At 42.6% G+C, this 72,089-nt stretch overlaps 2 protein-coding genes across 4 annotated transcripts; both read left to right on the top strand.

Annotated features, from left to right (window-relative positions):
* The first annotated feature begins 16,644 nt into the window (after positions 1-16,644).
* On the top strand, positions 16,645-39,888 carry LOC125308903 (short transient receptor potential channel 4-like). 3 transcript variants are annotated; one of them, XM_048265547.1, is made up of 12 exons: positions 16,645-17,187; positions 19,278-19,678; positions 23,384-23,902; positions 32,389-32,728; positions 33,491-33,630; positions 33,993-34,091; positions 34,979-35,295; positions 35,850-36,045; positions 36,351-36,542; positions 36,857-36,898; positions 37,010-37,099; positions 38,109-39,888. In XM_048265547.1, exons 2-12 carry the CDS (start codon positions 19,301-19,303, stop codon positions 38,820-38,822), a joined length of 3,027 nt encoding a protein of 1,008 aa, XP_048121504.1. In that variant the 5' UTR covers positions 16,645-17,187; positions 19,278-19,300; the 3' UTR covers positions 38,823-39,888. The 3 variants fall into 3 exon arrangements, with proteins under 3 accessions (XP_048121504.1, XP_048121506.1, XP_048121505.1); XM_048265548.1 differs by lacking the exon at positions 16,645-17,187 and adding an exon at positions 18,154-18,205; XM_048265549.1 differs by lacking the exon at positions 33,993-34,091.
* Positions 39,889-43,900: 4,012 nt separating this feature from the next.
* On the top strand, positions 43,901-58,421 carry postnb (periostin, osteoblast specific factor b). The gene is made up of 22 exons (XM_048265522.1): positions 43,901-44,105; positions 44,662-44,760; positions 48,298-48,362; positions 48,743-48,900; positions 48,998-49,162; positions 49,273-49,419; positions 49,756-49,897; positions 51,142-51,354; positions 51,710-51,844; positions 52,339-52,487; positions 52,679-52,815; positions 53,412-53,542; positions 53,694-53,824; positions 55,434-55,536; positions 56,062-56,129; positions 56,324-56,369; positions 56,463-56,492; positions 56,659-56,844; positions 57,028-57,048; positions 57,249-57,335; positions 57,437-57,478; positions 57,714-58,421. The coding sequence occupies exons 1-22, from the start codon at positions 43,987-43,989 to the stop codon at positions 57,761-57,763; spliced, it is 2,424 nt and encodes an 807-aa protein (XP_048121479.1). The 5' UTR covers positions 43,901-43,986; the 3' UTR covers positions 57,764-58,421.
* The last annotated feature ends 13,668 nt before the right edge of the window (positions 58,422-72,089 follow it).

Raw genomic sequence — 72,089 nt, 5'->3', positions numbered from 1 at the left:
GCGCGGACAGCTTCACGATTTCCTTCGACCACTCCCAGTTCCCTCATTGGTCTTGACGAGTGACGTCTTACACCATACCAAATCGCGCTTCGTGGTTTTTTTTTTATACCATAAACGTCGCGCACATAACGTCGCGGTGACCATTACAGGACGTCCTCTCAAAGTCTCATGGACGTCTTTTAGACCTCCCGAACAGAGGTCCGTGGGACGTAAAGGGAACCCTACACAATGTCGAGGAGGTGACGTTCGCCAGGGGACCTTTAGGGGACGTCGCCAGGACTTTATTTTGTTTACTGGGAGGCTACAACCCATGCAGAGGCAACGGTGCCGTGCACAGAATGCGGAACGTGTAGGCTTCTTTAAGAGAAGTTAGACTAAAGTGGCAAATGTCAATATTTTTTTCCTCGACCGGCCCAAAAGTGAAGCGGCTCACCGGGAATTCTCCCGACTCTCTCGATTACCCACCCCGGGCCTGGATGCTTGTAATCCGGCAGAAATAAAAAACTATATTCTAGCCTCTGTAACTCTGTGTGAGTACATCACACAGTTATTTTGACTGTTTCCTACAAAAACTACAGGTTCTCTCAGCTTTCTATAGAGGTCCAACATTTGATGGTAGGCCCCAAAAGAGGTGGGAACAATGCCCTTGTAAAATAGGCACAGAGCAATTTCAAAATTTTATTGAGATCAATGTGGTTAAACATGCAGCAAAAGCACAATTTGCCTTCAAACACATCGTATAGTCAAATCACTGTGTGATTTCAATCAATAATCACACACTGGTCATTTCTTTCTCATTTTTCTGGTATCAAAAAAACTGAAAAGACAAAATGTATTGAATAAAAATGAATTATATTTATTCCTCCCAATATGTTAGTGGCCCAATCCCAAAGTGAGCCCTGAGGACTAAAGACTCACAGATCTCAGGTGCTAAGTGAGTGAGTGTGTGAGGCCACATGGGTTGGGTATTACAAGGGATCACATTGTTCCCAGAGCAACTTGGGGTTAAGTGCCTTGCTCAAGGGCACAGCGGTGGAAGCCGGGAATTGAACCGACAACTTTCAGGCTACTGCACGCTAGCCCAGCTCCTTAACCACTACACTACCACCGCCCACAACAACTTTTCTACAACTTGTCATGTTTCATTGAAATGGACCTACAGTAAACACCTGGACTTGTCAGCTTTTTTACTGTTTTCTTCCAAATAGTTAATACAGCACTTTCTCTAAATGTCATGTTTTTCATACTTGCAAATAGCAACACAAAACAGAGGTTGTATCTCTTATGGATAATGAATGATTGAATATCAGATATTCAGACTTATGCAAGAAATCTCACCTGTGAATAGATGTTTTATTTTTGTTTAGCACTGGGAAAGCAATAGAGCTTGGGGTCTTTGAATGACATCTGTGTTAACTGTTTTGCAAAAGGGTGTGAGAAATGTGTGAACCCAATGAAAAAGTGTGAGCACATTTGCAAGACATGACTTCTGCTGTGCAAGAAGGTGTTAATGAAGACCGAGTGGATTTCTTTAAGCAGGTCAAAGCAATCCAGAAAAACTGTAAATACCATGCAATGTTATATCGGCAATATTGTCAGCTACCTTGTATCACACTATACGATTATCTGAAGACAAATACTCCTATTCGTTAAAAAGCCCTCATGATTTAAGACAGTCACTGCTCCCTTTTCATCTGACATGTAGTGGAAAGATGAACCTGTCCTTTTCACCAGTATAACCTGAGGTTGGAGACGTATTAGACTCCCACACATCCTGAAGCTTGAAGACAGCCTGAGAGTCCTGTGGTGTGCTGTTCAGAGGTAGTAAACATTCTGCTCTTGTCTTTTCAGTGGAGTCACTATACATATCTGTAAATTGTACATGTTGCTTGTGCTGTTGAGGGCAAATGGCAAAAGATGTGTGTGTGTGTGTGTGTGAAAGAGAGAGTGTATGTGTGATAGTATATAAGTATATATACTCTTTTGATCCCGTGAGGGAAATTTGGTCTCTGCATTTATCCCAATCCGTGAATTAGTGAAACACACTCAGCACATAGTGAACACAGTGAGGTGAAGCACACACTAATCCCGGCGCAGTGAGCTGCCTGCTACAACCTCGCTGCCTGCTACAACAGTTATTCAGATGTTTTTCTTTGGATTCTTAAATAAAGTGCAATAGAAGTGTAAGAGGCAGAGTGCTGACAGAAAAGAAAAATACATTATTTAAATAATTACTGTACTGATATTTATCTTTTGAGAAAACCCAAATAACAACTCTGCCAGGACAGTTTCCTGAAACCATTATTGTGCAATGAAAAGGCCATCAAAGAGAGACTGCTCGGGGAGCAGTGAGGGGTTAGGTGCCTTGCTCAAGGGCACTTTAGCCATGCCTACTGGTCGGGGCTCAAACCGGCAACCCTCCGTTTACAGGTCCGGAGTGTTAACCAGTGGGCCACGGCTGCCCCCAAGAGAGTAGATAGAATAAAGTAATAGTAATAGTAGTAATAGAGTGAGAGAGAGAGAGAGAGAGAGAGAGAGAGAGAGAGAGAGAGAGAGAGAGTGTGTGTGTGTGTGTGAAAAGTTGGATGACTGGTTAACTCTGGCATCTTTTGATTGCAATGGCTGAATACTATTGCTCCCTTTTGCAGAACCTCCCTGCATTATGATGCAATGGTGGGACAGAAACTTGAATCCCACTGCTTGTAAGACTGAGTGATCAAAATCAACAGGGAATGTCTTGTAACTTTTATTGGAAAGCAATGCCCACAACAATAGACAGACCCAAACAAAATGTACTGTTATGAGTAGGAAAACACTGATCACACCCAAACTCTAATCTATAACTCCAACCCTAGTTCAATCCTTCAATCACCAATTCTCAAATCTGTTGACAAAGGCACGCCAAAGACACAATTTCTACTGCTTCATAATAATAATAATACATTACATTTTTATAGCGCTTTTCAAGACACTCAAAGAAGCTTCCGGGTGGATCCCTTACTACCAAATGATAATTTTCAGCCAATCGTCATTTCACGCTAGGTCAGTGACATTCCCTGCGGGTGAGACCTTTTTCCCCACTGTTGGGCTAAGATGTTCCCTCCACTCTGGAAATGACTAACCCAGAGGGCATGTGGAGACGTTTCTTTATTTTTAGCAAATATCCAGACCATTACTGCATATCTGCAAACACTGCTGGACTGTTGGGGCTGGAGTAGGTCCAGTCATTTTGGCCTGGGCTGCTTCAACATGACGTTGTGAAGCACTTTGGGTCAACTCTCTTGTTTTTAAATGTGCCATACAAAATAAAACGACTTGACAAAATGTCTTCATCTGCTTTTTCACAGGAAAAGCAGTGCTTACGGCATGCTGGCAGCGGGAAATGCTGTTATGTTATCCATGCATGAGAGAGCTATTCCAGGGAAAGAGGGCCATGCTGACTTGATTGTGTGCTTCTGAAGAAAAGACTTGTAGATGACTTACAGTTAGTCCCTTTTATGCTGACTCTCTCTTTGATAGCCTTTTCATTGCACAATAATGGTTTCAGGAAACTGTCCTGGCAGAGTTGTTATTTGGGTTTTCTCAAAAGATAAATATCAGTACAGTAATTATTTAAATAATTTATTTTTCTTTTCTGTCAGCACTCTGCCTCTTACACTTCTGTTGCACTCTATTCCAAACAGAATCCAATGAAAAATATCTGAATAACAGTCTTTGTGTTTTAAACATTTTCATAATCTCTCAAGCTTGTGTAAAACTAGTGAACTAGAGATTTTGATTGTGATTTGGTTTTAATTCATGGATAACTTAAGCCGAAATAGGAGGCAGTGCTCCCACAGGAAAATCCCTGTGTCAAAAATAGAAAAAGAGTTTTCCCCTGCAATTAATGATCAAACACAAAGCTTTCATAAAAACATTACCCACTGTCACAAGGCTTTAAGTCAGCTACTAGTTGAACCACTAATTCAGCGTGATTTCTTTTTGTGGAAAAAATGTGCTGGACTGGGCGGCGGTCATATTTTGTACCGCTCTGCAGTACATCTAGTTAAAATGGTCACAGTGGCAACTAACCTGGCAATAGCCAGATGAATTTCGCTCCGCCTAGCTCCACTCATCCATCTGGAACCGATCCATTGAAGTGTTGCTTCAGAAGGCTGGGCCTAATCAAAAAATGCTTGCATATGATTGAATAAGCCACTTGTCTGTCATCTATTGACGTGCTACTTCAACCACTCACATCGAAGCCAACCCGTGACGCTAATAACAGACTCACAGTCGCTTCTACACTATGTCACATCTATGAAACCCTGATTGGCTAAACCATAAAGTTGGTTGGAGAAATCACTCTCAATGGAAGAGGTCCCAGATGGATGTGAGTGAAGCTAGGCGGATCTAAGCGGAACGACATTCGTCTGGCTAGGGTCAGGTTAAGTGGCAACTGTGCCAGATAAAGAAATCAGGCCAGTGGCGGAACAAGTCAGAGCCGGGCCGGGGGCGGGGCACATGACCAGGCCCTTTATTAAACTCATAACATAATTTTACAACATAGGCTACACATGCCCGCAACAGCGGGTCTTACAAGCGTCAGCGCCATGGAGAGCAACTATGTAATTTTGAAGTCCATCGAACGTACATGAAGTGTAACCAAGAGAATACCAAAAACATTAGGCTACATGACGCCTAATAATAAAACAACAATAATACGCAGCACTATTTGAAGGGCATACGACGAGCCTTGCGCTCCGCGAACTCGTCCACGATGCTCTGTGTAGGCCTATGTCCATTTTCTTTGCTCTCTCATTCTCTATGGACAACATGTCCACTCAGTCTCTCCTGTCCCACTGTGACACCTCCTCAAGTGGTTTTTAATGGTCTTTAACTTGGAGAATGAGCGCTCAGAGGTTGCAACGGTGACGGGAAGAGTCAAAAATAAAATTAGGGCGGTGCAAATCTCACGGAATGCAGAAGTTACTGCTGGGTGGTTGCATTGGCGGAGCGAGGGGGTGGCTTCGGGGGCCCCGAATCTCTTTTTAAAAGCCCCGAATCTTTTTTTGTATGTGTTTTCAATTTCCAACGATTTCTAATTTAACTTCCCCTCGGTTTCTCTAAATGTTACAAAATGTAGCCTAGGCCTACTATTACTGAGCAAATATCCCTTACTTTCAAAGCCCAATATTGACAGATAATCTGATTTCCCACACGGTGAGTTTAGGCAATGCCAGAGCCGAGATGTAGCGGTTTACGTCATAAACCTGGCAGGAAAGTTCAGAGCGGCGCAGTCAGTTTAAACAGCAAGCCGGTAAGAAAAACTATTGTCAAGACATTAGGCAATTAGGCTACTGTACCCCGGAATACAAAAATAAACTTCAGAAAGACAGAAAGTTTGTTGTACTGTATTCTGTAGTCTGTATTCTGTAGTCTCAATGACCGAATCAGTATGCCTGTTGTCGAGTTTGTTCAATTCATTTATTGTAGGCTATAGCCTGGGCAAATATGAAACGGAGATGTAATGTACCGGCGGGATTTTGAACTTGCATGTTTCATGCATTTTAGGGCAAAAAATACCAATCAATTGCGTAATCAATTGCGGACGTGCACAGACTTAGACACAGAGCGCATAGGCCTAGGTTAGCCTACTTTCACTTTCTAGAGCGCATTCATTAGGTTACGTAAAAGGTGCTTCATACCAAAACAACGATCAAACATTATCAAATGTATCATGACGTGTTGTCACAAAGACTTACTCCAATTAGAAAATCGAAGGCCCATTCCCGTGTTTTCTGTGCTGAATAAAATAAGAGAAACACTAAAGCTAAAATTCTACCTCTACATTGGAGTTTGAATTAATAGAATCTAAAAACATTAAATTCTGGAGACATGGCTATATGGTCTATATATGATCCTGATGCACTAGCTGAGTAGTCCAGCACTGGACATTTTCTTCAGCAGCCATTCCAAAGGGCATTAAAGCTACAGGGTAGATGGCATTTGTACTGAAATAGAGCACACAGTGGGAGTTAAGCCATTTACTTGAACCTTCTATTTGTTGAAGGTGTCTTTTTTTTAGAACTGGTATATCAGAATGCTTGCAAGTATCCTGACTAGAGACCTCACTGAATTCCTACCTACGGGGGCAAACATCCCCAGAGATTCTGAGTCATCCTAAGTTGTCTGGATAGTCTCTCTTCTGTCTCATCATAAACATATAACAAACACACAGATATCCATGAGACATATTCATCCTCTCCCTCCACTGACTGGAGTTCTCCATGGACTCTTATTATCTACCAATCTCTGGCATTCAACATGAAAGCGTAGGGCATACAAGCACAGCACAACTGTTTGGTTTGCTGACAGAACTAGTGCCCAGAAGAGCTGAAAATGGAAACTGAAATTTTTTACACAGCGCAACAATTTTTTGTTTTTAATGTGATGAGCTGTTTTTGGTGAGCTGCTTCAACAGCAGCAAAGGAGCAATGCTATTCTGCTGTTTGTTCGGCTGCCGCACATTCTGGACTTGTTCTTTCAATCCTCTGTGTGGACTGACAGAGTTGAGACTCCTAGTGCTAGTCAATAAAGAGTGACTCAGACATTGAACCGCTTTCTGACACTCCCTACCTTTATGTTTTATATATAGGATAAAGGAACAATGGATCCTTTAAGTAAATATATATATAACTGAGCTTAGTTTAACATAAGTTTTACCCAACATGCCATGAAGTTGAATAAAGTTCACAGAAGTCAAAACTCAGGAAACAGCCCTCCCAGAAGTGAAGTGACTGTTGGAACAATAGACTTATCAGCAGATTGTATACAGACATCTGGGGGGAAATCTAAGCCTTAATCTCTGATAAAAAAATCCCTGGTTCCCTTGTATTTATTTTACCTCTTTATCGGTGAAATTAGTCAGAGCCAAAAAGGAGTATTTCATAAATTCTCCTGATGAAGATCAAACTCTGATTTCTCCCCTGCCAACAACCATAACACTCAGGTCATAACATTCCTAAACTTTAAAGTGACAACACAGAAGCCATACATACTGTGCAATTTTTCATATTTGCCACAGCTTGCACCATGTGTACTCATAGAACGCCTCAGACACCGTGTCTCCAGGGCTTTAACCAGCGGAGTGTGACCCGGCCGCCTGTCAGGGCCCCCCCTGTTCAGTGTTCCATCTGTGCTGATGAAGCGGCTAACTCTGTCTATGAATGAATATGCAAATCACACGTGCTGAGCAGCACCAATTAATCCACCTCTTGCACATTGGCATGGCAACAGCTCGCCCTGACTGTCACGCTGGAGCACCCATTTCAGTAGGCCTATAACACCGTTCGCATACAGACGGCAGCCTTAAAAATGCATCATCATCCTTCCAGTGATGTGGTGTTATCAAACGACCCATGTTATTGTAATTGCTAATAATTTATTTAACCATGCACTGAATGCTAAACGATGGGGACAGAAATGCACATTTGCCTATGTGATTTCACATAGGGAAAAGCACTGACTAGGTCCTCAAATAATAACATACACTATCAACAGAGTGATCAGACACTAGCCTACTAGTTGCCTATCGCAGTTCCTACCAAAGACTGATTAGCACATATTGAGAACCTTATGTTAACCATATGCTGTGATAAGACTTTATAAAAGTTCATTATGACCACTGCTGGGACCATTTTTGGTTGCCGATTTCCAGGACATTAGAACACAGGAACACATGAAACGCCAATTAGACCAAAAGCAGTTTTTGTCAAATAACTCAACCAGGGGCGCCTGCAGGAATTAATGCTATGGTACGCACACCCGACCCAAGTATGGTACGCACACCCGACCCAATAGCCCAGGCTACTGGCTCGCATGCCAGCAGCACTCTTGAGGTGTCGGGGAGTGAGGTTTACCAACGTTCCACAAGCACAGCTAAGCTAGCTGGCATCCGTTACACTCACCCCCTAAACCTCACTCCCGATCACGGCACCAATGTAACCTGCGTTGTGTTGAACCTGCGCGATTCAGCCCTGCACACGCCCGGACTCGAACCCGCGAAACAGCAGCACCACCGGATCGGGGAGGCGAAGGCTAACAATTGAGCCAATAGCCCAGGCTACTGGCTCGCATGCCAGCAGCACTCTTGAGGTGTCGGGGAGTGAGGTTTACCAACGTTCCACAAGCACAGCTAAGCTAGCTGGCATCCGTTACACTCACCCCCCCTAAACCTCACTCCCGATCACGGCACCAATGTACTGTAACCTGCGTTGTGTTGAACCTGCGTGATTCAGCCCTGCACACGCCCGGACTCGAACCCGCGAAACAGCAGCACCTCGGATAGGGAGGCGCTAACAATTGAGCCAATAGCCCAGGCTACTGGCTCGCATGCCAGCAGCACTCTTGAGGCGTCGGGGAGTGAGGTTTACCAACGTTCCACAAGCACAACTAAGCTAGCTGGCATCCGTTACATCTACTATTCATTACTATTCATTTGGACAACTTGATACAGCCCTATACAGGCTAAAGTTACCTTGTTTTGTTCTTGACGTCTGGCTTTAAACAGCTGTAATGCAGTCTAACGTTCTGACAAGCACACCAATTGCCTACCTTGTTCTTGCCCATCTGGAATAACTCCTCTACCTTTGCTGCCTCCATACTTTCTGTTGTTTAAACTTGTGATCCATCATTAGTATTGAATTAGTGAATTAGCTCAACATTGTGTGCTGTTAACCATATATAGATAGATAGCCGAGTAAAAGAAAACAAGTAGCCTACGTGCCTGCATGCGTATTGTGTCTCCTGCTCAAACAAAATGTGTTTGCGCGTTAATTTTGATAAGTGTTCACTAAGTTACGTAATAGAAAATTGTAAATAGCCTGATGGCAGCTAATGGGATACTGTGCATAGTTGGGAAGGTATGGTGGGCCAGTTTGGTGTGAACACATTACACACACACAGGGAAATTTTCTATCGTTGTTGAGCCTGATGGTACACACAGTGCGTACGGACGTACACCTGCAGGCGCGCCTGAACTCAACAACTGTTGCACCCAAGTTTACAACATGTTTGTGGTATTTTGGGCTCAAAGAGCTGCATCAACCCAGCCTGTTATGACTCATTTGTGGTGTAGGACCACCTAAGGAAAGATGTAAATGTGAAAATGCTGCACTTCAATCTGCAATATGTTGTGATGAGGTGGTGCAAACGGGACACAATTACATGTAGGAGCACTAGGACAACCTCTGGACACACACTAAGGAACACACATTTTTGGGAAATTAGCTTATTCACTGTCTCCCCCAGAGTTTGGTAAGATGAAACATATCAGGCTTGTGCAAAATTCCAGAATTGAAATGAAACTGGCTCTTGAATTTCACTTTGCATTTCAATTGAGGCAGTAAACAGGAAGCAGAATTGCAATTCAAATTTTGCACAACCCTGATACATACCCTTTTCATCTCTGTGTATGTAGTAACTCAGCCTCAAGCACCCACTGTTAGCATAGCTTAGCATAGTTTATTGAGGTGGGCAGTTCCAAATAGCCTATAGCACCCAAAAGTGACATAAGAACACCAACATTTTCTCATTTACATGTTGTGACTTGTATAGTTACAGCATAGGCTACAAATAGTCAATTTTCTAAGCATATGCAAACTATGTTCTCACTCAGGAAAAGCACTGAACAAAGTTTGAGTTCTTCTGTAACTTTTCGGAGGCTAGTTTGAACTGCCCAATGAGCTATGCTAAGCTATGCTAACAGTGGGTGCTTCAGACTGTTACTGCACGCACAGAGATGAGAAGGGTATGTATCATTTTATCTAACTCTGGGGGATAGTGAATAAGCTATTTTCCCAAAATGTTGGCGTGTTTCTTTAAGTGAAATTCAGTCCATCGGTGGTGCTGCAATTTTCACATTTCTATATCTCAAGAACTGCTATCATTGTGAAATTTTGTGCATACAATTTGACAAGCTGAATAACTGCCAGAGTCTCTGCATGCAACTGATACCACTCAATACCTAATTGGACCCCTGCGATCAACAATTGTGGATGTGTGCATGTGAATCTATGCATTAAATCAGACAAAGTATACTTTAGTAATCCCTTAATATCTGTATCCGCATTGCACAAGCACACTTCTGCTACTTGTGATGGTCATATTGTGCATCGCTGTGCTGTGAATCTAAATTTTTACAATGTATAGTGTGTGAGTGTGTATACTGTATGTGTCCGTGTGTACCTGCATGTACTGTAAGTGTATAAGCATGTGAGTATTTTTGTTTGTGTGCATGTAGTGTCTGCCTGCATGCGTGTGTGTGTGTGTGTGTGTGTGTGTGTGTGTTATACATGTATTATGTATTATGTGGCACATCTTGTTTGATTGAGACTTAATGAAGCCCAATTATCGTGATTATCCTTTGCTCTGTTACCAAAACATCCCAGTGACAGCATAATCTCTCTGAAGTTCCATCTAAATAAAAGTTTTTGCTGTTCGGGTTGGCTGGTTGGTGGACGAGTATGCATGGCGGTTTTGTTTTACAATTTTTGAAAAACATGTAATTAAGCCAAGTGGCAGGTAGATGGGTTCTTGGTGTAGGCAGTGTTAGCCCAAGTAGTAGACTCTCTCAAAATGAATTTCAGAATTCCAACTCTTCAAGATACTGGAGAGTCCCATGCAAGGGCTTTGACATTTAAGATAATGGGCACATAACCTATGCTAATGTGTTTTTGAGATCGTCTCAAGCATTACAAAATAGTACATGGATGACGCAAAACCGGTGCCGCTTAACAAGCAGAAAAACACTGAGAAGGCATCACGAGTAGTTGGTCAGACTCTCACACATTCAGTTTGATTGAGTTTGTTTTGTAACTGTGTAACTGCATCATCCAAGTGATTCATTTAGGGGCAGTTATAGAATTGTTAGGGGAATTTCAGGACATTTAAAGGAACAAATACAATGACCTTAAGGGATGCTACAAAACCTTATTTTCTTGTGCCACATAATGGAACAACTATGACAGTATCCATCAGCATTTGCTCATGGGAATACGTTAGATAAGTTGTGTAAAAATGTACAATGGCAGTTTTGGAATTGGCAACAGGTGGAAAGTATATGTCTTATCTTTATTGTAAAAGAGAACACACTCAAACCAGTAGTCATAGACTAAATTGTATTAGAGTTGATGATGCATATAACAAAGCAAATAAAGGCCAGTACTTAACACAGTAAATTCCAAAGTTGTTGATGTTGACAAATGTCTCTTCAATGCATTGCTTAGAAAATATGAACATCTCATGGCCTTAATGCATGAGTGAATTTTACATTTGCTAATATGACATGACAAGCAAAATAGATGAAAATAGTGCTATGTTGCCTGTGATCATATCAATGTATCAATGTCCCGGGCTTTGTATGTTAGCATGTGCACTACGTGACAGATTTTAACAAGGTAGTCAAGAGGGCGGCCCTCAGTGGAGATCTAATCAGCATGCTGCCTCTTTTGATACCTGTATCAAAGCTATAGAACAACGGTATTGGAAAATGTGGTCACTTTTACAGTAGACCTACATCTGAATTTCCACCCATTCAAATTAACTTATGCTTAGATAGATTTAGTTTACCATCACTTTAAAATGGCTGTTTTGTAGTGGATTAATGCTCAGCAGACCACACACACACATTCTTTCTTTCACATCAATAGCTACTCTAGTTAGCCTACCAGTTTAAAAGTCCTTTTCAGTCCTGTCCGGTTTAGTTGTGTTGATAGAAGCATGACAGGTTTTAGCTTCCACTAATGCCACAGCAAGATCACATGGCTGAAAAAAGACAGTCAAGTTCTCAGTAATAGCCCATAAGTAGTTGGAATATCATAGAGAGAGATTGCAACACTGGTTAAAGCAGTACTGTGTATTGTCATGAGTGTCTAGATTTGACTTGTGGTGTTGTATTCTCAAGTAATGATGGACAGCTACTCTTGTTTCCATTCTTTAATAACTCTCTCAGTCATTCATTTGGAGTAAGTAAATGATGATGCTTGGAATCCATCTAATAGCCTTTTAAATGCAGACAAATTAAGCATCCAGTGGATGCATTAGGCATTATTAACTACTCCATATGACAAACTTTTAAATCCCAAGGGTTCTTTATGTGTTCTTTTGGAAAAATGGATATTTTATTTTCTTTGTGTGACACAGTTGGTGCATAATAGCTTTTAAAGAGGGTGGATGCTGATTCGGGCTAAGTGCTTTCTTTCAATCAAAACTTTGTGCAGAAATAGAAATAATTCTGCAGTGACAGTGCTCAAAAAAGTGTGGCTCATACTGTGAATAAAGACACATAATTTTAAGCTTGGTGAACATGGTGAACTCTACAATCTAATCTTCAATCATTGCCTGTTAGACATGAATTTCTGTGACTAACCATTCATTTGTATGTCCATCTGATTGGTGCTGGCATGAAGCTGCAGCTTTGAGTCCCGATTGAATTATGATCAGTCTGAGCTTTTCTTCAAGGCCAACAGGCTTTCAGGGATAAAACCACAGCTTGAGACATCTCAGGTTATTTCCCTTCCTGTTGAGAGTTCACATCTCCCTGTCTCCGTTTGATCTTGGATGTGGGTGTCCACACCCTGTCAATCCAGTGTTGAGTGGCAGGACAAAGCCACCCCACCCCTGCAAATGAGGAAATGATTCCTGGCGCATTGATTATATGTCACTGAGATTTGTCTGTCTCTGTCTCTGTTAGAGACAAGTGCAGCTCAGCAAGGGGGGAAATGGATGATTATAGAAACTCAAATGAGATGAATATAGGCTGAGAGTAGACTGAGTTCTGAGGACTGAGAATAGACTGTACATAGACAGACATTTCCAATAGGAATGGGTTTTGCATGTATAAATGTATGAAGGGTTCAGATGCAAAAGCCTCTAAATGCCACCTACGTCAAAAATGAGATAAAGATGGTGAGTGAATGCTCTCCTCACATAGTATACGTTAATCAAATAATATTACTTCAAAACACACCAAATAACACTCTCTTCCTGGTCTGAAATATCGATTTCTATGCAAAAACCTATAGGAACCAGATTTTAAATGCTCATTTAAAAGAAATGTGGTCAGACGGATTTAGAGGGTTTTGCATTTGAACTCTTCGTATGTACATGTATAATGTATAAGTGTATATGAATGAATACGAAAAAGCAATACTTTGCTCATGTTAACTAATAAAGACATGAACGACTGAATATGTAGTGACTTGCGTGAGTAAGATATTAAACAACTGTGATGAATCAGTGAGTAAACAAACAAAGTAAGGGGACTCTTCCACAACTGCCTGATGGACCATCATGTCAACATATGCTGCACATAGATGTGGTAATGCATGTTTACTTGCACTGATTCACTAACAAACAGATTCTTGGCCAAATAATGACCAGATGACTCACTGGCACCCACCAGTACACGCTTCCTATAATTACAGGGGGTGGGTGGCTCCGTCTCTCTGAACTAAAACTGCATCTGAAGGACTGAAAAAAGGCTGTGGGTTTATTAAGAAGGCAGCTGCCATCGCCGTTCAGTTATTGCCTCTTGGGATAGAAACTAAGGGCAAACGTAAACACAAGTAGCTTATTCAGTCTTCTGTGTCTTGTATATTAGAGCACAATTTCAACTACCTTTGATTGCTGTGAGAGAACATGAACAACAGCACTGTATGTTTACGAATAAAAAAAAAATACAGCTCGACAAAATGATTTAGTCTGAGGTGTTTGAAAAATATGACATCTTTCCTGGGCTAACTGTGTCATTAGAAGCCATGAGACTGACATGAAGTAACATGCTGAGAAGAACAGATGAGTGTGAACTTTTCATATTTTCCTTACCTTTTGACCCGTATAAGAACATTACATGAACAATAGATAGATTTATCACATTTAATGCCATGAAGTCATTCACACATACACTGTATGTCTGGGAGCACTGTACATTATTATGCTAATTTGGAATTGAAGAGCTACAGAGGTTCGCAATGAGGCTGTGGTAATAGCTTTAGTCACTTTATTATTGTCACCAGCCCAAGTACAGTGCTACGTGCTACGTCTACGTTACAGTGCTACGTCTTCGCTTCCCCTGACATTTACATCTGCTGCTTTCCAAAAGTGCCTGGGTCACTTGACGGAATCGGATTCTCAGGCACTAAGTTAAGCCTTTAGATGTGGGCTCTGCCGTCTCAATTATTCCACTCAGCATCGTGCTTCTGTCACCACAACAGGGGTCTCTTTATGAGACCCCAGGAGGTGGCGGAGCCTGGCACGGCTAAGTCAGGTTTGGGCCGCGTCCACGCCATACCTGCTCAACAGCTTTCTGGGATCCCCGCTGTGCTCATCTATGAAAAGATGTCCTCCTTATCCTGACACACAGTGATTTCTTATATCCACTTCACATTGCCAGTCGGCACTCAAAGTCACACCAGTAGCAACAGGAATGTCTGATGTAAATATGCTAATGAATTAAGGCCCTAGAGTATGTTTAACCATCTCATTTGACTTGCCAAGGAATCTGCTAAATCACTTCACTTCTAAAATCCCTCTGTCATCTCAAGGTAGGCTATACACAAATCCGGCGAAACACGGAAGTAAAGCAGCGCCGCCATTACTGCGTTGCCTTGCTGCTAAGAAAGTAGCCAAGTAACGTGTTGGTCCCGTATAGGCGGCTGTAGCAGACATTAGCTGTAGATGTGAAATCTTCTTCTTTTTCTTAGTTTTTATTTAGTACGTATGCTGTTCAGTGATGCCGGGAAAAGCGTGTTTTGTGGTCGGCTGTTTTAACAACAGTACGAATATACAGACCTAGAATTAAACGGTTTGTGAAATTCACAAACCTTTGTTGCACATTGACTGCCCATGTTTACAGCCTTACGGATAGTTCCTGGTCAAGTGGAGGACCAAGATGTGCGTTAAAAGTGGATGAAATACATACTGTAACGTCCTGGGTGTGTTTTGATGTGCAGTTCGGGTCTATGTTAATGTTTTATGTGCATTGTGTTGTCTCTGTGCCTTGCTGTGTTTTATGTTAACTGCCTGTAGAGGCGCTGCAGGGGGGCGGGCACGCCTGAGCAGCAGAAAAGTTACAGTGTTTTTTATCTGTTGTGTGAAGTTCGCGGGAGTTCGGGAAAAAGAACAAGGACTGATATTGGCAAGTCGCAGCCCGTAATGGCGACCAAGTGCTGTACCTAATAAATTCTGGTTTATGAAAGTGGTTTCCTGTCCGAGTAACTGAGAACGTTACAATACTATTACTAAAATAATCCTGAATACATGTAAGAATATGTATTTTACTGCTACAGTGGTCGTGGCTAATAGTTATTTGCAACTTCTAAAGCTTGTGAACATATTAGCAACAAAGCTAGTAATGACAGCGTTCGGTTTAATTGTTGTCATTAATTAATACACGTCTTAATACATTATGTTGTCAATAAATTACCTTCATCTGTAAGTTTTGCCTCTGCCTGACATCATCTACGCAATGTTCCCTTTCACCTGACATTTTTTTCATGAGCATGATCTCCTATTAGATATTCTCTAACAGGATGTTTTCATTGAAAAGTCATTAGAAGGCACAGGCCACAAGTGTCACACCGTCACACTCCGCAGGCACGCAGTAATGGCGACAGGCAAGATGGCGGCGCCCATAGAGTTTGCGGCGGATTGGTGTATATTCATGGGTTTCATCAGGTCCCTTTTCACAGATGTATTAATCAAGCACCATGCAGTCTGCATTAATTTTGCAGTGCTTGGTGCTTGATTTTATACACCTGTGGAAAGGGACCTGATGAAACCATAAAAAATACCATAAAAATCATGAATAACATACAACAAATAACAGTGCCAGAAGGGTTCTTTGTGCATTAACAACACATTTCAAAGGGCAGGCAGGTTTTTAAGAGACTATTTCCTCAGATGAAAAAAAAATATGGTGTGGAGTTTGGAGAAATACACAGCAATTGAAGGGGGAACCCTGAAAGACTTCTTTTCATAGCCCCTGTGAAGTTGTGTGATTTCGGCCACCTGTGGTCTTGATTGCATGGCACCTGCTCAGACGCAGAGCCCCCAGATATTGTTCATCCAGAGGAGGAGCAGGTTGGTGCATTTCATGTGGGAATGGTCGTCTAGGCAACAAGAAGTAGAGGGATATTTTGTGTGTGCATAATGTGTGTTTGCGATTGTGTGTGTCACAGAGAGTGTAAGAGAGAGAGAGAGAGAGAGAGGACAGAACAGAATGTGTCACAAGGTTTCTCTGACAGCTCTTTGCCTAATGAACAAAGCTTGGCTTAGGGTAAGGCTCAGGAAGAAAGATGCACCATTGTTGCATCCAAGTTGCATGAATGTGTTGCATTTAAAAAAAAAGGCGCAGGGCGCAGAAAAAATCCAGTTTATTACAGCGATTTATGGTGGGAAAGTTGGAGGCACAAAATTGAGGTAAATAAAACACATTGGCCTAACTGTGATTGAACTTGTCAAAAATAACTGTTACGTTACATCCATCTAGGTTCGATGCCGTCCAAACTGAATTAGTTCTCTTAACTTGTTTTCAATCCTCCCCAACCTCCATAATGCGCCTGAGCATGGTTTCGTGACGGGCAGAAGAAATTATATGGTCTGACTGCAACAGGCGCAACTGTCAGCGATGTCGGCGGAGAGGTAGCCTACCTTTTATAGATGCGGAGAAATCGGTCTGCAACTTAGATTTCTTCATTTAAGTGCGTGTTGTTGGTTTCCATGGGAGAGCGATCGTTAGATATGTAGGCTAATCTCCAGAAAGCAAAGGGAGTGTGACGGACAAGCCATAGGCTACATTCTAACCAAGGTTACCAAATTTGGAAATACTAGAAAGGAGAGAACTACTCTTGACCACAGTGGAAGTTATTGAGCAATATAACATAGTCTATGGGAAGAAATGGTTACTTCGTACAACACTTAATGGAAAGAGCGCGAAAACAATTTAATGCCATTGCTCGTGACATGGTGAAATTGTGTTGTGTGAGTGCTGGTAGTGTCTAGAGGAGCGACAATAAGTCTTACCAATTCTGGTTACCTTTTATAGCTGTCCTTCGGTCGCTACCTGTTGTTTTGTCTCATATGGAATGACTGTCGGATTGTAGAATTATTTTATGCTTCGCCAAGAAGACTTGAAGAAACTAACAGGTAAGTTTGATGCATGCGCAGCAGCACGTTGGTGAATATCCGGGACATAAACATGTTCTGTCAAATGTGCCTTGAAACAGACAAATAAAGGCTAACCTAATCTGAAATTAATCTCTATAGTTTAAATGGTAATTTTTCGATATTGCTGTTAAAAGTGGCCAATCCCTGTACGCCTTCTCACCGACTCTACTAATCCAGTTAGTTTGTAGCCTACATTTGTATCTCAGTAGCTCATTAGCCTACATGAATGTGTCATATTTACACTGTTTGTTCTCTCATCCATTTAAAGACCTATTAGCATTGTGAATGGTTTATGCCTCTTATTTATCAGGAATAGCTGCTCTCAGTCAAACATGATAACCATCTATATCCACATTATTGTATGCTTAAATTATATTTTGGTTAAATTTGGTTTAAATTGCATCACTTCAATCCTTTCCAACTTTTCCCTATAGGCACCTCAATGTTTTTTGCTGTGGTTTTAGTGGTGCTGTTTCTCTCACAGGTTGATGTTTTATTCCATTGTAATACCATTAGTGGTGTATTAAAGAGTTGGGGGCTCCACTCTCTACCAGTGATGAGTGTCTTCTTCATGATCTTAAAGCAGTGGTCTCAAACACCCGGCCCGCGGGCCAAATCCGGCCCACGTCCGGCCCAATTCCGGCCCGCGACGTATGTCAAAATAATAATGTAATCCGGCCCTTGAGACTATTTTTTAATTGCGACAAACAACGATACTGATTAAAATAGACGATAGTTCCAAGTACGGTGACAAATCTCATGTGTAGCCTACTCTGCTCCACTATGTGCTAGATATCCAGAGCTTCATTCAAACCCAAAATCGCTGCGCAAAGTTTTCAGGAAATACTTGTAGCCAATTACATGCGAGAAACACAAAGACGTGCATTTGTAATGACGCGGAAGCGATGCAGGCCATAGTGTTGCATAAATTGAAGCAGTAATTAAGCAGACATAGGCCTACACCAAAAACGTTTACATGTGATGAAGTAGGAAGAAGGTAGGCTATGCTATTCACCTATTCTAAATCTGAAGGAGAATATCCTTTTGGAGATTATGATCGATCGTCTATTGAACGGAGGTGCGTCTGCGTGTATACGACGGTGTCCACTAAGCATACCATGCTTATTTCGACCCTCTGCCCAACATAGCTTGGAGGTTGTAGTGGTAATCGTGATGATAGTGTCCATAATGGACGTGGTACAGACAGCAGGGCTAGTAGAAATAGGGCTCTAAACTACAAAGGCACCCACAATATGATGCGAACTTCTGGGTACTCAAATTACCCGCGATGGGAACTGATTTGACCAGAATACTTTATTGTAGGCCTTGTGGTTTAAAACCATATACATCTTAGGTGTTGGTATACATCTTAGGTGTTTTCCTGTTAATTTGTTATGTGGGTAATATGAAAAAAGGAAAGTAAACCTGCTCAAATATGTTCATCCAGTATTTACTGAAAGGTGCATAATTTGAGGGGCTTGCCATCCAGTGGCAAATTAGATGGGTAAATTTACCCCCTTCATAAACTTTTGTTTTACTCAAAGATTTTTACATTTACAGTAGGACTTTATCTCTGACCACTTTCAAGCCATGGCCTTTTGAAATTTTGATATAAAAATCCAATGGTGTTGCTTTCTTAACCCTGACGCCTATAGTTTGCCAGGTTTAAAAAATTTATGAGAAGAAAATATTTTTATTTGGTGTGAAACACACACATACCTGTTTTTATGCTTTTCATTTGTTTTATAATTTGTATTAATATTTATTTTATTTATAAGCTAAGGTTGCTAGCACAGGTGTCTAAAACTAGATAAAAACACTTGCACTTTCTGTTTGCAGTTTTGTGTGGTATTTGAAAAAAAGAACATTGCATTTTCAGAAATAGCCGGCCCTCCAATCAGATGACGTTGGCAGAATTGGCCCCCAGCTCATTTGAGTTTGAGACCCCTGTCTTAAAGCCTGCTCGTTTGTCTCTGTTAGTTAGTACCAATGTACAGATTCTACAGAGTCAGATAGACTCTCTCTCTCTCTCTCTCTCTTTCTCTCTCTCTATCTCTCTGTACCCCCAGTTGTGTGAGATGGCCTAGCAACCATGTCTCAGCTCTACTACCGTCGCACGGACAACTCTTCATACCGGGACCGCATCCCACTGAGGATAGTCCGGGCTGAGTCAGAGCTTTCGACCCAGGAGAAGGCGTACCTGAGCGCGGTGGAGAAGGGCGACTATGCCAGCGTCAAGCTAGCACTTGAGGAGGCTGAGATCTACTTCAAGATCAACATCAACTGCATCGATCCACTGGGACGCACCGCTCTCCTCATAGCCATTGAGAATGAGAACCTCGAGATCATCGAGCTCCTGCTCAGCTACAACGTCTACGTTGGTGATGCCCTGCTTCACGCCATACGCAAGGAGGTGGTGGGGGCTGTGGAGCTGCTGCTTAACCACAAGAAGCCCAGCGGAGAGAAACAGGTATGGTGCTGGATGTTGGCGAACTGGGTATATACCTGGGGGAGCATCTCTGTTTATTTGAAGCTTTTCCTCCATGAGTTTCTTTGGTAGCAGAGTTGATGTTGACAAGAAAGTTACACAGTGTCTCCTTCATTTTTTACACACTCAGAGCAGAGATCAGAGCAAATGGGTGTCTCTGTAGTTACGGGAAAAAGTCAAGAACAGCAAGCATGTGAGATATGTCTGTGTGAAAGAAAGAATTGAGATTGAAGGGCTGTGTGTGTGAAACCAGGAAATTGATGCCTCTCCCCAGTTCAAACCTAGCTCTCCAAAGATATCCTTTCTCCTCAAAAAGTCTATACCTCAAATTAATTTTTATTTATTTCTGTACCTGCTCTAGATTTAGTCTGTGCTCTGTGAACCATACAGGCCACCCTTTTTCAAATGCCACAGGCAATGCTGGGAATTACTCATAAGTCCCCTTGGACAACCACTTCCTCAATTTGAACCCTGTTTATCAGTCTATCGTAAACAGGAACCCTGGCTTGTGGTCATTTCCCGTTACTAAACCACCACAATGTGTCATTGAGAATCTTGGTCTAAACTGTAGGTGGTTTGTGATGGATTCTCTGACACTGCAGGGGTGATTCTGAACAACTAAGACGCACTCTGGATCATTAGTAAATTAGTATTTGCACAAGGGATAGTTTGTGAGGGCTGTTCTCACTCCCTGGGCCTCAAGTGGCCTGTGTATTTACATCCTGTTTATACTGCCTGTTTGAAATGCAAATGATCAGTTGAGCGCACACACCTGTAGATCACAGACAAATCTAACAGAGCATTGAGGCAGGTCACTCACTTTGAAATCCTCTGCAATGCAGCAGCGGAAACATGGGTGAACATGCACAAAAGGTTTTCACAACAGGGGTATTCCTGTGTGTGTGTGTGTGTGTGTGTGTGGAGGGGTGGTGGTGGGGGGGGTCTCTGCCACTTTTCTTCCACCTGCTGTAAATCTGTCGCTGCACAGATTGTCTCTGACACTGAGTCGGTCCACAGGATGTCGCACACATTTTTTTCGCAGGTCATCTGGTCGTGCCACAGTTTGACAGCTAACATGGTATTGGCACTTTCAATCACAGTACAGTAGTCTATTCTGTCAATCAGTCTCATGATAGTGTCTTCTGTGGCTGGTTGCTGAGTTGGTGGAACCTTGTGTTAGAAGAAGTCGGTGAATAATGCCAAGGCCATGTAAAAAGAACTGAAGAAAGTTTAAATATAGTTTAAATATAGTTAGTTCTTTATACAGAAATAAAGAAAAAGGAAAGGACAAAATATCAGAATGGGATGTGAACATACATATCTATATACTTGTGATGTTAGTGTACATATACTTACATCACAAGCTTCTGAATGCATGTATACTTACACTGTACAATGGCTTCTGAATCACCGTTATTGACTGCTGAGTTAAAGGAGAATTCCGGCGATTTTTCACATAGATCTTTGTTTCTCGAGGTCACCGAGTAATGTCGGTACGAGAAAAAAAAATCGGTTCTACCTAGCTCGAGTTGCTTCAGCCAACAGCTAGAGCTGGCTAATGAACATGCCCCCATAGTACCGATAGTGCTCGTTGACCTCGAGAAACAGAGATCTATGTGAGAAATCGCTGGAATTCTCCTTTAAGTTGAGCTGCAGTCTGTGTCTGTGTACTTTGGAATCCTGCCATGTGTAGTTTTGTTTGCCACCTCAGTGCATCGGAGTGAATTATACAATAATGTGTTCTGCCCCGAGACTGCAGAGGTGCTCTGGCTAAGCATGGCAGACCGCCAATAGGGAACTTCAAATAAACAAGTCAGAGAAAACTGCCTATTACGTTGCTCTTCTTTAATTACTTTAATTAATGTTCCGTATAATATGGAAAATGACATATATGAAAAGGAGTTTACAGGGTTTTTGTAATGGAGTATATATAGGGATATTTTCTCTCACTTAAGCCAAAGGAACTGTGCTGGTGTAGATTCAGGATGTAGTTTAAGATAAGGAAAACTATGTGGAAAAGGAAGCAACACAGCTTATCCAACAATCCATAAGAACAGGGTTCCCACGGGTCATGGAATTTCTGGAATATCATGGAATTTTGAAAAGTCTATTCCAGACATGGAAAGTCAGGGAATTTTATAATTTTTTTGTGCAAAGTCATGGAATATCAGGGAATTTTGTTGTAGCAGATTAAAATTTACTGACCAAAATATATTAATACAAATATATTTCCACTCAAAATTGGTGTATATCTGGTTATTAGCTTTACTGCTTTATTTAATGCCCATTTTATTAATCTCCCGCTCTAAAAAAGTAAAAGATTTTTGAACGCTACGTGACTGCTCAAATCATTTGTCAATGGACCGTGTTAATTTCATTTTTTCGGATTTAAACCTGAAGGATGACCGTTGTAGTGTGTGTGTGTGTGTGTGTGTGTGTGTGTGTTTACACTAAATGGTTTTAGTTTTCACCCTGTTATTTTTAAGCTTCAAGCTTTAGGAAGTTTTAAGCTCTCCCAAAAGCATTTGTCTTTGATATCATCTGCACATCATTCAACCTATCTATCCATTGTCATAACAAGCATAGCAGCAGGCAGCAGCTTGTTCTTTTCATTTCACCTTTTTATTGCAAAATGCAGTTAGGAGAACTGAATAGAAAGCTAGTGTTACTCTCTCTGTCTCCTGCTGTCCTCCTCTTCCCCTGTCTCTCTCTCCTCCTTGCATAATCTCATATGCACACAGCTTCCTATACCTGTGCTCTACTGCCTGCCTCTCCTGAATAATGCATTTAATCATAACTTCCTGGCTCATGTAGCAACTGTGTTGCAACACACTGACTGAATGTCTGCTGTGGTGTTCACTGTGTTATCATAAAAGGAAATCCAAGCAGAACTTGGAATTCTCATGTGTCTGTTATCTCCAGTGTTGTATTTTGGACCTCAGTGGTACTTCAATGTCACTTCAATATTGTTGAATATTTACACCACTTTACTCAGTTTTGTCAGTGTTTATACCAATCCAACTTCTTACAGCAAGAGTTCTATATTTGGTTATTCCCAGAACTCAAGAATACACAAGACACACACCTGATAAATGCTTCATCTCCGTGGTCACATACCTACATTTCAAGCATAGAGAACCATTCAAGTATGTTAATTATTCAAATTGAAGACATTATTAGCTACATTATTTGCTCAAAACAGTACACCCATGGCAACAGCAGACATGGCCAAGGTTTGACCAGTTATAGTGTAAATAGCAAACTCTAAAGTGGATCAAGAAATGAAAGGCTGCAGTAAAAAGCATCACAACACTTATTCGGTTGAAAAGCAATCAGTGCTGTTGAAGATCGTTACCATGTGCAGTGTGATAATAACCAAAGCCTTGCCACCATGCTTTGTAATGCACCAGGCACCTGGACTAGATTCAAGGTAAACAGAGTCGATCCCTTTGTTATGGCCAGTGTTTGATCACGCACAAACATCTGAAGGGTCTCAGAACTTTTACAGGCCCCCAGACCTTCACCAGATGGATGAGCTCATGTCAACTTTTGAGAAAGATGGCGATGTTCTTTTTGGGGGGGCTTAGTGTATGTGTTTGAAGTTGACAACCCAGCTACCACTCATATGTATGCCTTTGATGTTTGTGTAAGGAGGCTTACATTCCTCTCTGTTGTGTTAATTCCGAGGTCCCTCCGGTGCTGCTGGACAAGCAGTTCTCCGACTTCACCCCGGACATAACCCCCATCATCCTGGCGGCGCACACCAACAACTACGAGATCATCAAGATGATCGTCCAGAAGGGTGTCTCTGTGCCGCAGCCACACGAGGTGCGCTGCAACTGCGTGGAGTGCGTGTCCAGTTCAGACGTGGACAGCCTGCGGCACTCGCGCTCGCGCCTCAACATCTACAAGGCCCTGGCGTCGCCCTCCCTCGTCGCTCTGTCCAGCGAGGACCCTTTCCTCACCGCCTTCCAGCTCAGCTGGGAGCTGCAGGAGCTCAGCAAGGTGGAGAATGAGTTCAAGGCAGAGTATGAGGAGCTGTCGCGCCAGTGCAAAAATTTCGCCAAGGACCTGCTGGACCAGACACGTAGCTCCCGTGAGTTGGAGCTCATCCTCAACTTCCGCGATGACATCAACATGCTACAGGATGACAACCACAATGAACTGGCGCGTCTCAAGCTGGCCATCAAGTACCGTCAGAAAGAGGTGTGTATAGTGGTATAGTTACACTACCTTACAGTCCTAACAACCCAGTTATAACGTTATAAGGTTACACTTTACTTGACAGTGTCGGCATAAGAGTGACATAACACTGTCATGAACGTGTTATGAACAAGTCATAAATGTTTATGACATAACGCTTCTGTTATTACGTGAGATTCGGTTTTTGTCATAACAAGTTAGGGTTAGGGTTAGGTTTAGAGTTATGGTTAGGGTTAGGGTTAGGGTTGGGATTAGGATTAGGGTTAGAGGTTACAATTAGGGTTAGGGTTAGGTTTCATGTGTCATGGCAGTGTCATGTGTTCATGTCGTCATGTCACTCTTATGTCGATACTGTCAAGTAAAGTGTTACCCGTTACAAAACGGCTACATCTTACTCATCTTGTAGGATAAACTGTCACATTTCACAGAGATTCTATTATTTTTCAATACTTTGAATATTTATTTTTGATAAGAGACTCAATCCTTCTCAGCACATGAAATACCAACGTTGCCCACATTTCTGGAGCTGATCTGCTATCTGACACTATGTCACTATATGTTTCTAAGATAGCCCAGAAGTGTTCTATTTGATTCAAGTCACGTGACATATTTGACTTCTGTAGAAATTCTTGTGTGGTGTTGGCAACGTGCTTTGGATCATTATCAGGATGGAATATTTCTCTTCTGCCAAGCTTCTGGAAACCAGGACTCATCCTGTCAGCCTGGATTTTGTTATACTCACAGATACCGTATTCACAGTGCCATCTATAACTGTCATCACCCCAACAGCTTTTTGCACTCAGGCAGCCCCCATTCATTACACTTCCAGCTTTACTGTGCTTTTACCGTGGTCCTGGCCAGGTTCATGCCACACATGGTGAATTCAACACAGAATTGGAAGATTAAAACTGTTGAGGAGGCCAGAAAAAGGTTTTGGCACAGTCTTTTGTCAGATGAAACTCAGATGAATTTGTTTGACTCAGATGGGATCCAGCATGTTTTTGGTGTGAACCAGCCTACCAGTAAATGCATCGCCCCAGCAGTTAAACACAAAGGTGGGAGTGGGATAATATGGGCTCGCAAGAGTGCAAGGTGTTGGGCAAGACAAGTTTATTTATGTGGCACAATTCATAAGTACAAGATTTTTTAATTCAGTGGAAGTTCTTTTGAGGTACCAAATATAGGACCATAGAGCAAAGGTTCGTAAGAGGGCCCGTAATGCCCTGAAATACAGCCGTTATCAATAAAGGTAAACTGTTTCCCGTTTGAAAGTAGAGCCTCACAAAATAGACCCTAAAGTACAGTGATAAAGTGATATTGCACGGGGATGTACTCATTTTGTTGTATACTGTGGTTTGAATAGATGTACCAATCTGTTACTATCAAGACATTTTGCCAATATTAGATTTCTGTGGTCCAGATAGGGTAGCTGGGAACTACATGTATATTTTCTCGTATTTGAAACGTGGGTTATTTTCTAATGTTATTCGGTTGGATATTTCTCATATGTTACTCTGATTCCATATGTGTCCTCACTTTTGGACCTTTGTCCTAACTTTTGGGCACAAGTGTCCTCATTTTCAGTGTCATGGCGGTGGTCACCCTAGGTCCAGATCTTCTATTTTATGGCACTTTTGCACCCTGATCCAAGTGTATTTAGACAATGAAGTGGAAGGAAGGTAGAATCGAGCTTACGGTGTTATTCAACCAAAGACATTCATGGCTGCATTTTGCTGAACTTCACCTCTTGCTTAGGGTGCTGTCATGCCACGGATGTCACCTAGCCTCCCCTGTGGTGTCAGCCATATTTAGACACTCGTTTCTTTCGAGTGCCTTAACGCCCACTGGGTCGACTTAAGCTGGTCCCCCGCGCCTGCACCACGTCTATCTGCTTCTATCGCGTTACAGGCGTAAATTAAGCCCTTCTTCCTTGCCGAGCTCCTCGGCGATGCATTATTATCCAAGTGTCTCATTTTACATCTGTATCGCTTACATGTCCTCTGATCAGATCCACAGAGATGGTGAGCCGCCAGGAGCAGCCAGCCGTGTCACCGTTGACTAACACAGATTTAATTCAAAGGCTAGCCGAGTGTGGATGAGCCAGGCAGAGCTGTGCTATCATTTCCTTCACTGACAAAAAAAGTCATTACATGCCTCAGCAGAGCACACTGTGTATTTTACTAATTGGTTCACAGAGTAAACAATATCATACAGACCTTGTGTGTGTTTGAAACCAAGAGATTTCAGTGGCTTGGTGTGAGACATGAGTTTATAGTGATCTAATTTAAAATCAACATAGGATATTGTGTTGTAAATGTTTTAGTTCAGACATCCCAACAGATTAATATTATGTGATACCATACGTTAAATCTATGTCCACTTGTGGCATTATCTGGTTTGGTTAGGCATTCAGTTGCTTTTGTCTGCTTGATCAGTGAATTTAGAGAATTATACATTCATCATCTGCCTGAACTCGTCACTTCGCGTAATCCTAATGGTGTGTGACAGTTTTCTGTTCATGATGGGTCAGACCTATATTTGGATGTTCAATTCATTTTAATTAATTGGAATTGCGAGTGTCATATTGAAATGATTCCACTGATGCCCTGATATATGGAGAGTGACAGCCACATGGCGAGTGTCCATACTAATTTAGGCAGCCCACTGACTTCATGCACTGTCACCACAACACATATTTTTTTATAAAGATTAGGGTTTGTGAAAATTGTAATGATGACATGGTGTTATAATAATGATATAATTGTATAATATACAATAATGATTTGAAGCACCTCAGTTCGGTTTACACTAGATGCTTTATTTATGATTGTATTTTCTTTAAATTATATACACCCTCATCATCTTGAACAAGTAGTTATCGTCTGTAATATCAAAGCAGTGACTCATCTTTGCATCTTCCTACATCTCATATTTGAAGTCCCATGCTTAATGGCTATGAAAAAGAAGTCTCCTCAGCCCACACATGCATGTAGATCCATACAACACACACACACACACACACACACACATACACACATACAGTGCCCAGCTTAGTGATCAGTCACACACTTTTTTTATTTTATTTTATTATTATTATTATTATTATTATTATTATTATTATTATAGAGAGAACAAGATCAAATACTTCCAATTATTTCTACTCACGGTCACCAAAGGTCACAGCCTAATCCAAAAAACGCCATTCATCTAGAGAGCAAACAGACCTCTTTTCCTCAGCTCTTAGAACACCGATGAGCCAGGAAGATTATGACCTCAATTAAAGTGAAGATGGCGTAGGGGAGGATAAGGGGTTTGGAGGTGTGCAGATGAGATCAGATTCGCCTGGCTCTGGTTGAAAGCCTGTCATCGCCCATTCCATCTCTCTCTCTCTATTAATGAGATCATCGACACAGAAGATAAGCATCTCCAACTGTTCAGACCTGCTACGAAATTAGAGGCTGCTGCTTTTTTTAATTTTTTTTATTGCAAACACCATTGACATTACAGAAAATGAAACACTACAACGACATGCACAAGAATACTACATCGGATAAACAGATGTACATTACACAAACACATACTGTAACTTAACAAGACATCACATTGAAATGGCTTATTAACACACATAACATTAATAACAGAAAGGCTAAGGATGATTTGCGTCCAGGATGATTACAGATATGATTATCAGGGATGAAATTGATGACCGGAATGACAAGAAGGGGGGCTGGGTGGGGTGCGGATGGTAGCTCTGAGAGTGTGAATGAGGTGGTGTTGGGATGGGGGTCGGGGGTAAGGGGTAGTGAGTGTGTGAGGATGTGTGTGTGTGTGTGTGTGTGTGTGTGTGTGTGTGTGTGTGTGTGTGTGTGTGTGCATATGTGTAAGGTTGGCTTGCTGTTGGGCCAGGAGGAGAGAAGCTGGAACACAGAGAGGGAGGGTTTCAGAGGAGAGTAGTTGTAATTATTCTGTTAAAGATGAGTGTAATAATAAGAATAACTGATTGCCTGACTGATTGACAACCTGGGCACCCATTAATGGCCACAGTTCCACCCAGCCCCGGCAGTTATGGCGATGAGCTGACAGAGAGGAGGACCTGCGTGCCACCCATCCCCCCAGGCCCCCATCATATGCACACGTCCCCCACTACCACGACCAACCACACCTCGCCCCCAGACCTCCATCCAACACGCCACTCTTGACCTAAATATGTATGTGAATGTAGCATTAAAAGAAGTGGGCATGGATGGTGAATATCTGTCAGGATTTCCCCATGCACACCACACTTACCCTGTGTAAGATGTATGCCTCCTCTGTAATGTGTGCATTAAAATAAGTGAGGCATGCAGATAGACACCTGATGAGGTATCTACCTGCACGCCACCCTTACCCTAGCCTGTTTTGTGGTTTTGTTTATGTTTTATGAATGTCACCTAATATGTAGTGCAATTAAAATAGAGTAAGCGTGCTGTGTGCTTCCAGAACAAGGCATGTGCATGAGCGTATGAGGAGTGTGCACAACGGGGGCCCAGGGCCAATAGATAACTCACAGGACCCAACCAATGCCAAACCCACACAGCGACCCGCCAGGACCAAGTCTCTCAAGCCATCCAATGGGGCCCCGGCATAATAACGATGAGAGAGGCAGAGAGAGTGAAATTAGAAAAGTTATCAGAGATGTAAATAAAAGGGGAAGGGGAAGAAGGGGATGCTATTTATTTGATATTATTATTAATAATAATAATAATAGTAATAATAATAATAATAATAATAATAACAATAATAGTTCCAGCTACCATCCCCTGCCTAGTGTTCGAGGATATGTGTATCTGTTGATGAAGTGTGTTGGTGTGGAGATGGATCTCAGGCAAAGGACTGTAGGTAGGTGATAAAGGGGTACCAAGGAGAGGTTGTATCCTGAGTATTGATTACGTTTGTAGTTGATAGGTTTTCTAATGATATATAGTCTGTTAACAAGTTTTTCCAATGAGTGATGTGAACATTGTTCCTAGATTTACAGTTCATGAGGATTGTTTTCTTGGTGATAGTCAGTGCTGCCAGCAGTGTTTTATTGCAAGAGTTGCTTAAATTGACTGTGGATGTATCACCAAGTATGCATAAGGAAGGGGATGCTGGGATGTGACAGCCAAAGATGGAAGAGAGAGATTTTGTGACACTCATCCAGAAGTGGTTGATTGGAGTGCAATGCCAAACTGCATGGATGTATGTGTCTGGATTATTTTCTGTGCAGTGAGAGCATAGATCCGAACCAAACCCCATTTTAGCCAATTTATGTGCAGTGAAGTGAAATCTGTGAAGAACCTTGTATTGTATTAGTTGTAGATTACTATTCTTTGACATTAGGTAGATGTTTTTGCACATTTTGGACCAGAAGTCGGCACCGGGAGTAATTGATAAGTCTGATTCCCATTTGTGATATGGCAGGCCAATTGTTTTTTCTGAACGAGATATAATTTTGTAAATTTGGGAGAGTATTTTTTTGGGAGAGGGAATATTAAGCAGCTCTGAGATTGGTGGGGGAATGTCAAGGTTAGCTGTCTGGATGTTAATTTTTCCTAGGATAGATGATTTAATTTGCAGGTATTGTAAGAAGTGTTTACTCTCGATGCCGTGCTTCTGGACCAAACAGGAAAATGAGGCCAGATTATTGTCTTGAAGAATGTGTTGAAGGTGAGTGATACCCTTTCCCATCCATGTGTGAAAGTTAAGTGGTTTTTTATTGATGGTGAAATCTGGGTTATTCCAAATCGGGGTGCGAATTGATGGTGCTATAGGTAAATCAGTTGTGTGGTAGAATCTCCACCAGGCTGTCAGAGTAGATGAAATTGTTGGGGCTTTGAAGGATAGATGTTTTTTGATTGACTGGCTGCAGAAAGGGAGATCTGAGATTTTAATTTCTTTACAGATTGTTTGTTCTAGGTCTAACCAGGTGTCTGGCAGGTAGGTCTGAGGGGGTGGGGTGTAGCCATTTGTAAATGAAGTGGAGCTGATTGGCCAGGGCATAGTGCTGGAAGTGTGGGGCCTCTAGTCCTCCCAGTGCTTTTGGTTTTTGGAGAGTGGTGAGTTTGTTCCTTGGGGTCTTATCTTTCCAGTAGAATTTAGTGATTAATGAATCGAGAGACTTAAACCAGAGTGGGGTGGGCTGGGTGGGAATTATAGAGAGTAAATCGTTTATTTTGGGCAGTATTGTCATTTTGATTACTGAGATTCTGCCCATGATGGATAATGGGAGGTTCTTCCAGCGTTGAAGGTCATCATCTATTGAAGTGAGTAGAGGGGAATAATTTAGGCTAAATAAGTGTGACAGCCTGGGGGAGACTTTTATCCCTAAGTAAGTGATATAGTTAGTGCAGAGTGGAATAGGTGAAGAGTTGGCCGTCACATCCCAGCTGTTGGGATGTTATGGGAGAATTGCAGATTTATTCCAATTGATTGAGTATTCAGAAATTTTAGAGAATGTGTCAATTAGTTTGATGGTTTCTTTTACTGATGTTCTGGGGTCTTGAAGAAAGAGAAGAATGTCGTCGGCATAAAGGCTGATTTTATGATGCATATATGGAGTCTGGACACCTTTGATGAGGGGGTTCTTGAAGATTGTAAATAGTGAGGGGGAGAGTGCTCCTGTTCAAAGCAGTTACAGTGTGTGGGCTGGTGTTTTCAGTGTGTAAAATAAGGAGCCCACATGTGTAAATGTCTTACCTCCATCAATAGCTGTTCTGTATTAAATTGTTTTATTTGGTCACATGAAAGACCAATTTTCCATTATTGTCTTTGTAGAACTTAATGAAAGCATGTAAAAGACTTCTTGAGTGTCTGTGTGTAAATATCTTGCAATATCATGTATTTAGCTACATAATTACAGTTTTACAAGGTTTTTGAGAAGACTTGTAGTTTAACGTTAAAGCTTTCCTTAAGACATTGGTGTGTTGCAGTCAGATGTCTTGTGAATGGAGACATGATGACTATTATGTAAAGCTGTGATGATCTCAAGTAGCTGAACAGAAAAGTCAGCCCTCGCAGAAACCACAACCATCCATTCATGGTGCAGCATGAAGTCGTTAATCACCTTTATTTCTCAGATTAAAGTAACACTTCTCGAAAGTCATCGGCTAATTGTCTGTGCCATGACTTCCTGGCCAAATTCCCAGTGTTAGTGGCGAAAAAACAGCCATCCACATGAGATGGCTGTTATCTCTGCCTGATGAGGAACACTTAAAGTTGCCTTGGCACTGACATCATTGCCCGCCGACCGTTGCCCCTGCGGAAATGAGGATGCATTTGTGCATAATTTGGTTTGCAAAGGGTGGGGATTGATTTCCTCCCTGTGTCAGGCGAATCCCACAGGGAGACAAAGTGAAAAAAAAGAGGGGGGGGGGGGGGGGGTGGGGGGGCATGCATCATATTCTCTTTTCCTTGCAAAGGGTATTTTTCTTTCCCTTTCTCTCTTCATTGCACCTCCCTTATCAGAGAAACACTCACAGCTTTCCCAGTAGTGGCCTTTTAGGTATCGGTTGAATTTCTTGCCAAAATGGCTATTTCAGGAAACAGATGGGCCGACAGGAGGACATTTCCAGCTCCCCAAAGACTTGCACATGCACGTGCAAGGCAAGTAATACGATTCCCTACTCCCTCAACCGCCACTTTGTCACTTTGACTTATTTGCCACTAATGGTGTGGCGCACCCATATCTCCCCACTGTCCCCACATTTGTGCTCAGAAGTCCACAGCAGATGAGACACAACTGGGGGGCCAGTGTGGGCGGCTGATGCCCATAACTAACAGCTTAAGTCGGACTGCTCTGCCTATTGACTGGCTGGCTTGCCTGCTTTTCCCTGCCCTGGCCGATGTGACTCTGAGTCTGTTTCACTGAATGCCTGTAATCAAACAATCAGATGCTTGGCCTTAAATAAGCACTTGAGGCCCGTGGCGTAAAAGGCATACAATCAGCCTCTGTTTGTCCCCTTCCACATGACTCGTAATGAGAGTGCTCCTGGGCTGGACTGTTTTATTGGTCACTATTTTAAAGGGGGGGTGGGTGTTTTTTGTCTGCATTTATATATATATATATATACATATTTATATACACAACTCATATATAAACTCATTTTGTCTAACCTTTCCTACTCTAGTTCTCCTTTCCCTGTATCTTCCCAGCCCTGATTGCTCTCCTCATTTTCCTCACCAGACCATTGACTGAATTTCTATTAAATGTCCATTCCCCCTCTATTTCCCATTTCCTCTTTCTCATTCCTCTTCCACTTCCATTCACTCTGTTCATCTGCTACTCCACCCTCTCTCTCTCTCTCTCTCTCTCCCTTATTAAATTATTATTAAATTTAATCGAAAGTTCATAGTTAAAAGCTTTACCAGCATGATTGCCTAAGAAATAAGCATCTTGCCAAAGAATAAAGAACAATAAAGCAGTGCATTGCAATATATCATCTCTCACTCTAATCTCTCTCCCTCCTTAGTTTGTGGCCCAGCCTAACTGCCAGCAGCTGTTGGCCTCGCGCTGGTACGACGAGTTCCCCGGCTGGCGGCGGCGCCACTGGGCGGGCAAGTTCCTGACCAGCATATTCATCGGCCTGCTCTTCCCGCTCTTCTCCATCTGCTACCTGGTGGCGCCCAAGAGCCGCTACGGCCTCTTCATCCGCAAGCCCTTCATCAAGTTCATTTGCCACACGGCATCCTACCTCACCTTCCTCTTCCTCCTGCTCCTTGCCTCCCAGCGTATCGTCTCCTACACTGACCCCAACCGACAGGGCCCGGTGCCCACGACGGTGGAGTGGATGATCCTGCCGTGGGTTGTGGGTAAGTGTTTAAATGGGAGACAATGTTCTTTTAGTAAACTACTTATATTAAGGAGATTGTCCTATATAACTTTGTGTGTCTTCACCCTCACTAAGAATGAGAAGAGGAATTGTTTATTAATTGTTTAGTCCAAATCACTCTCTCAGAAAAGTGTTTCTTAGGAGAAATTGTCATCTTTCATGAAGTGAAAGTGAGTGTTTTAGTGTTCTACCTTGACCAGACAGGTTTTTTGGTTTATTATGTTGACATGTTAGATATGCATACAGGGTGGTAAAGTCCATTACCACCAACGGCTTCCTGTCACTTGTATGTAGTCAAGTACCGGTAAATACATAATTCTTTTTAAATTAAGCTTCTCAATGAGAATGGACCATATACACGGAAAGGTCTTAAACCAGCTCATTTATTTCCGGTGGAGCGTCAGCTGTTGTAATTATTTTATATTCTGCTCCTTACATGTTCACTCCGACACTGAATATCTTGTTTGCCCAATAATAAAAATTTTGACACGCGCATCCATGTCCGTGCAGACACTAATTACTTTAACAATAGAGGCGGCTACAACACACCTGGCTCCAGCCGAAATAAATGATCTGGCTTAAGAGTCCTCTGTGCATGTGGTTCATTACTGTGCCCTCTACTCCCTCCTTCCTTCTCCTAACATCCCAATGCCACCAGTCACTAAACATCTAGCCTTTGATCACGCATAGAAGTACATGGCTGATGGTATGTTTCTCATCACTCTGTCTTGTCTTCCTGGAGGTTTCATATGGACAGAGATAAAGCAGATGTGGGATGGGGGCTTTCATGACTACATTCACGACTGGTGGAACCTCATGGACTTTGTTATGAACTCCCTCTACTTGGCAACCATATCTCTGAAGATTGTGGCCTATGTGAGGGTAAGGAGGATGTTACGAGTTCATTGCAGTGTGCTGGAACATACACACCTACTGGTGTGCAGTGCAAGGAATTTGCAAGTGAAAAACTTCAAATGAATATTTTCTGAAGATGAAAAGGCTGTTTTATATTTAAGCATCTGAAAGAAATCATGAAGTATGTCGCCTCCATGGGTTATCAGCAGTTCATCAGCTAATTATCAAGGTTCAAGTGCACTTTTGAGGGGAATCAAATAAGCAATACTGTATAAAATTTATTTTGTTATTTTATATATAATTTGTTGCAAAATTGTCTCGTCATATAGTCCTTGTTAATACTTGTTAATACTTGTCTGTCTTTCTATCTTTCTTTCTTTAACCCTTAGTGGCCGATGGATGCCAATTGCGTCCAAATTCACACCCCTCCTTCTCTGTTGAATTGCTCGCGGAGTAATGGTCATAAAGATAGCACACACATATCATGTGTAAGAGCAGAACCTAGGCTTTCCAATAATATTACTGTGCTGTGATAAGCGGTTTGTGAGAAAATTAACGTTGAATTTACATGAAATTGAATCATATGTACATTCTGCACACAGCTCTGTACACCCATTACTCTTGGTAGAATATCTCACAAACTCTTCACTCGACACATGGCAAACCATATCAGATTAAACAACAGACCTTACCAAATAAGTTGAATAAAGCATTCCTCTGTACAATAAGAAATTCCCAAGCACTCATTCTAAATATTGAACTTCCTTTCCATGTCAAAGAATCAAAAGTTGGTCATGGCATGCACAGATCAACTTTGATTTTGACTACATGTGATCTGCACATATGCAAGCACAGCTTACAGGTCACAGAGGCAGAGGAGTATAAGGCACAGTCTTCATCCAATGGTTCAGTGACAAGACTAGTGAATAAAACAATTCATAATGAATTAAATGTCATGTCAGTACATATATGTTTGTAAATTGCTAAACCATAGAGTATCCCACCATCATGATTCTTATATTGCCTGATTCCAGACAATCCCATCTACACAAACATGAATAGATATTTCTACTGGCCTGCGTCCTGGTGACAGGAATGCAAACACATGAAAACATTCATAAGATGCAAATTATTTCTCCTTGATATAAAGACATATGCAAGTGTCTTCACATCATACTTTTCCAAGTATGGGTAGCCCAGACAGTCTTGACAAAAATCAAGATAAAAAAGCTGTAAAGCTGGCCCTTACAATGACCAAGATAAAGGTAGTAAAATTACCCTGAAAACAGCCTAGGGCTCAAAAGGTCAACTTTTGTTGATGCCGTCTCTCCATCCTTCCTTCCTTCCTCTCTTTACCCTGCAATCCCTCCCACAGTACAGTGGCATTAAGGAGCGAGGCAAATGGGAGATGTGGCACCCCACCCTGGTGGCCGAGGCCCTGTTCGCCATCGCCAACATCTTCAGCTCGCTGCGTCTCATCTCGCTCTTCACGGCCAACTCGCACCTAGGCCCGCTGCAGATCTCGCTCGGCCGCATGCTGCTGGACATCCTCAAGTTCCTCTTCATCTACTGCCTCGTCCTGCTGGCCTTCGCCAATGGCCTCAATCAGCTCTACTTCTACTACGAGTTCAAGGACGGCTATGAGGGCTGCAAGGGCATCCGCTGCGAGCGGCAAAACAACGCCTTCTCCACGTGAGTCTGCAGGCTCATCTGCGGGTCACATGGGGACTGGGAGTGATTTTATGTTTTCCAGATTTTTGGAGATGTGTTCTGTCAGCAGACATTGCAAAACATGTTACGTGTTTGGATGTGTTGAGTAAAGTGGAAAATAAGAACAGCTGACACAGAATAAGAAAGGAACCCATACTCAAGCCTTGTTTTTATAAATATATAAAACATACGGGCATCCATGCATCACAAGAAATTATTTAATACAAGGTTGCGGGGATGATAGAGGAAGAAATATGAAGCGCAGTGAATAATCTTTTTTGTCCACTCACGTGGAAATTCATCTTAGTCCTCACTGTCTGACAGCTGGTACACATGTACACACAAGAATTCACAGCGAATAGCAACAACCACTGCAGTAGTGTTAACATATTGATGTAAGCTGTTCAGAGAAAGATCATATGATATACAGTGAAGCTGTCAATGGCTGCATGTGGGCAACATCTTGAACTTGAGGACCTCCAAACAAGCAGATGAGGGGGGATTGATCTTGACGGTTTATTGGTCATCTCTCCTAGGCTCTTCGAGACTCTCCAGTCTCTGTTCTGGTCCATATTTGGTTTGATCAGCTTGTATGTCACCAACGTCCAACCAGACCATGTGTTCACGGAGTTCGTGGGGGCCACCATGTTTGGCACATACAATATCATCTCGTTGGTGGTGTTACTCAACATGCTCATTGCGATGATGAACAACTCCTACCAGCACATTGCCGTGAGTTAAACCACTTGATCATTATACCCTGTATAATGTGTATTACTGTATGTGTATGCACATATGCACTTCATCTGAATCATTTAGAGGCTATGGATGTCATTTTACTTTGTTCAAGGCTAGCAAGAGATTTCATTAGAATTCATTATAATCAATGTAATTGTATTTCTGCATTGAGGGTGAGGTGGATGAATATCACAGGCTTAAATTAACAATAAATCTAGATCCCTGTCAGCGTCAAAATGGAAGTTCTTGCAGGATGTGGTTATGTCTGATTCTTAAGCCTGCCGTGCCTTTTGCTGTAGGATCATGCCGACATTGAGTGGAAATTTGCTCGAACCAAGCTGTGGATGAGCTATTTTGAAGAGGGGGGCACGTTGCCTCCCCCCTTCAACATCATCCCCAGCCCCAAATCTGCCTGGCACTTCATCCAGTGGATCAGGCGGAACATCTTCAAGAAGAGGGATAAACTGACAGAGACATTTGGATCCTTGGGGGTGAGGCTATGAACAACAAACCATTTTCTCCTTGATTTCATGGTTGCATGGACCAGTTAGGTAACAACAAAAACTAATCAGTTAATACAATCACCACATGTATTATGGGGAACTGCTTTGACATGGTCACATTATTTCTTAAACTGAATCCTAATTAATGAAATTCTTTTGTAGTCAGAATACCACAGCAATGTTTAGTATTTGTCAGGGCTTTTTGTTTTCTCAGTCTTTAAAAGGAGAACAGAATGCAGAGTCATGCCTGTCTTATTACATTTACTGAACTTAACTTCTAAGTTTGTTGCATTTCTCTTCAGCGGAAAGCTGCAGAAAATGTTCGAATAAAGCACCAGTATCAGGTAATGATGTCAAGATCTTTTCCTCTAAGTACTTAGTTGGCAAGGAAAAGAATGTGCCTTGACAAACCATAAATGGTAACGTGAACACAATGACCTCTGTACTCATCGCAGGAAGTCTTAAGAAGCTTGGTGAAGCGGTATGTGGCAGCCATGATCAGAGACGCAAAGACAGAAGAAGGCCTCACGGAGGAAAACTTTAAGGTGAGCTCACCTTCTGTCTAACGTGACTCATTTAAGAATATGTTAATATAAAAAGTAAGACTAGTTATACCACTGCTTTTACCTGCTTCGTTAAAGTGTGTGTTTTAGAATGTTCATAAACTAAACTATATATTTACGCAGCTATGAAGTAGTTAATGTTTTGGATTGTATTACATTTGACACAAAGTTGGCAAATTTGTTGAGTTGAAATGAATTGTCCTGTTGTGACAGTTATAAATTAGCGATCTGGCGGAAGTACAGAGAATAGCAACATTATGTCTGAAATATCTTTTAGCAAGTGACTATGGCTCAGAAGAATCATGGGATATGCTAGCTTGGTAATGAGAGATATGGAATTAATGACTTGGCTTTGGTCATAACAACTCTCCATTCATAACTAGTAACGACAGTTTGCCCTGTAGGTTGAGAAAGGTTTCTGTGCGGCAGAAAGAAGTAGTTCTACAGTCAATTTTATATACAAAAATTGGACATTATATCAGCAAATTAACATAACACAAATGTGGCAACAGTGGTATAAGCGGGATAATGAATTTAACATTTTTCAGGTAGCAAAAGTTCCTGCACTTCAAGCTTCACATGCTGGCCTTATCTTTGACCTGCATATCACCTCGAATGTGCATTAACTTCTGCTACTTGAGCACTGTGTCATTCATTATTCCTTACTTAATACATTATCTTGCACAGACATTAACAAAATGTATTTAAAATACATTTAGTATAAGTGATGCAGTGTAGAACCGTCTTGTCTCCATAGATGAACAATTGAAGCTACTACAAAGAACCTTCTGGTGAAGAACACTTCTGCCTATTTTGGTTATGGCCTGTCAGCAGATAATAATCTTCCATTAAAATACGGGAAACACCTGAATTTTCTTTGACCGCCTTTAAACATTACTATGCAAACCTTCAGCCTTTAACTAAACTATTAGGCGTGTAGCTTTCTTCAGGGAAGGAGCCTCTACCGATCAACTCACTGTGTTCTTCTTAGGAGCTGAAGCAGGACATCTCTAGCTTTCGCTATGAGGTGCTGGGCATGATGAAGGGCAATCGGAGCTGCATGCCAGCCCTGAGCCCCCGAGAGGCCGCCTGCAGCTACAGCCATCCTGACCACCTGCTTCCCTACGCCTTGCCCCCTGCCACGCTGGGTCCCAGTTCCCCGACAGCCAAGCTCAACCTGTACGAAGTCACCACTATTCTGCAGCACCACCACCACCATGGCATGGATGCAGGAGAACCCATTAGCAACCTGGCTAACGGCACGGCTAATCCCCTGCGGAATGAGGCGTGCTCGTCTTCCGAGGCCCTGTGCTCGGCAGCCTGTGGGCCAACTTCCTCGTCTTCCTCCCGAGAGCGCACGTCCAGAAAAGACTTCCCCAAGGACATCTCCAACTTTGGACTGTTCCAGAAGAGTCAAAGCAAGAAGCGTACCCAGTGCCCTAGCCAAAGTAGCATTTACTCGCTGTCTGAAGAGGCAGACGAGTTGGACAGGGAGAAGACAGATGAAAAATGTGGGGAAGAACAGAAGGAGGTGGAGGAGGAAGAGGAGGATGACGCAGAGGGAGAAGAAGAGAGACAGCCTAGCCAGGAGGAGAGAGAGAAGAACAAACGGATGAGCAGAGAGGAGGAGGCACAGGAAGCAGAGGAGGATGATGATGGGATGAAAGGAGCTATGATGGAGAAAGAGAAACTGACCCGCTCTTGAGGAAGCTGCAGGAAGGATCAGAAAACTCCCCCTGTGGATTAAATGGAACTTGGCTGGAGGGGAAGAACAAATTGAAAGTGATTTGAAGGGCACAGGTGGAAATGGGATACACCACTGGAAATGGCACAACCTTTTGAGGAGGCAAACCTGGAAGGTTGTGCTTTTATTGTCTCAGGGAATGGTGTAAACTTGCATTTGTGAGTATGAAGATAAGATGGCCAGGATGCCCAAATGCCAGTCGTCGTAAGAAATGTAATGTCACAGGAACAATGGTCTGAGGAAGCAATGCAAAAACGAATGAACGTGGTCAGAATATCAGAGAATGCACTCTTCAAGGTGTCAACCATTCAGAGCAATAGCTACTGTGAACTTTCCACAAACCCTGTACTTTGCTGCCCCCGCTGGGCTCCGCCCTTTTGCACAACAGCATGCCTGAAATAAGGATCCCCATTAGACTCAATCAAAATGGGTGCAGAAAGAGTTTGATCTCAGAGGCAAATTCAATTAGGACTCTCTTGGAGCTTCTTTGTGACATGGCAGCCATGGAATATGACCTTCCCCACATGTAACCCTGTTAAAGTTTATTTGCGTAATTTCTTCCTTAATGTCAGGCCATGAATTTCCAATGATCGAATGATAGGACTTCTATGATTTCCTGATAATGTCTATGCAAAAGGATTAGATTTAAACAACTGGCTCCAGTAGCTACTGTAAGAAAACTACAGATTGTTCTCTCATTAACCTCTTTGCAGGTATTAATGTCAATTCAAGCTCTTCATAGAATTTCTTCATAATACTCCTCTGTAATTGGAAATGTAGTGTGCTTATTAGTAAGAAAATTAACCAGATATGTCTGCGTATAGCTATGTATAACTATATAGCTTTGATTTCAGACAGTGTTTCAAAATACTGTTAAAATGCTGAATTCTATAAGCCGTTTCAGTTGTTCTAAACATGTTATAATGTAAGTTAAAGTGGATGCAAATTGGTCAACTCATCAAGTCAATGAATCAATAATAGATACAACCATATGCATGTCTATAAATAAAACACATATTGATTTTAAGTTCATGTGTTAACAGTATTCATGGTCATGCATGTCATCGCAAAAGTTGTGATACATACATTTAACTAAATATTCTCCATTCAGTTGAATCAAATTGTATTCATCCATATAGAGCAATTAACAATAGACATGGTCTTAGAGTACCCCCTGAAAACTCCCTGAACCATTAACCAACTAAAATCTCAGATGGGAGCCCAAACAGTATTGGACTCTAACGTCATATTGTGGTGTAGTGTAATGTTGCTATCGACACCCCTATAACTGGTGTTGGATAAAAATGGCAAATGTGCCAATAAGAACCAGGTTTAATTACCAAGTCTACAGGCAAGAGTCTTAAGTCAGCAGCAGAATACTAGATGACGGTTCCGCTTTCATCGCCCCACACATGAGTTATGACAGATGCAAGTGTCGCATATATGTTCCTTGAAACATACCTGCAAGGGCACACTGTACTTGCACTGCACACTGCACTCACTTTTAAATGTGCATACCTACTCTCCCCTTCCTTAAAAGTGCTGCAACGGAAGCAACCTGCATGGCCTGGCTGAAAACCTGTCATTTGCGGGCTTTGTTTCCATGGCAACACAAAGTTGGAAAAAATTCAGTCTTAATTGCTGCAGTCTTAATTTTAGCGGCCTCTCGCACAGCGCACTGTGAAGACTCCATGCTGCTATCAAATAAGTGTGAACGGAATCTACATGGCTCCACTAGTCCATGAAGAGGAAAGGTCCGTTTGATACAGTCCTTATCATACTTCAGTTAATGGTAAACACTCCATAGGGATGTATAAGTATATATACTTTTTTGATCCCGTGAGGGAAATTTGGTCTCTGCATTTAACCCAATTGGTGAATTAGTGAAACACAAACAGCACACAGTGAACACACAGTGAGGTGAAGCACACACTAATCCCGGCGCAGTGAGCTGCCTGCTTCAACGGCGGCGCTCGGGGAGCAGTGAAGGGTTAGGTGCCTTGCTCAAGGGCACTTCAGCCGCGGCCCACTGGTCAGGGCTCGAACCGGCAACCCTCCGGTTACAAGTCCAGAGTGCTAACCAGTGGGCCACGGCTGCCCCCAATGTCATAGGGAAGCAGAAAATGACTGTAATACAGTGATACTCACTCCGGTGAAGTTTCATTTCCATACAATATGTTTTTTCCCAGATGAGACATTCTGTGAGGAACTAGAGATGTGAATCTCACTGTGAGATAAGCTACAAGGTTATTTCTGTTGATGTGATGAAAGCTAAACTAGAGCATGCTGATGTGTGGAAATGTTTCTCTCCCTCCCTCCGACACTGTGAGTTGAATCCACTGAGATGCCTGAGATGTGATGTTCTCTCTGCATATGATAAGCATGCTAGCTGTGAAGACATGCTGTAATTTTCTCACCAGTTTAGCTGCTGCTGTCAAACTAACTGCTGTCGTTATAGCTGTAGAACTGAAGAAAAGTACTGCTGTGCCTCATCTTCATCATCAGCAAGAGTGAGACCAGTCTGGCCACATAAGAGATGTTTAAACGCTTTTTCTACTTTTACTTTTGTTACTTTTGTTGGTGATCTGCTGCAGTGGGAATGGACATCTTGTCCACATTACAAGTCCATACTGCAATGGTATTTACAACCAAACCTTCTCCTTCCCAAAAACACACCATGGTACTCAATCACGGCAGTCAGAATCCAAAACTCCTGTCCAATGGCCATAAAACATACAACACAGCAGTGGATGGAAAGAAAACAAAGACAGAGCGGTTGAGTGAGGGAGAAATGAAGAAGTCAAAGCCCTGCAGATGTGCGTATGGAACACTTAGTTCCCTGCTGTGCTACGTTGTAGGCCTGTGACAGTCAGCCTAGTTTGTTTACCCACAAGGAAAATTATCCATAGACATTGTAATCAAACAAACTCACACGTCGATGCTTTCTCTTCTAGCCACCTCGGAATCATAACCATACTGTATACACAATTTTGCAAACAAATAATAATAAAAAAATACTTTGCTCTGGCATTATAGCGACTAAATCAATAGCAAAACAATCATGAACACACAGAATATATCTGAAGATACTTAACGCTGGTGTGATATATCTATAACACCAATAGATCTACACATAATATATTTTGACCTATTATGGGCCATCATGTCCTGTAAGCCCAAAGACGAGGTTTCACCTTTTCAGACACTGAGGCCCCTGCTCAGCCTCTGCGTGCGGTACAGTTAAATCACATGCTCTCTATCCAGTCCTTCCTTCTCATAAGCTCTGGCTGCTTGTGCCAGATCTGCTATGGCACAGGCCCAGTTTCAATATTGGAAACACATGAGAGGAATTACCACTGATGCAGACAGCGTGTCTTAGATTAAATGTGGGATACATTTCCACTTTATTAAGATACCTTACGATTAGCTTTTTTTTAAGGCTTAGCCATGCCAATGAAATATTGTGGCTTCTCAAGTACACTTACTGTAGCATATTCAGCGGGATAATCTGTGAGAAACATAAGTAGCTGGAAAGATTGGGTGTGAATGCTTCAGACAATTGTTTCATGCTACACTTTTTTGTAATCTTCCGATTCTGTGAAATGAGTCCGTAACAAAAAAAAAAAAACAATGCAATTTCATGTTAAATATCACTTTTCTCACACATTTTTGATGCAGCGCATATTGCAATTTCTTATAACCATACTTTGATGACAGCTATGCTGCTGTTATGACATCAATTGTGTAAAGGTTATGCTAAGATAGATATTATGATGATGATTCATGGGTGATGATTTCATGGGTGTATCCTTGGTGCTGTACCTCATATATCACAAATCCCAGTTCAAAATAAGATAGCTAACCTTTTTGAGAGACCAGAGTGATAAGAATTTTCGGGATGACTATTTTTCTCACCCTCTATTATTCCCCTGACTCCTGATTGCCAGGTCCTCTCTCTCAACCTACATCTCGTCCTCTCTCTGCTGCAGTGTTCCCTCTATTTCACCACTAGAGGGAGGGAGTACTAAACACATCAGTGGTCCTGATCACGGGTGTGTGTGTGTTTGTTTGAGTACACAATATGTCTGTGTGTGTGTGTGTGTGTGTGTGTGTGTATGTGTGTGTGTGTGTTTGTTTTTGTACACAATCTGTCTGTCTGTGTGTATTTATGTGTTTGTGTGTGTGTGTGTGTGTGTGTGTGTGTGTGTGTGTGTATGTGTATGTTACTGTAATTATGAGATGAAAGGAGGATCCCAGATGAGGATTTTGGATCCATCTCCCTCTCATCTGATTTGGGTTTGTCTGCCTCTCTATCTTGTATTGCGTAAATAATTTGTGGTCCACCCCCTGTAATTTCAGCTCACTCTAGGGGAATTACTTTTTTGTTTGCATGTTTTCACTGAAATGCTATTCACTTCAGTTCAAGGCTGAATTGTTAACCATGAGATGATTAATTCTGCTACAAACTTCAAAGCAGATGTGTCAAGCTGTCTCAGGTCTACCACCCACAGTGATCGATCACCACTGGATATATTTTTAATCTATTGAGATGTCAATAAAGTGGTTACTGTAGTTTCCATCAAACATTTGTAGAACACTAATTATGACCTCAGAGTAATTTGGGGAAAATGAGACTACCCCCCCCACACACACACACACACACACGCACACATACGGCACTCCACCACCAACAAGCTAAGCCCACAGACCCCCACCCCACCCCCACCCCCCCACCCCCCCACACACACACACACACACGCACACATACACACTCCACCACCAACATACTTGCATGCACATACCCACGCACACACACACACACACACACACACTCACTCACTCACTCCTTCCTTGCCTCTCCCACCTCCACATCCAAATGACTCACTATTTTTCCCCGGTTTCAGTATAGTGCAGAAACGCATTGGTGTTGAGGGCCAGGGGGAGTGGGATAGGGGAAGAGAGGAAGGGGAGGAGAGGAAAGGAGAGGAGAGGGGGCTGGTTAAGGCATCTAACAGACACGTTGCCAATCTCCCTCTTTGGAGAGACCCATAGTATATAAGCACGCTCTCTGCATCCTGCAGTCCATTTCATTCTCTTTGGGTCCAGTCAGCAGGGGAAGCAGAGGATGAAGCTCCTGTTCGCAACCGCCTTCGTGCTTTTTGTGCTGTCCAACTTTGATCATGCTGACTCTTCAGCCTATGATAAAATTGTGGCCCACAGCCGCATCAGGGCAAAGAAGGAGGGGTAAGGCTTTCATAATTACTAAATTATTTCCTCAGCTCTTTAGATTTTTAAAGAAAAAAGAAAGTTGATAGTTGAGGTTGACTGTCTGTGTAACCTTTCTGTAAGCTTTGTGTTCATGAGGAAATGTAGTTGACACCTATGGGATAATGCATGTTTTAAAAATGCATATACATTATTTTGAGAAATTGCATAAGAGATCCCTACTGAAGGGTTGCAGTTTGATGCAAAAAGCTTTTTTTTATATACAGTATATATATATTATACATTTTATTGTATGTTATATATTATATAACTGCATGACAGTTGCACGTGATATACTTTAAATGTACAGTTGCAGAACTAATGAATAGTAACTTTAAATATGACAATGCAACCTTATAACATTTTTCAACCAATTAGTCATGGAGACCCATAAGGGCCCACTAAAAAGAGGGATCTTCCTGCATGAAAATTAAAGGATATTACATCTGTCAGAACAAAAGACAGTATATCACCTCTTGCTGTGCTGTCATGGTAACTCCATCTTCTGTCTCCCTCCTGCCTCTCTACTTTCCAGCCCTAATGTCTGTGCTCTGCAGCAAGTCATGGGGACCAAGAAGAAGTACTTCAGCACTTGCCGTAATTGGTACCAAGGGGCCATCTGCGGAAAGAAAGCGTAAGTGGGACTCTTTTACGGCCTCCTTCGGTCGGGATGGTCTGGGATGGTCGGGCTGCCGCAAAAGGCTCTCAAGTTGAGATCGAAGGTCAAAGGTCAAATGGGAAGAATAGGGGTCACCTTATCCAACCCTCCCCAATACCCCCCCCCCCTGATAATTCCAGGTGCAAATGATGCTCCCGGATCCCAGCGAGTTGGAAAAGGCGGCATCGAGCAGATGCTATTTTCATCTACCTCTGAGGGAAGCTAGAAGAATTATAGCTCTGTCTGCCTCTCTGTGTCACTTCTGTTGGAGAGGAGAATGGCTCTATGAAGCTGTCAGTGGATTTATGGCACTGCTCTGGGCTTGGAAAAATCACTCGCACGTCCATACTCTCCACTTTAAAAAAAAGAAAAGGTGTTTCTGTGGAATCCTCAAAGGCACGGCTAATGCACAGTACATTGAGCAAAACAGGTTATTGACACACGCTGCAGCTAAACTTATTTGCCTTAAAGACTCATAAAAAAGATTGATACGGATAGTAAAGTTTTACGACCTCTATAGTACTGATTGAATATTAGTGAAAAAATTACCTTGGGTTCTGTTGAAACATGCTTGTAGGTGGAGACAGGGTAAGGTTAAAGAAAAGTGTTGAGGTGGGAATTTGTGGTGACTATGAACATGGGACATGTAGACGCAGGCTCTGAGGGAATGCTCTGTGGGCCCTCAGAAGAAAGGAGGCCTTTTGTGAGCAAAATTGTTCTCGAGGAGTGTGAAATACCCCCGGGGTGGACAAAGTTGGAGTCTTCTCTGAAGGGGTTGGTTTCTGCAACAGCCACAATGGTGAACCACTCACGCTAGACTGTATGTTTTCACTGTAATGTCTATGGCTGCGTTTCCAGTTTCCGCGGTCGGAAAGGAGGATGTTAGCACAAAAAGGGACGGCCTGTGTACCCTTGTGTAGGTCGTCACGTGAAACAGAGCGCTTTCTGGCCACAAGCAGCCCCGCAAATTATCTCTGTGTTCGATGTCCTCAAGCCTGGCTTCCTTCCAACGGCATGGCATCATTGCCCAAAGCACTGTTCCATGTTATGTGCATGTATGGCTCCACAGAGTATGCCGGCCTTTTCGTGCTGTTGTGGCGTTATTTCACTCTTGGTAGACGCTGGATGGCTGCTTTTTTTGGTTGGTTAATTCTGTGAGCTCAGCACCCCGTTGTAAAGTAGCCATGCCAAGTGGGCTGATCTGTTACCCCAGTAAGGCTTTGGCTCCTGTTAAATCATACGCTTTCATGAATATCTATGGCAACCGTTTAAACAGTCCCAGCCATGTGTAACCTGGGTTGAATGTTATTTTAGTTCTTTAGTGGGTGCAGGTGTGGAGGGATTACTCAGTGTGGCATTGTATTGTTTGAAAGTCTGAGACGGTCTCCTACTGCAAGAAGTGCTGACATTTGCTTTTCCAGCTTTCCGGCATTTCCCCAGGGAAAAAGAAAAAGGGTTTGTTCTCTGTCTCCAGATTTTCTTTCATCCTTTCTTCCATGCATGGGAGTATGTGTTAAGGTGTGTCATATAACGCCCTGCCAAACTGTCTGGAGCGCAGCTGAACCTATGTGACCTTGTCTCATTCACCCCTGCAGCCCCTTCCAAACCTTGACCTCCCCCAGTGTCTCCCTCCTGCCCTTCGAAGCCCCAGGCCGAGGCAGACACACTGACAGTGAGTCATCAACCGCTCACCTGTGCTCCTTAACAGAATGCCCTGCCCCCAAAAAAAAAAAAAAATGAGTGCCAACTGTAATGGCTTTGAACATTTCAACTAAACTCTCGGTTGTTTTTGCTCCCTGCTTTTGCTGGAAGCCTTAGCGGATTTCCATTTGGTACCTCATCCAACCTCCAGCCCCCACCCCCACTACCCTCAGGTCACCCCCGCCTCTGCTCCTCGGTTTCCTTCCTCCGTCGCAACTTACAGCTCCAGCCCGTCTGGACCAATGCATCCTCAGGCGCGTTTGTATCCAAATGTGCTCTGTGCAAGGCCGCATATGGAAACGTTTGTTGTGGAGGCTTCCCAGGACTCCTAACCCACTGACTCCACCACCCCCTCTCCCACGTCCTTCCAACCACACACCCCTTACCCTGACCCTCAACCACCGCCAACCCCCCTTACCCAACCCCACCCCTCCCCAACACACACACACACACACACACACACACACACACACACACATACAATCTCTCCATCCAGACACATGAGTCATACTTGTGGTAGCTGCTGTTCCCCTGCTCAGTCGCTACCATGTTTAGAGAGGAAACTGTTCAGAACAATATCACATCATCTGCTTAGTGTTATGAGAAGCAATGGTCCTAAATCTTTAAGTCTCCACTTCACTAAAAGCAAACTCAACCCTTATTTACAGTAATAAACCTGACATATGCAAATGCATCATTAATGGTTTATTCTGTCTGCACTGAATTATTCACATAAGATCAGCCATAGGCTAAAACAGAATATCCTGGCACAACACCAGTGGATTTTTCCAGACCCTTAAAATTCTCCCTGTGGTGTTGAACAATGCTGAAAGATTTTTTTTTTTAAACTCCTTTCACTTGTATATATTCTGACCATATTAACAATAGGCAGCCTTGTCGGAGTTGAAACAGTGGCTCAGAACCTGTAAACCTGTTTTTACAGGCTGTTGGCCATGTGGTAATGCTTACACTCCAATGCTTATGAAAAGGCACTTATCACCAGTTTATTGTGTGAAGTTGATTAATGGCCACAGAGGAAATCACAATTAATGTCTGGTGTTTTCAGTTATACCTGCCAACAGCCTGGATCCTGACATAAAAAGGAGTCAACCTGAATATGATTTAGCTATTAGCCTTTTGTTTGGCAAAAGTACTTGTAATGCTAATTGCAGTTTAATTAATATTTCCCATAATAATTAATTATATATATTTTGTTTTAAAGCATTGGTTTTCCTAAAGATTTTCCTATTTCTGAATTAATAGTTGAATTCATTTATAAGCTATTTATAGAACTGCTTTGGGAAAAAACATATCAGTCTCTTCAAACGGCTACTATTATGTTTTACTCAAGGCTCCAAAAATAAAGCCTTGTGGTGTAATGATTGAGCTTTAAAGATGAAGCCCTGTTTTGCTTTATGTAATAATTTTGCAGTGGTAACATAAATCTTGCGGTTTTCGGGTGCAAAACCTTTGGCCCACAAGCGCTGTTTATGTAAGCAGACAAATGATGAAAGCCATATGGGAAAACTATCTGGTCAGAACCGCAAGGGAGTCAATAATGTCCACTTTGCTGATTCATGGGATGGCAGAGGCAACCATCTACAAACTAAAGCAACTGGCTAATCTGGTGTAGTCTGAATCTTGTATAGTCTGAGGTCTTTTTTGCTTGAGACCGCATGACTGGCCGCAGCTGAGTTGAGGTGGCCATCAAAGAGCAGCAGTGGCCACCATAACCATATCAAACATGGGATTATATTGACATTGAACATAAACTGTTCTGACTGATGACTGTGTTTGTTTTGTCTCCTGCAGGACCGTGCTGTATGAGTGCTGCCCGGGCTACATGAAGCTGGATGGCATGCGTGGATGTCCTGCAGGTGTGATTTTATGCTGCATTCTATGTCTAATAATTAGACTTATTGAAGACGTCTTATTAAGTATCAGTTCTGACTAAATGTATGCATGTTATGCTGTTGGTGAGTTGTGGACACCACTCTTCATTTATGTTACATGTCCTTATGTTCCGTGTACTGCTAAAACAGGGTTATGATTAGGTTTATGGTTAAGTTTAATTATGTGTAATTGTGAGTACTTACACAAAACTGTTTCTTACATACATGTACAACTATGTATGTTACATCTATGTATCACTCAGTAAACTGTAAAATGTCAAAACATATAAAGTGAGAATCATGTGTTACATGTTCCAAATGATTGTAAGTAATGCAAATCAATGAGAAATATGTTTCCTCCTCAGTGATGCCAATTGATAACGTGTACGGCACTCTTGGATTGGTGAAGGCTATTACCACCCAAGACTACTCGGACCGTTCCCAACTAAGGGAAGAGATTGAGGGAACTGGATCCTACACATTCTTCGCCCCCAGCAACGAGGCTTGGGATCTTCTGGAGCCAGTAAAAACATGTCTCTTGTCAAATTTGTATTTATATATTCAACCATAACAAGGAGATTATTTTGATGATATCTTTCTGTCTGTCTTTTCTCTCACAGGAAATAAGAAATTCACTGGTTAGCAATGTTAACATCGAGTTGTACAATGCCCTGCACTATCACATGATCAACAAACGTCTGCTGACTAAGGATCTGAAGAACGGCATGATAGTCCCCTCCATGTACAACGACCTCAACCTGCAGATAAACCACTACCCCAATGGGGTAAGGGCTATGCCAGAGCTGCACCACTGATATCCAAATGGTCTGAAACTAAGTGTATTGAAATGTTGTGGTGCAAAAAAGGCAACCATTTTCTCTGCTCTCGATATCAGATTGTCACAGTGAACTGCGCCAGGATCATCCATGGCAACCAGGTGGCCACAAACGGCGTGGTGCACGTCATTGACCGTGTCATCACAGCTGTGGGAAGGACCATCCAGGACGTGATCGAGACAGAGGATGACCTCAGCTCCCTGATGGTGAGGGAAGCGAATTGACAACCATGGCTCAAAAAACACTATTAGCTGATATCCTGTCCCATCCATACACATCTATGCATTCTGCCGAGATGATATCCTCAGAAGTCTTGGGGAGCTCCAGTGGATCTTTATGACACAACACAGATGTAGTGTATAACACTTACTAACATTCAACTACTAGTTGCCATTTCCTGCACACATTAAAAATCCTCGTATTTCTCGCAGAACAAGTAATAGCCATTGTGGTATTGTAGTTGTATAAGTGTAGGTTAGGCTGGTTCTACTGTTTGATAGTGTCCATGCTGCCTGACATTCACATCTCTGTCTGACACCTAGACTGCCGCCTCTGCCTCTGGTCTGCTGGACAAACTGGGCGAGCCCGGACACTACACCATGTTCGCCCCGACAAACGAAGCCTTCGACAAAATCAACAGCGACATTCTGGAGAGGATCATGGGAGACCAGACTGCTCTCCAAGGTAAACGCAGTGGCCCGCGGAAATAGGGCCTCAGGGCCTCTGTGGAATGCCTTCAACAAATAAGAAAGCCAAAGCGCACATATGGGGACAATAAGTCAAGAATAGGAACCGAGTATAGGAACCGAATTCAGAGGTTATATTGGTGACAGGCGACACAGTAAGTCCTAGGAGCTTTGAGGAGCTCAGAAACATGAAGGCTCCGGAAAACGCCGGTTTCAGTGTGTCTGCCACCCAAGGTATTTTATAAATACAGTCAGAGTCAACCAAAAACACAGTTTGTAAATGTATATTCTTTTAAGGATTTTGATTTGAAAAAGATGAGAGAAGACACTGTAAGCTTCAAGATGGGTTTCAAGCTCTCAGACAGTTGGAAAACATTCCACCAACCACAGTGTAGAGATAATGAAAAGGAGGCTTAGATTTCAGCGATTATTTCACAGAAGATCTCCTGAATTTGCATTTGGACTAACAGCGTTTGCCCATAATTTCACAAAGTCTCAGTATCACAAGTATAATGAAGATTCAGGTTACACTGAGGCAAATCTCTCCTCAAATGGAGTGCTTGAGACATGTCTTTGTAAGGGCAGAAAAAGGCCACGCTTCAGGGTGCTTTTGATAGAAATCAACAGATCTTGTAAATTGAGCATCCTCGCACCTAAATTACACCCAACACACCTTGGCAGGGAGCGAGGGCATGAAGCAGCTGCCTCATTTACAAACCAGTGAGAACTGGCACAAATTCAAGCCTCAGCCATTTTATGAGGCCCACATTTGCCTTTTACTGCCAGATCAGACCACTTCATTTGAAGAGAAATGACTCGAATCTGCCACAAGGATTGCTCAGGAAGGGCCCGTTGGGATCCGAGGGATATGAGGGTTATTAGGTTCATAAACACACTGTTGCAACATTGTAAAATTCCATGCACACGTTATCGTCCTCAGCAGCTCACCCCGTTATCTGTAAATGTGTTTAGGAGTAGCATGAGTTCCTGTTAATGGACTATCCATCATGTAATCTTCATGAAATTCCTACGGTCTAAACAAGTACGTGTCATGTACACATATACATGCAGCGGTCCTTTATAGTATCACATTCACGCTGTGTTGCTCTTGAATCTGAATTAAATGACAGCTTCCTTCTCCACCACGAATGTCACAAAGTGCAATGAGCTGGAAGTGAAGTCAGCCAGAAGGATTCATTTCAGGTGTAATCATCGTTTCCCCTCTTTGGTTGCCCCCGGCAGCCCTGCTCAACTTCCACCTGCTGAACACACTGCAATGCTCCGAGGCCATCATGTCAGGGGCCTCCTACGAGACCCTTGAGGGCACCAACATCGAGATTGGCTGCGACGGCGACAGCGTGACCGTGAACGGCGTCAAGATGGTCCTGAAGAAGGACATTGTGACCAGCAATGGTGTTGTTCATCTTATTGATCAGGTCCTCATGCCAGACTCAGGTTAGTGTTGACTCAATTTAGATTGATTTGGCAAATTCAAAATGCTTTGTAAAATATGTTGTGTTAAGCAGATGGCAAATGTATTTGAATTTATAGCTGTGTAGGCATTGTTTAAAATTTAGAAATGTACATGCTTAAAGGGCTTTTAAACTAATAGGACATGTCCTTAACCCTTAAAGGTGTAGGTTTTTGAACGTTCTAAATTCCGCAACAATTGAAGGTTCTAAAATTCTATGTTGAATTCAATGAACCCAGATATTCTTTAGAACGTTAATTTCCCAACATTCCCGTCACACCGGTGTGACGGTACTCCTTTAAGGGTTAAACTAATAGGACATGTCCTTAATCCTTTAAGCTAAACAGGTGGTGGAGCTGGTGGGCGCCTCCCAGTCGACATTTGGCGACATGCTGTTTGAGTTGGGTCTGGCCGCATCCATGAGACCTCAGGCCGAGTACACACTTCTGGCTCCCATGAATAAAGCCTTTACCGGTGAGTCACTCATCTGTCCTGTCCCAAGCAAGGCGTTCTCTCCTCCTGCTTCCTCCAACAGCAGGTGTGCAAATATTCCACGCACAACGCTGTTGAGCTTGTCAAAGGCATCAGGTGTTTCCTGTCCAGTGATGACACATGGACAGGTCCTCGGGTCCTGGAAGTGTGAAAGAGGTCCCCAGTGGTGATCTTTTACGGTGTTGGTTCAACCCCCCACAAGCCAAATCTTTACGGTGCAAATGAATCCTTCTGGGATATCCCCCAGATCGCACAATGACCACCCAACAAGCCAGAAGTCATGCTGTTGTGATTCATGAAAAAATAATTCACTGATTTATGGCCTGAGGAGAAGTTGCTTCAAGCTACAGCTCAGTATATACTGCCTAGGTCAACATAGGAGTTAACAACATGTCTGACCTTTGTCTGCCTGTCTGCTCTCAAATAGCTGTTCAGCTTGCATCAATGGCTGACAAAGTTTGCTTTTTAACCCTCAGACGAGATTATGGGCATGGACCAGCGCCTGCTGAAGATCATCCTAGAGAACCACGTTCTGAAGGAGAAGATTGTGCTCAGCCAGCTGTACAACGGCCAGCTTTTGGAGACCATCTCCGGAAAGTTCCTCAGGGTGTTCATCTACAGAACTGTAAGCTTTCAAAGTTACCATGGACAATGAGCAAAAAAAGCCCTTAGGCCAGCTTTCAACATCATCCCACTTAATGCTTAAATACACTCAATAACAGCTAATAGATGGGGTGTGTGAGCGGACAGGTTGTGATTGATGGATGTGACGTGCACATATATCTTCTTGTGTACTTTATGGTGTGTGTCTGGCAGGCTGTCTGCATTGAGAATTCCTGTCTGGTGAGAGGCAGTAAGGAGGGAAGCAACGGGGCCCTTCACCTTATGGCTGCCTTCCTCAAGCCTGCAGAGTCATCCATGTACAAGATCCTCTACGACAACGGAAACTTCAAGTACGGGAATAAGGCCACAAAGGTCTTAAATAAGCCTCTTGGGTCACACTTTATTTTAGCGAACACATGTTAGCCATTAATACATAACTAATATGTGTATGTACATGTATTAGTGCTCAAGAAGGTCTGTATTAAGCACCGTTGCACATTTATTAGGTCTTTATTGAACAATTTCTTATTCTTAATCAGTAGGTAATTTATTCTTGATAAAAGTTTATAAACTCGCTTATAAATTCGCTGTCTGATTATGTGACTTATAGTGACAGAATAATAACATAATATAGAAGACTATACATTTTCTATTTTGATCCATAGTACATATTCATAACCTTAGATTTAGACCAATGAGTTGCTTATTCAGAATTTACCAAGAAAAAATTACCTATTGAGTAAGAATGGGAAATTGTTGAATAAAGACCTAATACATGTGCAATGATGCTCAATACATACCTTATTGAGCTCTAATACATACACATATTAGTTAGGTATTAATGACTAACATATGTTTGCTAAAATAAAGTGTAACCGAAGAGAACAAAACTTGATTTGTAGTAAATGTTGTCATGGTAATAAGAGAACGGTGTTTATGTTGGCAGGATATTCCTGAACCTGATGGAGGTTGCAGGCTTGACTGATTTGCTGAAGCAGGAGGGAGACTTCACCTTGTTTGCCCCGACTGACGAAGCCTTTGCTGGCCTGAGCCAACGTGACATTGACATGCTGACAAGTATGTCAACACCTCTATTATTCTTTTGTTCCATTATATTCGTGTTTACAGAAATATAACCATGTTAGTGTTGGACTATTAAAAACAGGTCTTTATTACCTGATATTGACCTTTGAAGAAGATAACTTAAGTCATTCTCTCTCTTGGTTAGGGGACACTGATGCCCTGCGTACAATCCTGCTCTACCACATCAGCAATGGCGTCTTCATCGGTGGTGGACTGGAGACTGGTGTCACCAACCTCTTTAAGACACTGCAGGGAAATAACCTGAAGGTTATGCTTGTACGTACAGAGAAAAAAGTACAGGGTACTATTTCTATATCAGTTTGAAGTCAAACAGTTCCTTCATACAAACGGCAATAATATATAATGCCCTGCAGACAGTATAAACTTCAACTGAGTATTAAGGCCACGCTGAAGATAAGAAATTCAGAGGTTTTGAGAAAAGAGTCATTATATTACAAGAACAAAGATGAAATGTTACGAAAAAATAATAGTATTAGATAAAAGTCAAAATGTTATGATGATAAGGTCATAATAATGTTATGAGATAAAATTTAAAATGTTACAAGCTAAAAGTTGTAATGTTACAAGAAAAAAAAGTCATAAAATGATGCGATAAAATTTGAAATACCTCATCTTTTGGCACATCAGCACCATGTTATCGTAAGCATAAGGACTTTAAAAGGATTTTGCAAGAAGCTGTTCAGACGAAAGAACCACATGGACTGGGAATAAATTGCCACTTTTGTGGAGGAGGAATTGGCAAGAAGTGGTTCACTGCAGAGCTATCACTGGTTGCATCACCGTGCAATCCAAAGGTGGTTTGGAGCTTCACAAGAAACAATTCCCTTGATCATTAAGATCCTAGATCCAGAAGAAGTAGGACACCAGCGAGCATGACATCAACATCGAAAGTACTACAGCAGGGGCGTTCTTGTAGTAGCCTCCTCATCACCATTGGTTATATTTAGACTTTAATCTCATAACATTTGGACTTTTCCTCTTTATTTTATGACTTTATTCTAGTTACATTTCAACTTTTATCTCATAACATTTTTACTTTTAACTCATAATGTTATGACTTCATTCTCATAATATTTCAACTTCTATCTTGTAATATTATGACTTTACAGTATTATCAAAATCTTTTTTCTTCAACATGATTCTAATATTCCATTGTATTAATCTTACTCTACCTTTTACTAAAAAGTCTGTGTGTTTCTGCTGTATGTCCTGCATGAACCCAACACTGAGGATTTCCTTTGTGCAACACTGTGGTCTCTGCCATGTATTGCATTTACAATGCTCCGGCTCGCCTGCAGAGGATGTCTGACAGTCCATCCTGGAAAAGAGATTAAAAACAAAAATTACGCCATGCATTTGAGGCGAGGACTTCCCCCTCCCACGTACATATCTGTTCCTTCTCACAGGAGAACTGTAGAGAGCATGTAAAGATGTGTGCCGCAGCTGTTTTTAAATTTTCATCTGGTGCAGACAAGCAGTGCAGAACCGTGACAGGGCACACCAGGTTGCAGTAAAAGCTGGCTTATGTTATTTCCACAGCCGAGGAGGCGGCCAGCTGTTTAATTAATTTCAGAACAAGAGGACAGAATGAATCTGTTGTTTCTCTGGTGATGAGATAGACAAGTGAATGGCTGGAGGAAGTACAACAATTTCCTCTGGTTGTCCTTCTGTGCATTTATCACCCAAGCAATGTCTTAAATGGGATTAAGGAAAATTTGTCAAATCAGCAAACACATTCGGTTCCTGTTTAAGATTTTCTGTGGCGTAGGTACTACAGGCTGCCAAATTGTTGTTGATACTCCCACAAGAGGTATAAATGTCAGATCCTCTGATGTTGTCTTTGTGTTGACACCTTTTCATCCAGGTGAACAACAGTATGCAGGTGAACACCGTCAAGGTTCCGGAGTCTGACATTATGGCCACCAATGGAGTCGTTCACTTTGTTAAGAGCCTTCTGTACCCTGGAGGTATTTATGTCCTTTCATCCATTCTCTGCAAATATTCCTGTCTTTAAAGGAGAATTTCCGGTGATGTTTCACATAGATCTTTGTTTCTCGAGGTCACCGAGTATTGCCGGTATGAACAAAATAAATTTAAAACAATCAGTTCTACCTAGCTAGAGTTGCTGCAGTCAATAGCTTGTCAACTACAGTGTTATACTCTGGGGGCATGAACATGGGGTTCATGAACATGCCCAACACTGTAGCTGCCTGGTTGCTCTAGCTGTTGGCTGCAGCAACTCGAGCTAAGTAGAACCGATTGTTCTCATTTTTTTTTTCGTACCGACAGTTGTATTTTGCCACCATGTCTGTCACCGTTGCACTCTGCCAGATGATTTCACTCAAAACTTTTATCACCAACTTCAAAAACATTGCAAGATTTCAAATCCAGATGCTGTTAATCTTATCCAAGAATGTTCAGGAAAAAAGCACACAATGTACAGACAGACTACAGAGGTCTCTAACACTGTCTTTTGTGCTCTCCCTCTGAAGAGACGCCAGTTGGAAGCCAGGACCTGTTAACGCTACTGAGGAGGATCATTAAGTACATTGAGATCAGGGTATGATATCTAGGCATGCCTACACAACCATCTCACACGAAGGAGAAGCAAGCACTGGGCTGGAGGCTCTGATGCAACCTAATGATTAAACAAGGCCAGGCATGAACTGGGGTCGGAAATGGCAACGTAATCATTTTCTACGGAAAGTCATTAAACTCCTCTCCCTTTCCCTATCTTTCTCTGTTCCAATGCAGTATGTGCCTGGATACAGATACCAGGAGATTCCACTGACGTTTATGAGTATGTTTATGAATAATTACTATCATTACATAACAGGAAAACAAAACCTGAAGGGAATTTGATGTTAATGGTCCATGCTTTTTTTTTCTGCAGAGAGGACCATTACTCGTGTTATCGAAAGAGGTAATGTTACACAGAATACCATTTTTGCTTAAATGCATTGTACTGTACATGAAGATATTAGACAAAAAAAATAAAGAAAATATATTGTGTCTTGTGATGGAAGTGTAATGTATTCTGAAATGCTCTCCTCATTTAAAAAAAAAAAAAAACACGTTTGCCTCTTCAGAGCCTGAGGTCACCAAAATCACCAGGGTGATTGAGGGTGAACCCACATTCACCAAAGTTACAAGAGTCATCGAAGGGGAGCCCAAATTCACCAAAGTTACCAGAGTCATTGAAGGACAGCCCTCCATCACAAAGGTCACACGTGTTATTGAGGGTGAACCAACCATGACAAGGGTTGTTGTCTCAGGTACTTGACAAAACTACAGCTAAATATACATATCAGTATAACAGCTAACATATACAAAATATTCATTGGTCCATTCATTGGTCCATTCAGTTCATGAAACAGCAAATATCTGTTTCATGCAAACAAAATGATAAACACACAAAAGTGGAACATTTACTAATGTAGTGCATTTGTCTTTGGCAGGTTCTGATGTAGATGCAGGAAGTAAGTAACATAAAATGATTTTAGTTGGTATGTGTGATCTCTGTGTGATAATGGCCATAATCACCTATCTACTAGCTCCATCCACAAATATCTAAGTGACATGATGTACTGTATTTAAAATGGCAGGTAACCATTAGACACAAAACAGGTAATTATTTCATCCATTCATTTGCGTTCTTCCTGTTCCTTTTTGTGTGCAGGTTTCGACTTCTCCAGCATCTCAAACCTCGAGGGTAATTCCCAGCTGACCGACGCAGAATCAGACAGACTCAGCAAGATGATTCAAGGTCCGACTCGCTTCTGAATCTCTGTGTGTGTTTCTCTGGATTGTTGTGACAGAACTAATTCATGCATTGGTAACTTTACTTTGTCCATATGTTTATTGCAGCGGGATCAGGCGTGAGGCGTGTTCCTAGCAGAAGAGTTCAGAGTAAGTAATATATATATAAGTAAATCAAAATATGATAAATAAGCAAGCTATGCTGATAATACTGTAATCAAGCTATATAAAAAAGCTATACTGTAATCAAGTTCACCAACTTCCATTTAATTTACATTTCACTGTAAAGTTGTATCAATATATATATATATATATAGAACAGTATATTAAAAGTCTATATTGAAACAATCACTGATTGTACTTATTGCATGTTCTCTGTCTTCAGGTGGAACCAGAAGAAGAACCAGACTGGCTGAGCCCCAGGCGTCAGTGTAAGGAGTGCAAGGACAATCTGGCCAAGCAAATCCTGGGAAAAAAAAATGACTTCAGCTAGCTGAAGTGAATATCTGCATCCCCGCAGGCAAAAGGGCTTGCAGATCGAACTTGTTTAATTGACCTAAAAATCGGATTAATTGTGTTCAATTTAATGTGAATGCTGAAAGTGGTTCAAAAGTGGTTTGGTTCCATCAAGTTGTCCAAGTGGTATGTAAATATTGTAAACTGGTCCACTGAGGTTTTGCAAATGGGGAAAGACTGTTCTGATCACCAAGAATAGACGGATCACTATTGTCAAAGACTATCAGTAGAAGTCCGGCTAGGATATACCTCTGCATGGTTTATGGTGCTATTTCGTTGGGAAAAAATGCTTAAGATAATTATTGGGTACATTTTGTTTTGTTGGAAATCCTTGACTTTTGCCAAGTTTTGCCCCATTATCTTATTTTCCCCAATAGTTGGGCTTTCTGCATCCTTTTCTACAGCTGAGGTGTCTATACAAATGGTCCCTGTGAAGACTGCATTTCAACGTTTCCATTATGTTGTTGTTGTTGTTGCTGTTATCTTGATGTACACAGCCACACAACATGTGTTAACAGTTTTGTTCCAATGTTCACAAAGTGCCCAATAAAACATGTCCCTTGTTTGAGCTCCGTCAGTAGCTGCTCACACTCTTTCTTTTCTTTGGGTTATGCAATTCACACTGATGGGCCTGTGTTCAAAGCAGAAGGCTCTGTGGCAAGGGTGCTTTTGGATCACTTGTCATAACACGCGCTTCAAAGGACTCCCCCAGTGATTCCCCCACTGTATAAACTGTGAGGATAGCATAAATGTTTTCATTCACGGTCTGGATCATGTTAATTCCCTGTCATCCAACCATGTCATACAATCTGTATAGCTGAATATTATTCTTGTTTTAGACTTTATTTACAAATGGTGGAATGAAATTAACAATCAGAAATACCACTTCTTGCCTGGGCGCTTTCCAAGAGACACAATTTACTACAGTTTTAGCCTGGCCAAGGAAAATGTTCATTCAGATTAAGAGTCTGGTTTACACATGGCCTGTGAAAATGCAATCAAATCAGCAATCCAGTTTTATTTGATGCGGAAAATATAAATTTATCAAACTACAAATGAAGATACATCACTGACAAACTCTACAAAACACTGCAAATACTACAGATGCATGTCCATCACTTGAGATATCAGAATGCACACACATTCTGCTCACAAAAGTGAAGGATTCTTCTAGAACTCCGTGTTGAGCAAAGAATTAATTAAGTTCATGCCATGGGTTATATTCCTGAGGGTATAATGTGAAAGATCTGCCTTTGGTCTGATGCATTCTGTCAGCACATTGCAAACTACATAACAGCAAAGGCTATTAAAACTCACCAGCTTCAGTGTCAGTTCAAAAGTCTTAAGAGGGTTCAAGCAGCTTTTGCTTAGATGTCTATGGACATAATTTAAAACAAAACAATCTTTAACAAAACAATGACATCAAAGTTCAAGCAGACTTTGCATCTGTGGACAGACAGCTTTCTGGGTTGGGCCAAAGTTCTTTCATTTGGTTTTCCATGTCAACAAAGGAAATATGTTGTCCAAGGATATCTGTTATGTTGACAGAACACAGTTTATTTCGTCTGCAAAGTGGAAAGCACATTCAGGCATTTGTCTACAAAATGGAAAGCCCAACAGACATTTTAGTGCACATGAAGCATGCTTTTTGTTTTCCCAAAAGGAAATTTCACAGTATAGGCCTTAACGCCTTTTGTAGCACTGACTCCCTTCTGTGTTTGAAAAAAGGTCTGTTGATGATTGACGCTCCATATAAAAGAGCCTGCCATTGCCAATAGCATTGGCCATGGCTTTTAGAAAATTGTTTTCTTCTTTCATTTGGAACAACCTACTGTACCTTACTCCCATTAGCTAGAATCTACTACTACCGGTACTAATACTACACGAGACTATTGCATAAAGAGGGTTGACAACAACTGCTACAGCTGTTGATGAACACTTAACAGCCTTTTGACTTCCCCATTAACCCTGGGTTCAATCCATAAGGATGTACAGTAGATGAGACAAGACACAATCAACCTATACATCTGGTACTTTTACAGGCATCTACAACCAAGCTGCTACCTCTTTCTTGATGTGCACTGCATGGGCTCTCCGAGGTCAGCCAATAGCCTACCTCTCCAGAGAAGTTAATGACACTTTGCTGTGTAGACATTTTAATCATAAACAGCTGAATCCAATAATATAGTGACTATAGTGAATAATATTGTCCAGACAGTTATGGAGCAACGATCAGGAGCTTCTTATTTGCTCCTGGCAGGAGACTTGCTAATAGGAGTCATGACTAGGAGTAACAGAACGCAAAGCCTTTGAGATTGTTTGGCAGAAAGACAGATTTGTTATCAGATAGTTAGACACTGCACAGTAGAACAGTACGCAATAGATGACAGTATGTTATGGAAGGCTGTAGATTCCTAGAGTTGAAGCCTGTTATCTTGAGATGATTAAATAATTATCTTGCTCTCTCAAGATAACAAAGTTTGTTTTCTTAAGATATTTAGATAATTATCTTCTCATCTTGACATAACAAAGCGTTTTCTTGAGGTTTGTTATACTCGAAAGACAGAGAAAGACTGTTAGTGTCACATACAATAATTTATTGGAGAAACAGGGACAGACTTGAAGAGACACTGGAGGAGTGATATTTAAACCGGTACACACAGGGAAACACTACATCACAACAAATGGTGATTTAACCTCACTACCAAAATTTTGGGCCTAGTCCAACCAATAAGTGGGCTGCACCAACATGGCAACACTGCACAGTTACAAAAAAACACAAACAAGGACAGACATAACATTGACACTAGCACAAAAACAGGACACACAACACAACAAAACAGCTGCGCCTGTCCTGACATTAAGCTCGGGAGGAAGGCAGGCCCGAGAGGCCAGCCAGCAAAGCAATCATTCACAAAAAGGCCCTCTGTCAGGTGACATCAATCTACCCTTTTTGTAGCCACTAGGGCAGGTTAATTATGGCTCCCCCATTGTTTACATGTGTTCAATGAATGGAAGTCAATGGAGCCATAAACCGTTAATAGAGGTGACCAAAGAATTTATCCGGATAGCGTGAGTGCGGTGCTGGTAGGGGGACAGTTGGTAAGTGTTCTTAAGGCTAGCTTTACACGACAACGATCTGAACACAATCCGCAAAAGTGGCGTTGCGTTCCCACTTTTTATTTCGCGTTTAGACGAGCGTCTTTGGGTGGAAATCTGCATGCACACGGTGACGCAAAAGTGTGTGAAATAGTATGCATGCCAGGTGGCTAGGTGGTACTGTGAAACACTGCCATACAACAACACCAAGAGCGCACGCGTTGAAACTTCCTTCTACTTCTCTCCGTAGTAGTGCTTCACATCCCAGAGTTCTGTTTTCCCAAGGCGCCTGCCTGTATGTGAACCAGACGTGAAGGGTAATGTGTTTCTTTTTAATAAACTGCCTGTACACTTACAAGGTTCTCAATGCTTCGGTTTACATGTAGAGACACTCATTATGCTACTGAAAGGACTCCTGAATAGCTATCATAAGCAGCTAAGGCAACTTGAATATCCGACTGATGGAAATAATCGTGTTGTTGTTTGGCTGTACTGCACATGGATATTACGTCACCGCGTATGCAAGGATAGCCATCGTGAGCAGCTCAGAGCACACTTTTGCGTTTTCAACCCTTTAAACGTCCCACATACTCGACGCACCCGACCAGTAGCGCGACAATGTGACGTTACAGAAGCGCCGTAACCATTTATACTCGCGCTGGTGGTCGCAACACTAGTTGCAATATTCTCCTGAACAGAGGTGTCGCTGTTAGACGGGAACGCGACGGTGGAGCGTCTTTAAGATTTCCACTCTGGAGGGTGGGTTCATTTTTTTGCGTTTTTAAACCCCCAAAACGTTGTCGCCGTCTAAACGAAAGGCACATCTGATAAAATATTTTGTTGGTTTCACCCGGGAGCGTTGTTGGGTATTTCCCAGAATTGGGGCCTATTTCTGTCCACAGGGTGTAATTCTATTAAAAACACATTAAATCTAATAATGTTTAGCATCACTAATTAGTATAAAGAAAAACAAGCCTAGACTTTTTTAATGGTTGCTCCTACTCATGATTTAGACACATTTTATTGGTGTTTTATGGTACAATATCAGTGTTTTGGTGTTGTCCACAACCAGAGTTTTCACATATTGTGCCATATCTCAAACATTATTTATCAAAAATGAATTAAAAAAATCATGCATATGAAATAAATGTTACCTGAACTAATGAACTGCATGCACACATTATGCATATATATGCATTTCCTGTTTTATTTTGCTTAATGTTTACCTGTCCCATGGTTTAGCCGTCATTACCAGCACACTCTACATAAAGGCACTTTGCTACTGTTTTTCATCAAAAAAATGTTGGTAACCATGGTCACCTAATATCACAGTGGAATACATGGGTGTCAAGCAGAAAGATTGATGCCTTGATGTCCAGAAACATAAGAAAATCTACTCTTTATCCCTCGTTTTGGGCATTTACACTTATTATGTGTCATTACCATACGCATTGTATTTCTGTATTTTTGAATATTCCTGACATTTTAAAATTACTTTAATAGTTTAAATGATGTACATTACATGTAGAAAGCTAGCTACACTTGCATGGTGATCATTTTTACTTCTTAGGGTAGTTTTTCGGTATAAATGTCATCACCAACACAGTCATTACCAGCACATTATAGCTTGAAATGTAGTGGTAATGACGACTGTGTTGGTGATGACATGATACATTTAAAGTACTATTTTTAAAATAAATACGTTTTTTTTTCCACAAAGTCAGTTCAACTTGGGTTTCTAAATTATAAACATTTAATTGCAATAGATTACGATCAGTGATTTGTCATCACCGCAACAAATGTCATTACCAGAACTGCAATGTCATCACCATCACCATGCATATTTTTGCCAATAGAATATGTATAAATTACAATAAATTACATTAATTAGATATTTTTGACAATGTTGGACAGTCTAAATTGCCACTGGATGAAAACAGATATGATATATGGCATTTATTTCAAATAAATGAAATTCCAAGCCAGGGTTGAGTGAAAAAATAAAAAAATAAGATACTTAAACGACTATAATTCATGTTGTAAGTAAAATTCAACAATTCTAATAAGTTCAAGATAAAATAGACTTCATGTGAAACCATAATTGATCATTGATTGATCATTGATTGACCATTTCATCTTTAAAATGTACATATTAGATAATGTGATGGTAATGACATTTACCTGAAAAATGACAAAAAAACATAAATTCCCTTATATTGTGGTCTCAACCAAGCTCACAAGGTTACTCCTATCAAAATGACTGATAACTTGTTGCATACCAATTAGTAAAAGTTTGAATTTTATTTTGCAAAATTTCAGTAACCCAAATAGGCCCGAAATCTGAGAAATATTGTGTAAAACCGGCCTAATAGTCTTCTGTAATAAACTCTGGGTTCGCTAACTAGGTTGTTGGTGCTTCATTGTTGGTGCTAAGCAAGCTACTGACGAGGTTTGGTGCTGTTTTGAACAATATTACTGGTTTAAAAAAAATGCTATTTGGGAAGCGTTTAGCCACTGCCCTTAGCTAATCCACTGTTTGTGATTTGGTATAGCATATACCAGGCCAATCTCTGTAGTGGTTGATTAACGAGAATGACTGTCTCCACGGCTTATTTGACGTGTTGTAATGCAGAAAAAACATCCTTGGGTCAATTTTTGCAGGAATTACACTTTAATGCCGCCAATGGTTATGCTCCACAAGAGATAGCAATTTTGGCTAACATGTGATACTCTGTGGAGTGGACCCTTTGCATCCAGAGGCACATTCATAAGGAGACTGGCTCAGATTGAACCAAAAATACAATGGGCCCTATTTTCGCAAACCGGCGCCTGCCGGAAAGCCAGAGATTATTATCCCAGCGCAACATTTATTCTTATCTTGCACGTGTCTTTTTTTGAGCAACGCGCCAAGGGGTGTGGCAATTAACGACCTAAGGAGGGGTCTTGTCTAAAAATCGCTATCCTACACTACCTAAAATGCATATGGCGAGTTGTTTATAAATATGTTATCAGTGATGATATAACAGTGATATGGGCGGGTGCACAACGCACCCTTTTCTCATTCAGGAATGCACCAGCGCACATCCATGCAAAACATTACATATATTACATGATTACAATGGGAAACATAATTAGAATAGCTAGGATTAAGATATTACGAAATACATCTCACAATGAGTAGTTATTCGCCATCATTTGCAAATTGGTAAATGTCGTTGCAAACAGAAGTTCATGAAGAACGTGAAGAAATTTTGGCACGCCTCCACTTCCCATTAACCAGATACTAGAGGTGGATTTTATCGTTCGTTCTCATGACACAGTTCACGTCGTTCAGTTTGCCAAGATTCGTTCTGAATCGTTCGTTTGTTCAGTCGCATTTCCGGTACAACATAGTTCAGCGGTGAATCATGGAATGCATGTTCTCAGCTCCTCGTTTGTGCAAACGGTCAACACAACACTGCAATTGTAGCGGCAAATATATAGCTGCAACTTCATGATTATGTGTACTTTTAGACAAAACAGCAGTAGCTAATGTGTTCATTCACCTTGACATTAATTTGACATATTGAAGGTAAATAGAGTAGACTACGGCTAGATCAGCTAATTTCTTTTTTAAAAATGTGTTCATTCATAAAGGAACAAAGACCCAGTAGGCTATGCCGACAAACATGTTAACTAGCCTTCCCCCCATTGCAGGTGGCTATCACAAACAAGGACTTGAAACGAGGTTATTAGGATGCAGACGCTCAAGGCGTTACTTTACTTAACAAAACAAAAGGACAGTGGGCAAACACGTCAAAAAATTCTGGGGAGGATGAACGGATTGGATCTGCATATGCTGGTTGGGCAGGAAGCCGGACTGGAGTAGCTGCAGGGACTGGAGCTGGAACAGAGGGCTGGGATAGCATGGATGTGACAGAATCCCCCCTCTGACGAGCATCTCCAGATGCTCTGGAACGTGGACCAGGGGGACGGCCTCGGGTTCGCGGAGCGGGACGGTCAGGGCGTCTTCGGTGGAACTCCGCTTTGAGCATGGGGTCCAAGATGTCCTCGTCCGCGACCCAAGATCGCTCCTCGGGACCATACCCTTCCCAATCAACAAGATAGTGGAGTCGTCTGGCTCTCCGTCTTGAATTTAAAAGTGCCCTCACAGCATATGCCGGCTCCCCATCAACGTCAAGGACCGGAGGTGGAGTGTCCAGGGGCTCTGCCTCCTGCAGTGGACCTGGAACTACCGGCCTAAGGAGGGAGACATGAAATGAAGGTGAGACCTTAAAATGAGGAGGTAATTGCAAGCGGAATGTCACCATGTTACTCTGTTTCAGGATCTTGAAAGGCCCAATGAAGCGTGGTCCGAGTTTCTTGCATTGCTGGCGGAGATTGATGTCCCTTGTGGACAACCACACCCTCTGGCCCGGTAAGTAAGTTGGGGCCTCTCGGCGGTGACGGTCAGCTGCCTTCTTGTGTCTCTTCACGGCCCTCTGTAAGTGAACGTTAGCGGAAGACCAGACATTCTTGCTGCAAGCATACCACTCCTCCACAGCTGGTACCTCTGTACTACATGGGTTCCAGGGAAAGAGAGGTGGTTGAAAACCCAAAACATTGAAAAGGCGTCAGGTCGGAAGAAGAATGTTTTAATGAGTTCTGAGCATATTCGGCCCAGGGAAGAAATCTACACCAGTCGTTCTGACGGTCCCCACAATAGCATCTGAGGAACCGTCCGATCTCCTGGTTCAACCTCTCCACCTGGCCATTAGATTGTGGGTGATGGCCCGAGGTCAAACTCACTGTGACCCCCAGCCTCTCCATGAAGGCCCGCCAAACCTGTGAGGTAAACTAGGTGCCCCGGTCGGAGACGATGTCTTCAGGTAGGCCAAAACGTCGGAAGACATGGTGGAAAAGGGCCTCAGCAGTCTGGAGAGCTGTAGGGAGACCAGGCAGAGGAACAAGACAACAACCCTTGGAAAATCTGTCGACTATGACTAAAATTGTAGTATTACCCTCAGACCGAGGTAGGTCGGTGACAAAGTCTATGGAGAGGTGAGTCCAAGGACGCTGAGGAATCGGAAGTGGTTCCAGGGTGCCTGCAGGTAAATGTCGAGGAACCTTAGATTGAGCACAAACACTACACGACTGAACATGAGTCTGGACATCTTTGTTCAGGGTTGACCACCAGTATTGAGAGGACAGCAGCTGTTGGGTGCGTGTGGTGCCAGGATGGCCTGTGCCTAGAGATGTGTGTGCCCAGGTTATGAGACGACTTCGCAACGGCTTGGGTACATAGACCCTGCCCAGAGGGCATTCAGGCGGTTGAGGGTCATGAGCTGTGGCCTCCCGGATCTCCCTCTCCAGATCCCACCGTATTGGAGCCAGAATACATGTTGGCGGGACAATGGGTTCCGGCGTGGCAGAGCATCGTTCTGTGTCGAACATACGAGAGAGTGAGTCAGCCTAGGCATTCTTTGAACCCGGATGATATGAAATGGTGAACTGAAAACGGGTAAAAAATAGGGCCCATCTGGCTTGTCGGGTGTTGAGACGCTTGGCGGACGTATATACTCAAGATTCTTGTGATCCGTATATATATATCAAAAGGATGTTGTGCACCTTCAAGCCAGTGACGCCACTCTTCAATTGTAGGCTTGATGGCCAGTAGCTCCCCATTTCCAACGTCATAATTCCTCTCCGCCTGGGACAATTTCCTGGAGAAGTAAGCACATGGGAAAAGTTTAGCAGGGCTACCTTGACGCTGATAAAGAATGGCTCCGACCCCCACCTCGGAGGCATCCACTTCTACCACAAATGGAAGTGCAGGGTCTGGATGCTTCAGCAATGGGGTTGACGTAAATTTAGTTTTGAGCGCCTTGAATGCCTCCTCTGCTTCTGATGTCCAGGTAAAACGACGAGGAGAACCTTTCAGGAGGGAAGTTAGGGTCGCTGCCACAGAACTGAAATTTCGAATAAACCTGCGGTAGAAGTTAGAAAAGCCTAGAAATCTCTGAAGCTCCTTAGATGTCCTGGGGCTCGACCAGTCCAGAACGGCTCGCACCTTCTCCTCATTCATCCGCACACCCTGGGAACTCAGCACATAGCCTAGAAAAGACATGGAAGACTGATGGAAGAGACATTTCTCAGCCTTGAGAAATAGCCGATGCTCAAGCAGTCTGGTAAGTACCACCCTCACATGCTGGACATGTACATGGAGATTATCTGAGTATACCAGAATGTCATCAAAATAAACAACAACAAATTTATGCAGCATGTCTCGGAGTACCTCATTGACAAATGACTGGAACACAGATGGAGCATTGGCTAACCCATAGGGTAACACAAGGTATTCGTAGTGACCAGTGGTAGTGGAGAACACCGTCTTCCATTCATCACCCTCCCGTATCCTCACCAGGTTGAATGCGCTCCGCAAGTCCAGCTTGGTAAAGCATCGGGCCCCACGAAGTTGTTCCAGTGCTGATGGGACTAAAGGAAGTGGGTAACGATACTTTATAGTGATGTCATTGAGGGCTCTGTAATCAATACATGGGCGCAACCCACCATCCTTCTTTTCCACAAAGAAGAACCCTGCTGACACAGGCGAAGTCGAAGGCTGAATGAACCCTTGTCTCAGAGCCTCATCCACATATTCCTGCATGGCTTTTGTCTCCTTGGTAGATAGGGGGTAGACCCGGGAACGTGGCAGCGGAGCCCCTGGCAAGAGGTCAATCGAGCAGTCCCAACGGCGATGAGGTGGCAGCTGTGTGGCTCTCACCTTACTGAAAGCCTCAGATAGATCCTGGTATTCAGGTGGGATCTCAATGTCACCCACTTCAGGGCTTTCAATGGATGTAGAGGCACATTGTACCTGCAGGCATCGGTCCTGACATGCTGGAGACCAGGTAAGAACACTGCTCATAGACCAACATATGTTAGGGTCATGTTGGTGAAGCCATGGCAAGCCTAGGACAAGGGGATGGACAGGCGAGTTAATAACAAATAAACTTAAAGTTTCTGTATGAACATGGTCAACGGTCAGTTGTAAAACCTGCGTCCTCTCCGTAACTTGTCCTGTGCCCTTGTGATGCGACCATCAATTCCATTCACCCCGTAAAGGGGAATACAGGAAGTTTGTGGAATCTTCAAAGAGTGCTGTTCAGCAATGAAATTGCCAGCAGCACCAGAGTCGATCATGGCAGGCCCCGAGTAGTGACCACTTCCCCATTTAAGAGTTACTGATATGCTGAATAGTTCAGGTATAAAAATCACTGGAGGATCTACCTCACCACAGCAGACTGTTGTGGCCCTTGGGGCTGAGGGCGGCGGTTACAGGTAGCTCTAAGGTGGCCAGGCGCCCCACAGTACAGACATAAACCATTCGCATGCGGCGCTCTTTCTCCTCTATGGTCAGGTGTGTGAGGCCTATTTCCATTGGCTCCTGGGCTTGCTGAACCTGAAGGGGTTCACTGTTGGCCGGGACGAACGGATCCCTAGGCACTCCTCTTGTTCTTAGGAGATTGTCCAGGCGTATGGCCAAGCGCCATTAACTGGTCAGGGTCAAGTTGTCATCCCGGCAGGCCAGCTCAGACTGTATATCAGGTTTCAGACCACGTCGGTAGACAGTGAGCAGAGATTGGTCATTCCAACCACTTCTGGCTGCAATGGTCCGGAAAGCCAGCGAATAGTCAGCAACTGTACGGCCACCCTGTTTAAGTTTCAGTAGCTACTCCCCGACCTCCAAACCCTCTGCTGGATGCTGGAACACTGCTTTGAAGAGGGCCTCGAAGCTGGTAAAATCCTCAATGTTGTCTCCTCCTTGCTCCCATACTGCAGTAGCCCACTCTAAGACTCTTCCAGTAAGAAGGGAAATGACAAGAGCTACCTTGGATTCTTCGGACTGGAAGTTCACAGGATCATGAGCCATGTACAGTGCGCATTGCAGCATGAAACCACGACAGGTGTCCGGGTTTCCATCATACTTCTCCGGTTTCACCCCTTGTTGGGGCGCAGGCTGAGGAGGTGGTGGTGGACGAGCAACCAATTCCTGGATGGTTGCAGACATGCGGGTAATCTGCTCTCGCTGTTGACCCAGTAACTGGCCTTGCTGGGCTAGGGCTTCTCGAACTCTTGTTGCCTCGGCTGCATCCATAATACGATCGATTATTCTATCACAAACAAGGACTTGAAACTAGGTTATTAGGATGCAGACGCTCAAGGCGTTACTTTACTTAACAAAACAAAAGGCCACAGTGGGCAAACACAACAAAAGGTAACTTCTTTTCACAGAGCTTCACGCTGAATCCACAAATAATAATCGACAACACACACTGAGAGTCCAGGGTTTAAAAAGGAACTTAATTAGGATTGGAAACAGGTGGGCACTGAACAAGGCGGGAAACTAATGAAGGCAAACTAAAATTCTGGGGAGGATGAACGGATTGGATCTGCATATGCTGGTTGGGCAGGAAGCCGGACTGGAGTAGCTGCAGGGACTGGAGCTGGAACAGAGGGCTGGGATAGCATGGATGTGACAGTGGCTAAAGGCTATGTATAGTTGGTACTAGGCTACAAACTGCTGCAGTTGCCTAGGCTACAAAGGTTAATTATGGCTAAATGGTGACTAATGTTATAGTAGGCGACTAGCCTACTTGTATTGCTACCATCAGTGTGTCAACGTACTGTAGCCTATGCAGTGATGGGTTTCTAGCTTAGCTTGTAGGCTATTTCCTGCTACATAACCCAGCTGCTTTCTAACTAATGGGTCTATCCATTTGTATTGGAAATCCCCCGCCCAAGTTCAAAAGTGTAAATCTCCCAGCTATTTCACGAGACACCCTAGCCTAGAAATCTAGACGCGCCCCTAGCGGCAGCAAATTACATTTGCTGCCAGGGCTAGTCTAGCAACTCTCCGTTGGCTTGTGAGCTCCAGAAATCGAAACTTAATCAGGCCATTGAAATCGTGTATAGAGTCGTTAGGTGGGCTTAACATAATGATTGATGGCAGAGTTGCAACGGTTTGGCTTGAATTCCCTGCTACTTGAAAACAAATAAGATGGATGTTGCTGCTGGCGAACAGTGTGACCACGAGTTAAGCTTTTATTATGTTGGCAAACGTTTGAACTAGCCAACTAAGCTCCACTGGTGGGAAGCGCATGGGAATCATGCGCTGCCGCTGTCTATTAGCGTGCAGAGGGAATTTGAAAGACAACTGATTATCCCGCCCCTTGGACTGAGCACTGCGAACGGTGAGTGCCCAGACCCTACATTTTAATGTGGGTCTGGCTCGCCAGGCTAGAGACACCCCCCTTTTGGTCAGAATTCCGACTATCCACTTCTGGGCTCCTGAGAGTACACCGAGGCGAACGAATTGACAAACAAAGATGGCTGCGCCCGTAATTGATTAATTAATCATCTTCATAAGTTGGTATATGGTTAAATGACTCATTACAGGGCGAATGAATTCTCTCTCGCCCGCCCCTACTGCCTGTAGGAAGAATATCTCGCTTGCAAGTTCGGTGTATCCGACCTGCCGACCTTCAGTCTCAGAAAGTCTCAGACATTGCGAGAAGCAGGATCAGTTTACATCCTGCATCCCCAGCACAGAGGCAGGCTAACGAAATGCTAGCGATTGTTGCAAACTTGTGTATAATGGCAGAGCCGACGAAGAAGCAGCGAAAAACCCTTGATGGAAGATGCAAAGAAAAGGAAAAGAGCTTCAGACTGAGCAAGGGCTTGCACATGTATCGACGCATACAGACGCTAGGGGGAGCTTCATAGAGAAAAACGCTCGTCTCGTGTCCCTTTAATGTTGATTTTAAATGCTCTTATACACTGGATTACATTGATTAATCCGGTCACCAATTTATGCCTTGCCCGGTCTTGCTGTGCGTGCAATACAGTGTAAATTGTGTTTTCGAGCTGGTTTGCTAAAGAGGCTAATGTAGCCAACAATAACAATGACTAGCCTGTTACTGCCCCCTCATGGCTCGAGAAAAACACACAGCACTTGTTAAATTGTAAGTGTGATGAAGTTGGAATATGAATGCAAGCGTAAATCATCCCGTAGCTTGTTTAGATGAGCCACAACCCAGATAGCAAAATCAGATTGGCAGATAGTGGACCGCTGGTGGTATGCCGCCGGTGGCGTGCCACTTGTGGTCCGCCGTTGGACCACCATCTCTTTAAATTGAACTTGTCATGAATATTAAGAAAAGTTAATACAATGATATATGGAGTATAACTGAACAAATTAAAAAGATTTTAGACCAATAGTAGCAAAATATTGGGCAACTTGTCTGGAACCCGCCAGCTGACCACCAGCTATGCCTCCAATGGAGTGGTCCGCCAGCCTCTTGCTATCTGGGAAGCTTGCTCTCGTGTTCTAGGCAAGCGCTCAGCACTACCGAGACACCTGCTGCCCGGGTGGCGTCCATGTTCTTTCCCACAAAGACTAACTGGAACGTTATAAGTGCTACAAGCCAGGTAATTACGTCACGGTTGTATGAACAACTCGGGCGGTACGATACAAATGGAAAGCAGCATAAGGCTCCACATGCTGCTAACTGCTGATATCTTTGCCTGTTTAAAGAGTTTATCTCGTCATGTTAGTTAACCCTCAAGCCTACCCATTCTTTTAGGATTGGTACAGCCACCATTGCGGCAAATGACGGTCTGCCCAATCAGGCTGTCTAAACTTGACTGTCCTCATTCTCCCACTGAACTTTCCGACTTCAGGAAATCCCAGCGAGCCCTATCATACTAATTCAGTGTCGCAGGGTCCTGGCCAGGGCTCCCAACATTATTGGCTTTGTTGGGGTGGTCAGAGATCTTGCCCAATGGTGTCAGCGCAGCCAGTCTGGTACGATCTGGCGGAGCTCTTCGGGACCCTAGCCAGCGACCTTGCCCAACATGCTGTCTCCGCTTAATTATACTCATGCTGTTCTGGCAGTTAAATTGTATTATACTCGTAGCTCAGGTTCTGTCTGGTCCTGATAAAAGTGATTAGGTGAGAGGCGAGAGGCAAATATGAAGCACAGATGAAGATGCACTTTCACAAGATAAGTACTGTAAGTAGCAACTCCTGCAGGATAAATGTTTTTTATTCAGTCATTCGAACATTATTGGGGTAAGTGTTGCTTTTTCCAGGCTATGTTTTTGA

This window comes from Alosa alosa, chromosome 15 (assembly GCF_017589495.1).
Source record: "Alosa alosa isolate M-15738 ecotype Scorff River chromosome 15, AALO_Geno_1.1, whole genome shotgun sequence".
NCBI classification, from domain to species: domain Eukaryota; kingdom Metazoa; phylum Chordata; class Actinopteri; order Clupeiformes; family Clupeidae; genus Alosa; species Alosa alosa.
This window is presented reverse-complemented; position numbering and strand designations above follow the sequence as displayed.

Coding starts and splice junctions, on each gene's coding strand:
- LOC125308903 (XM_048265547.1), top strand. CDS start 19,301: ATGTCTCAGCTCTACTACCGTCGCACGGACAACTCTTCATACCGGGAC. Junction 35,296..35,849: donor CAAAACAACGCCTTCTCCAC/GTGAGTCTGCAG, acceptor CATCTCTCCTAG/GCTCTTCGAGACTCTCCAGT. Junction 37,100..38,108: donor TCACGGAGGAAAACTTTAAG/GTGAGCTCACCT, acceptor TGTTCTTCTTAG/GAGCTGAAGCAGGACATCTC.
- postnb (XM_048265522.1), top strand. CDS start 43,987: ATGAAGCTCCTGTTCGCAACCGCCTTCGTGCTTTTTGTGCTGTCCAAC. Junction 44,106..44,661: donor ATCAGGGCAAAGAAGGAGGG/GTAAGGCTTTCA, acceptor TCTACTTTCCAG/CCCTAATGTCTGTGCTCTGC. Junction 57,336..57,436: donor ACTCAGCAAGATGATTCAAG/GTCCGACTCGCT, acceptor TGTTTATTGCAG/CGGGATCAGGCGTGAGGCGT.